Source organism: Etheostoma spectabile, unplaced genomic scaffold (assembly GCF_008692095.1).
Source record: "Etheostoma spectabile isolate EspeVRDwgs_2016 unplaced genomic scaffold, UIUC_Espe_1.0 scaffold00018835, whole genome shotgun sequence".
Taxonomy (NCBI): Eukaryota; Metazoa; Chordata; class Actinopteri; order Perciformes; family Percidae; genus Etheostoma; species Etheostoma spectabile.
In genome coordinates, this window is record NW_022604507.1 from 72,090 (window position 1) to 138,375 (window position 66,286).

General features: G+C 40.4%; 16 non-coding genes across 16 annotated transcripts; 8 read left to right on the forward strand and 8 right to left on the reverse strand.

Moving 5' to 3' along the window:
* Positions 1–16,052: 16,052 nt before the first annotated feature.
* On the reverse strand, positions 16,053–16,124 carry trnaq-cug (transfer RNA glutamine (anticodon CUG)). Its single transcript has one exon. It is a non-coding gene; the product is annotated as a tRNA-Gln (tRNA).
* A 4,392-nt stretch (positions 16,125–20,516) lies between these two features.
* trnae-uuc (transfer RNA glutamic acid (anticodon UUC)) lies at positions 20,517–20,588 on the reverse strand. The gene has a single exon. It is a non-coding gene; the product is annotated as a tRNA-Glu (tRNA).
* Positions 20,589–22,447: 1,859 nt separating this feature from the next.
* On the reverse strand, positions 22,448–22,519 carry trnaw-cca (transfer RNA tryptophan (anticodon CCA)). Its single transcript has one exon. It is a non-coding gene; the product is annotated as a tRNA-Trp (tRNA).
* A 5,074-nt stretch (positions 22,520–27,593) lies between these two features.
* Positions 27,594–27,666, reverse strand: trnav-aac (transfer RNA valine (anticodon AAC)). The gene has a single exon. It is a non-coding gene; the product is annotated as a tRNA-Val (tRNA).
* A 2,315-nt stretch (positions 27,667–29,981) lies between these two features.
* On the forward strand, positions 29,982–30,054 carry trnak-uuu (transfer RNA lysine (anticodon UUU)). The gene has a single exon. It is a non-coding gene; the product is annotated as a tRNA-Lys (tRNA).
* Positions 30,055–34,981: 4,927 nt separating this feature from the next.
* Positions 34,982–35,054, forward strand: trnar-ccu (transfer RNA arginine (anticodon CCU)). Its single transcript has one exon. It is a non-coding gene; the product is annotated as a tRNA-Arg (tRNA).
* Positions 35,055–36,548: 1,494 nt separating this feature from the next.
* Positions 36,549–36,622, forward strand: trnan-guu (transfer RNA asparagine (anticodon GUU)). The gene has a single exon. It is a non-coding gene; the product is annotated as a tRNA-Asn (tRNA).
* A 2,125-nt stretch (positions 36,623–38,747) lies between these two features.
* On the reverse strand, positions 38,748–38,819 carry trnae-cuc (transfer RNA glutamic acid (anticodon CUC)). Its single transcript has one exon. It is a non-coding gene; the product is annotated as a tRNA-Glu (tRNA).
* A 4,916-nt stretch (positions 38,820–43,735) lies between these two features.
* trnas-aga (transfer RNA serine (anticodon AGA)) lies at positions 43,736–43,817 on the reverse strand. Its single transcript has one exon. It is a non-coding gene; the product is annotated as a tRNA-Ser (tRNA).
* Positions 43,818–44,744: 927 nt separating this feature from the next.
* Positions 44,745–44,816, forward strand: trnaq-cug (transfer RNA glutamine (anticodon CUG)). The gene has a single exon. It is a non-coding gene; the product is annotated as a tRNA-Gln (tRNA).
* Positions 44,817–46,792: 1,976 nt separating this feature from the next.
* On the reverse strand, positions 46,793–46,865 carry trnar-ccu (transfer RNA arginine (anticodon CCU)). The gene has a single exon. It is a non-coding gene; the product is annotated as a tRNA-Arg (tRNA).
* Positions 46,866–47,869: 1,004 nt separating this feature from the next.
* On the forward strand, positions 47,870–47,942 carry trnam-cau (transfer RNA methionine (anticodon CAU)). The gene has a single exon. It is a non-coding gene; the product is annotated as a tRNA-Met (tRNA).
* Positions 47,943–52,500: 4,558 nt separating this feature from the next.
* trnaq-cug (transfer RNA glutamine (anticodon CUG)) lies at positions 52,501–52,572 on the forward strand. The gene has a single exon. It is a non-coding gene; the product is annotated as a tRNA-Gln (tRNA).
* A 1,162-nt stretch (positions 52,573–53,734) lies between these two features.
* trnae-uuc (transfer RNA glutamic acid (anticodon UUC)) lies at positions 53,735–53,806 on the forward strand. The gene has a single exon. It is a non-coding gene; the product is annotated as a tRNA-Glu (tRNA).
* A 2,984-nt stretch (positions 53,807–56,790) lies between these two features.
* On the reverse strand, positions 56,791–56,862 carry trnad-guc (transfer RNA aspartic acid (anticodon GUC)). Its single transcript has one exon. It is a non-coding gene; the product is annotated as a tRNA-Asp (tRNA).
* A 241-nt stretch (positions 56,863–57,103) lies between these two features.
* trnav-aac (transfer RNA valine (anticodon AAC)) lies at positions 57,104–57,176 on the forward strand. Its single transcript has one exon. It is a non-coding gene; the product is annotated as a tRNA-Val (tRNA).
* Positions 57,177–66,286: the final 9,110 nt, after the last annotated feature.

Below are 66,286 nucleotides of genomic sequence, written 5' to 3' on the forward strand. Positions count from 1 at the left end.
CCCTACTAACAAAGTTTTCTGTTGCTGTGTGCAACTCCGCTCACACACACTCAGGACACGGAGAAGTGAACAGCTCACTCCGTCTCTTCTCAGGTCCGCAGGCTTTTTCTGTCAACATTTAGGGTTTCTTCAAGCTTCAGGTTTGTTTTATACTTCGGTTTGAACTAGTACCTAGCAACCAGGAGACTTCTGGTAACGGGGTTTGTTTAGACATAGTGCTCGGCAGAATGGGACTCGTGTTGCATCTCTGCCGTCAAAGTTTTTTTTTTTATACCGCCTGCTGGCTCCAACCAGTTTTTTTGAGTGTCTGAAACTTTCTTGCTGTGTTTTATAAAAAAAAAATAAAAGGCAGTTGCAGGATTAAATGAATAATATTACAAATTAAGTTACACACACAAACACATTCCAACCCCCCCCCCACCCCCCTGTCTCTCTTTGTTTCTCTGTCTCTCTCTCTCTCTCTTTGTTTCTCTCTCTCTCTCTCTCTGTATCTTTTACTGTGTGTGTCTGTGAGTGTGAAAAAAACAGTTTGAAAATAAAAAAGAACCAAAAATAAATAAATGATCAAACTGATCATAGAAAAATTAAAAGTTAAAAAATAAAGTTATATTATTGAGTATGAAAACTCTTGTTCATTACATTTTACATAATAATTGCAAGCACATTGTTGTATTTATTGTTGCAAAACTTGTTATATATTGTAGGCCTATATAGTTTGTTTGTTACCATGACAAATCCAATGACACTCAATGCTGATGCTGTCATGGAAATAGTTTTCTAATCAGCAATAAATATAACAATTTCTGATCAACCCATAACTATTTTAATATCTGATAACCCCCCCATTTCAAGACAACCCGACCCACTTCCGGGTTAAATCTGACCACTTCCGGGTTAGGCCCCGCCCAGTCCGAGTACGTATACGGATACAGATAATACATGTGGTAAACAGATACAGATACAGATAATGCTGTACTCGCTCATCCCTAGTTAGTACTATTACCCTAACTTTAGTATTGACTTGACTGTTGAATTCAGTAAGTGCTACTTGTTGGGTAGGGATGAGCCGAATACTCGGCTGAAACGAGTATCCGGTACGGATAAAGCACTTTTGCCGAGTACAAGTATAATACGAGTAATACGAGTCAATATCCGTACTTGGATTGAATAAGTCTCCACTGACTGTGTCTCCGTTCTGTGATAGGCTAGTCAAAGTGCTAGTCACAGCGCCTCTCCCCTACACTATTCTGTGATAGGCTAGTCCCAGCGTCCCTCCCCTACACTATTCTGTGATAGGCTAGTCCCAGCGTCCCTCCCCTACACTATTCTGTGATAGGCTAGTCCCAGCGCCCCTCCCTACACACAAAGATTCCTCCTGTTGTTGTGTCCCCCCGGCCCTGCTCACACACGCTCAGGACACGGAGAAGTGAACGTCTCTCCCCTCCTGGTCCGCGGGGCTTTTTCTGTTAACATTTAGGGTTTCTTTAGCTTCAGGTTTGTTTTATACTTCGGTTCAAACTAGTACCTAGTAACCAGGAGATTTCTGGTAACCGTGGGGATTGTTCAGACATAGTGCTTGGTAGAATGGGACTCGCGTTGCATCTCTGCAGTCTTTTATTTTTTTTTTTTTTTTATACCGCTTGCTGGCTCTAACCAGTGTTTTTGAGTGTCTGAAACTTTCTTACTGTGTTTTATAAAAAAAATAAAAGGCAGTTGCGGTATAAATAAATAATATTACAAATTAAGATACACACTCAAACACATTCCAACCCCCCCCCCCCCCCGTCCCCCTGTCTCTCTCTCTCTCTGTATCTCTTACTCACTAACAGACACACACACACTCACACAAACCTGGTGTGAAAAAAAAAGATTAAAAGTTAGAAAAAGAAAGTTATATTTTTGAGTATGAAAACTCTTGTTCATTACATTTTACTTAATAATTGCAACCACATTGTTGTATTTATTGTTGCAAAACTTGTTATATACTGTAGGCCTATATAGTTTGTTTGTTACCATGACAACACCACTGATCTGAAGCTCAATGCTGATGCTGTCATGGAAATAGTTTTCTAATCAGCAATAAATATAACAATTTGTGATCAACCCATATCAATTGCATGCTTAAAATAACATACCAGTTAAAGCCAACCCGACCCACTTCCGGGTTAAATCTGACCACTTCCGGGTTAGGCCCCGCCCAGTCCGAGTACGTATACTGATACAGATAATTCATGTGGTAAACAGATACAGATACAGATGCTGTACTCGCTCATACATGCTACCTCTCGCATGCTAAGCAAGCGCTCTACCATTGAGCTAATTCCCCTTTTCAGAAAGAGTCATGGTATAGTATGTCAAAAATTCTTGAAAAGTCATGGTATAGCATGTCAAAAAAATTCTTAGTATGGTATGTCAAAAAATTCATAAAAGTCATAGTATAGTATGACAAAATTCATGAAAGTTCATAAAAGTCATAGTATAATGTCAAAAAAATCATAAAAGTCATAGTATACTTTGTCAAAAATTCATAAAAAGTCATACTATGTCAAAGAATTCTTAAAAAGTCTTAAAAAGTCATAGTATGTTGAAATATTCATAAAGTCATTGTTTAGTATGTCGAAAAAAACATAAATGTCATACTGTAGTATGTCAAAATATTTTTTTTAAATGTATAGTATAGTTGTCAAAAAATTCATAGAAAGTCATAAAAGTCTTTGTATAGTATGTCAAAATATTCCTAAAAAGTTGTAGTGTAGTATGTCGTAAAGTGTAGTATGTCGTAAAGTCCAAATTTATGGTTCTTGTTGTGAAACAAGAAGAATCTAAAGTCCTCTGAAGAATGCGGGCGTTGATCCGCTACCTCTCGCATGCTAAGCAAGCGCTCGACCATTTGAGCTAATTCCCCTTTCAAAAAAAGCCATAGTATGTCAAAAATTCATAAAAAGTTATAGTATAGTATGTCGAAAATTCGTAAAAATTCATAAAAAGTCATAGTATAGTATGTCAAAAATTCATAAAAATTCATAAAAAGTCATATTATAGTATGTCAAAAAAATTCATAGCATAGTATGTTGAAAAAATTTATAGTATAGGATGTCGAAATAGTCATAAAAAGTTATAGTATAATATGTCAAAAATTCATATAAGCCATAGTATAGTATGACAAAATATTCATAAAATGTCATAAAAAGTCATAGTATGTCTAAATATTCATAGAAAGTCATAGTGTAGTATGTCATAAAAAGTCCAAATTTGTAGTTCTTGTTGTAAAACAAGAAGAAGCTAACCTCCTCTGGAGAATGCAGGCATTGATCCCGCTACCTCTCGCATGCTAAGCAAGCGCTCTACCACTTGAGCTAATTCCCCTTCTCGAAAAAAGTCATGGTATAGTATGTTGAAAATTCTTGAAAAGTCATGGTATATCATGTCAAAAAAATTCTTAGTATGGTATGTCATAAAATTCATAAAAGTCATAGTATAGTATGACAAAAATTCATGAAATGTCATAAAAAGTCATAGTATAATATGTCAAAAAAATCAGAAAAGTCATAGTATACTTTGTCAAAAATTTATAAAAAGTCATACTATGTCAAAGAATTCTTAAAAAGTCTTAAAAAGTTATAGTATGTTGAAATATTCATAAAGTCATTGTTTAGTATGTCGAAAAAAACATAAAATGTCATACTGTAGTATGTCAAAATATTTTTTTTAAATGTATAGTATAGTTGTCAAAAAATTCATAGAAAGTCATAAAAAGTCATTGTATAGTATGTCAAAATATTCCTAAAAAGTCGTAGTGTAGTATGTCGTAAAGTCCAAATTTGTAGTTGTTGTTGTAAAACAAGAAGAATCTAAAGTCCTCTGGAGAATGCGGGCGTTGATCCCGCTACCTCTCGCATGCTAAGCAAGCGCTCTACCATTTGAGCTAATTCCCCTTTTCAAAAAAAGCCATAGTATGTCAAAAATTCATAAAAAGTCATAAAAAGTTATAGTATAGTATGTCGAAAATTCGTAAAAAGTCATAAAAAGTCATAGTATAGTATGTCAAAAATTCATAAAAAATCATAAAAATTCATAGTATAGTATGTCAAAAAAATTCATAGCATAGTATGTTGAAAAAATTCATAGTATAGGATGTCGAAATATTCATAAAAAGTTATAGTATATGTCAAAAATTCATATAAGCCATAGTATAGTATGACAAAATATTCATAAAATGTCATAAAAAGTCATAGTATAGTATGTCTAAATATTCATAAAAAGTCGTAGTGTAGTATGTCATAAAAAGTCCAGATTTATAGTTCTTGTTGTAAAACAAGAAGAATCTAAAGTCCTCTGGAGAATGCAGGCATTGATCCCGCTACCTCTCGCATGCTAAGCAAGCGCTCTACCATTTGAGCTAATTCCCCTTTTTCAAAAAATGTCGTAGTATGTAGAAAAAAGTCATAGTATAGTATGTAAACAAATTCATAAAAGTTATAGTATAGTATGACAAAAAATCATGACAGTCATAGTTTAGTATGACAAATACCTTGCTGGGATTGTTCCTTTTTAACCTGAGGTTCAACAATTGGTGAAAACTTCCTTTCCAGCACTTTGGAGAAGAAAATCCACAAGTAATTGTGATCTCCATATTGATCAAAGTATTTGTCATTATCATTTTGGCCATAACCATGCTACTAAAAGAGATTTTATCAAACCAGGTTGGGCAAGTAACCTTTCAGCTGACTTCTTGTAAAAGGACTGTAGAGGCATGTAGCTGAAATCCTTAGGTCGCTGGTTCAAATCCGGCTCGAAGGAGAAGGTTTTGTCCAGAGTTTCCCTTTAGGGATCAATCAAGAATTTCTGATTCTGATGTAGAGCTGGACGGATGACCCAAAAGCATAATACTTCTTGCCGAGACATAACATGAAACAAAAAAAAGAGGTGGGCTAGATATGAGCGCAGAAATCCTCTTACGACAGGATTTACGTGATATTCATGAAACGTTCGTATCACGCCAATCAGAGCGTAAGAATGATCGTACATTGATAAATGCAGCGGCTGGAAAGCTAAGAAGTGATAGTAGTATTTTGATGAATTTGCGTATGACACTCTCTTTTCCATCACATTCAATAAATAAACAAGATTATTCAATCCATGCCTCCCCTTCTATACAAAGTAGTCTCATCCAGGACCTATCACACCATAAGCGAGAATCATAAACCTAGACCAATGAACAAGGAGAGTCATGTCCTGCTTGTTTGTTCCTTATATTTTTTCTCAGTTGTTTTTGTAGCATGTAGTTGAAGCAGGATATGAAAAATTGCCAACATGCTGTACTACAATTGTGCTGGCTCCTAATCTGGGTTAATTTAACATAAACTGGATTTTAAAGTACAGATTATGGTTGGAACAGTGCCCTGCTTCAGGGCTCGTCCGGGAGTTGAACCCGCGACCTCTCGCACTCAAAGTGAGAATCATACCCCTAGACCAACGAGACACATAAAATTATTCTATCAGCAATTTTCCATCAAGTAAATGTGACCAGTCAGTGACTCAAAAGGCAATTGTTAAGTAGTTTGTTTGGCATGTAGTGTTTTTATGGCTCCACGGCCAGATTGAGCTGTCTGATTATATTGGACGAAAGACTACTTTAGAAGCAAAACATTTTACCAACATTTGAACTTGAATTTTTCGGTCAGAAGTGACAGCAGAAAAGCCTAGTTTCCACCATCTATTGGACGACAGACTACTTTTGCCATAATTGGAAATTGAATATTGGTAAAAAGGAAATGCAGCTTGAAAAAGGAAGTGCAGCTTGGATTTGTCACTGACTTGAAAGACTATGGTCAGGTAGATGGGCATGGGGTCTTTTCATGGCTCCACTGCCCGATTCAGCTTTCCAATATCATTTGACAACAGGAAACATTTGATACAATTTTTTTTACCAAAACACACACTTGATTTTGTCAGTAAAAAGTGATAGTAAAATCGTGATGAATTTGCGAGGGCAATGACACTCTTTTCCATCACACTCAATAAATAAACCAGATTATTCAATCCATGCTTCCACTATGCAAAGTGGTCTCATCCAGGACCTATCGCACCCTAAGGGAGAATCATACCCATAGACCAAGGGTCGGCAACCCGCGGCTCAGGAACCGCATGCGGCTCTTTGATGCTCCTCCTCAGCTTTTGAAAATAATTAATGAGTATTTAATTAAAATGTATTTTATTTTAGTTTGTTCATGTTCAAAATGTAATTCTAGGAAGATTATGGCGATCTTGTAACTTCTAAAATAGTTAAATATTTAAATATTATTATTTTGTTGTTGTTGTTGTCGCTCTTAATACACGTCACAATGTGCGACACCCGCCAGTGAGTGTTTTTTTTTAAACTTTTTGACCCCAGGTAGGCCAACTATGGAGAATTCAAAGAAAAGAAAAGAATGTGATGAAAATAGGACGTTCAATGCTACGTGGGCAGATTCATTTGCTTTCACTGCTGACGAGACTGGTTTACCAGTGTGCCTAAAATGTAATGACAAACTAGCTAACAACAAAAAGTCAAATGTCACAAGACATTTCCAGAATAAACACGCAGCCTTTGCTCAGAAATATCCGGTTGGAGATTAGAGAAAAAAAGCTGTTTTGGAACTGACACAGAGGACTGATCAGAGCAAAAATCACTTCAAGAAGTGGATGAAGTTCAAGTACATATGCTAGTTTTGTTGCCGCTCAGGAACTAGTGAGGCACGGGAAGCCGTTTACAGATGGAGAATATAGAAAAAGAATCTTTCATTAAGATTTCAGAATGTACTATTCAAGGACTTTAAAAACAAGAGTGAAATTGTGCAGAAAATCAGGGATATGTCCCTCTCTGCAAAGACTGTCAAAGACAGAACCATAAAAATGGCAGAAGACATCACCAGACAGCAAATTAAAGACATCAATTCAGCTGTGGCCTACTCAATTTCAATTCAATTTCAATTCAATCAATTGCTTGTGATGAATCTAAAGACGAAGGTGATATAGCGCTGTTCTGCCGGTATGTAAACTTGATACCACTAAAAGGCCGAACACGGGGGGGAGGACGTTTGTGAGGCTGTCTTGAATTGTTTAAGATCAAAAGGAATCAATACCACCCACCTGGTGTCAGTGGTGCAGACGGAGCACAGAGTATGACTGGAGCGCATGACGGCTTTGTGGCTTTCCTGCAGAGGTCGCTGGACAGAAAGTTGCTGACTTTTCATTGCCTCCTGCACCAAGAAGCACTGTGTGCTCAAACATTTCTTCCGGAATGCACAGAAGTCATGAATGTTGTCATTCAGATTGTGAGCAAAATAATGGCGAAAGGTGTAAATCCCCGTCAGTTCCGTTCGTTACTGGACGAGCTGGAAAGCACGTATTCTGATCTTCTGCTGCACAACAAAGTCCGGTGGCTGCCCACAGGCGAGGCGCTGAAACGCTTTGTGGCATGTCTGGAGGAAGTGAAAACCTTCCTGGGCAGCAAAGGGCTCACATTTCCTGAGCTAGAACAGCCAGTGTGGCTCGAAAAGCTTCACTTCTTGGTAGACATGACATCGCACCTGAACACAGCTCTTCAGGGTAAAGGACGCACAGCCCGGCACATGTTGGAGGAGGTTTTGGCATTCGAGCGCAAGTTGACGGTGCTTGCCAGACCAACTTGTGTTTGAAACCTGGAATGCAATCCCCGACATTTGTGTCAACATGAAAAAGTATGCACTTGGAGTCCTGTCGATCTTTGGATCCACATATGTATGCGAGCAGGTGTTCTCCAACATGAACTTTATTAAAAACAAACACCGCCCACGCCTCACAGATGACAGCTTACAGTCCTGTGTGAAGATGAAGGTGACCGCGTACAGCCCCGATGTGCAGACGCTGTGCGCTGAGGTTCAGGAGGAGAAATCACATTGACCAAGTATGATCAGTATTTTAATTGCCTATTATTTTGCAAATATTCACATTTTTTCATTGTTCAGTGAAATAGACATTTTATTATTCAGGTTGACGGCTGACTGCACGGCGCCGGTAAAAGGATGACGGCACGCAGAGAGAGGACGGCATTTTTGTTTACTGCCAGTGGATAATTTAAGTTCGGTGTTTTGTTTCATTACTACAAGGACTCAAATAGACATTGAGTGTTTTATTTAACGTTCAACACAACGTCTTTTTTTTGGAGTTAAAAATGTTTTGTTGTATGCAGAAATTCATTTTCCCTGCAGTTGTTCATTGATTTCATAATTGTAACACAGTATAGTTTGTTTATACATAGCACAAAGGCAAAAAAAAGTTATATACAGTGTTATTTAATTTAAAATTTCAAAGGGTTTTGTGGCTCCCAGTGCTTTCTTTTCTGTGTGAAACGTGTCCAAATGGCTCTTTGAGTGGTAAAGGTTGCTGACCCCTGCCCTAGACCAACGAGCCACGTAAAACCACTTTCAGCAATTAGCAATTACCAATTTTCCATCAAGTACGTGTGATCAGTCAGTGACTAGAAAGGCAAATGTTAAGTAGTTTGGTGTTTTTATGGCTCCACTGCCAGATTGAGCTTTCTGATTACATTGGACGAAAGACTACTTTAGAAGCAAAACATTTTACCAACATTGGAACTTGAATTTTGGGAAAAAGGAAATGCAGCTTGGATTTGTCACTGACTTGAAAGACTATGGTCAGGTAGATTGTCATGGGGTCTTTTCACGTCTCCACTGAATGAGTCAGTTTCCTGATCTCATTTGATACAAAATATTTTTACCAAAACACAGACTTGATTTTGTCAGTAAAAAGTGATAGTAAAATCGTGATGAATTTACCACGCCGATGACACTCTTTTCCATCACACTCAATAAATAAACCAGATTATTTAATCCATGCAAAGTGATCTCATCAGCGACCTATTGGACCCAACGCGAGAATCATACCCACAGACCAACGAGCCATGAAACACAGAGTTCTAGCAATTTTCCATCAAGGAAATTCAGCTAAAATCTGTCAGGGTCTTAAGTATTTGCTTGTATAACATCAAGGGACCTGCATCAGCAGAGGATGGTTTTGGTCCATCAACCTCTGGGTTATGAGCCATGCATGCTTCCGCTGCGCCACTCTGCTCTGCTGTCTATACTCAGGGGAAGGAAAATTCTGGGATTTACATTTTGAGGGACAGTGGCACCTAAGGTTCCAACAGCTTTCGGGTTGCAAAGTTAAACATTTGGTAGACCTTGCAACTATCATTTATGTGAGCTTCCTGCTTACCTCAAAGAATCTTGAAGCAGTCTACTGAAGCAATAATACCTTGTTAAAAAATGTTATCAACACCCTTCACTCTTTGCAATTTTTCTCGGACATTGTTTATTTTAGAAAATTGTAACCAGCATTAAGTGAGGAGTTTTAGGTCTGTGTGAATGTGGGCCGAGTATTTACCTCGGCTGAACTTGTGAACATCTCTTTGGCATATTCCCAGTCTGATCAAGTCCAGGTGCTGGAAAATCTGTGATTCAGGTTTTGAGGGAATGAGATCTGCATGTGCTTTCTTACCAGAAAGTTTCTGGAGGTCCAAATGGCATCTTTGATGGCGGCCAGGGTGAGCCGCTGATTTGCAAAGTTACATGCTAGTATCTGTTTCTTTGGCCTGACGGATGGACAGACGACCCAAAAGCATATACTTCTTGCCAAGACATAACAAGAAACAAAAAAGAGGCGGGGGGGGACAGAGTTAAGCCCTGACAGAATAGAGAACTACAGACAAAAGTTATGAAATAGTACCAAGTGTGACCAGAAGAATTGGAATAAAACTAGAACTTTAAAGTACAAACCTTTCTTCAAGAACTCTTTATTGTGGTCACATTGAACCTCATTTCTGAAACGTGCATACGACCTAAAACCGGCGTAGGACGGGCGTACGCCGATTCCTACGCAAAGTTCGGCAATGTATGTGGAGTGCATAGGTCTCCACATACATTGCTTTTATTAAGATTGAAGACCAAATTGTTAGTTCTTACGAAATTTTCCCAACCATCGTTGGCACAGTAGGCAGCACGTCAGTCTCATAATCTGAAGGTCGTAAATTCAATCCTCACACGGGGCAGGTGTTTAAAACACAACTGATGCTGGAAATACACCGACCTTCAGGTGGTTGAATACTGGCACAAGCACATGAATGGAAGTTGTGATTCTGTGGTTATTTCTGCGATTGAGACAACAAAAGGCAATCTTTTTTTTTTTTTAAACAATATTTTTATTCAAGAAAGGTAACACTGTATAGGATGCATATAATAGAATATCTTGAATTGGTTTAACATTACTTTGTCAATCAAATCCCATCCACCCACCACAACAACCACTTACTGCCATTAAATAATTAAGGATAATAATAATAACGATAATGAAAATAAGTACATAATAATGAGAAGAAAAAAAGAAAAAAAGGAGAAAGAAAAGGGGGGGGGGGCACTCAACACTCTTACATTATACATGCCTGTAGCTACACATGGTTGAAAAAAGAAAAAAAAAAAAAACACATGGCCCTGTTGTCTTACGGGAGAGTATTGAGCTTATCAAAATACAAAATCAACGGGTCCCATATTTTGTGAATTTACTAATTGAACCTCTGGAGAAGTACTTAATTTTTTCTAATTTCAAGAAAAACATTAGTTCACTGAGCCAGACAGACCCTTTAGGTGGATCAGGAGATTTCCACTGTAAAGCTATTCTTCTACGGGCTAACAAAGACGCAAAAGCAAAAGCATTCTTCTCATCAGTGGGCAACAAGATCTCATTAATCAAGACTCCAAAGATGGCCATGTCTGCAGAGGGTTTCACTTTGGTATCAAAAGCATCATTCAAAATGTTGCAGACATATGACCAAAAATCTCTTAGTTTCGAACAGGTCCAAAACATATGCGACATATCTGCTGGTGTAGAATTGCAGCGCTAACACCTATCTTGAATGTCAGAATAAATTCTTGATAGTTTGGATTTTGTGTAGTAAATTCTGTGAAAAACCTTGAACTGTATCAAGCTAAGACGGGCACAGGATGAAGTGCCATTTACTCTAGTCTGAGCGCAGTCCCAGACTGCATCAGTGATGTCCCTCCCTAACAAAAGGCAATCTTTAAGGGTGCTAGCACACCAATGACTCATCAGTATAAAAAAACGCAGATGTGCCTTCATTAACAATGTTGTGTTATCTCATAGGTACAGGAAGCCACACGTTTCCATGAATGTATTTCTTAACATTTATTTTCAGTCTGAGTTACAATTTGCAGTGAACGTTGTATTGTCCAGCAGAAAGGCAACAGGTGTGTTACTTTTGACTATGATTTATATCGTAGCAGTGCAATCATTTTGCCCAGGTTTGATTTCCAGCCACCACAGTTGCATTTACAGGTTTTGAAGCCATATACAACATAACATTACATGTTTTACCCAGATTTCTTCTTTTATTCAGTGATATTTCAATTTCCTTGCGGGAGTCCTCCCAAAAGGATTAATAAGATAAGTCTATGTCTATCTCGAAAAAAGTAATACAAATCTGAAAATCTTCAGGGGATGTAGCTCAGTGGTAGAGCTCATGCTTTACATGTATGAGGATCTGGCATCTCCAGCAGGTATTATGGTAGAGTCTTTAAAAGAGCTGCAACAGATATTACCTCCAGTGGTAATCTGACTGGTAGGTTATAGAACGTAGTCGTAGACTAAGACCTCCTGTGACATAAACTAAGCGGTCAGCTCTGTCTTTTATACCTCAGACTATCAGACAGCAAAACAAGCACTTTAAAAGTACATTTTTTACAGTTTCTATTTTACCGTATTTATGTACTTGCACTGTAGTATATTTGTTGTATTATACTCTGGTTTTTATGGGTGTTACGGCGGGTATGAGCACTGTAGTTTCCATTTTTATGGACGAAATAAACTTAACATGTCATTAGGTTTACTCTACAGAAGGTGGAGATATTTCACGTCAGACACTTTGTTAGACATCAACAGACTGGAAATAGACCTAAGTTGGCCAGTGATTGTTGCTTTTTTCATCTTTGTTGTTATTTTTGTGTGCCTTTAATGTCACACATTGGATATTATGAAATAAACTGCATAGAAAACCTTTTTAGGAAGTGTAAAGGTTCCGTGGTGTAATGGTTAGCACTCTGGACTCTGAATCCAGCGATCTGAGTTCAAGTATCAGTGGAACCTGTTTTTAAGCCACAGCACCGGTGAAAAAGATCAACCTTTCAACTTTCCACATCTAGTTTAAAGTAAGCTAACAGGTTTAATGTCCTTGGTCATTTAGACTGTAAACAGTACGTTAGTGGGGGCATGTTGAGGAGTCACCTGCTTGTTAATGTAATTGGAAGGAGCTCCAAATTTGACAGTATTGACTGGAAGTGATAGGCTTTGAGTTACATGGGGGATACACACTTTGCATTCAGTCTCGTAATCACCATAAAAATTAGGGATCACTGAAATTTGAACTTGTGTTGCTGCAGTCAGAGTATACAGTGTTCATCCTGAATGGACCAGTATAGTTCATCAGAACTGCTTGTTGAATGGTCTATTAGCCTTGGAACCCCCCCTTTCCCCACAGCTTTCAATTGTCAGATATGGGTGGGGGAGTGGGCACTGTGTCCAACCCTTTCTGTGTAAAAAAAAAACACTAAAGAAGTCCTTTTACCAAATCCAGGTGCCCTTGGCATAGTTCTGATCTTTTGGGGTAATAGCATGGATAAGGAACCAACACATCTGGACTCAATGTGGCATTGTACGACATATTTGACACATTTAGACCATGAAGACAGTTATTGAAGATAATTGCACAATATTGACCCAATTGTCAGTCTATTTCCCATCTGGCAGGGACATTTCTGGATTCAGGTGGACATTGTGGACAGAAACATTGGTGGATCTTGATTCCCACCATAGGATTTGGCCTGTGTTACACATTGTCTTCACATCCCGTGCAATGTATTGCCATTGTCAACACATTGCCACCTGGGGACTTTCTTCCATGTCTCCATGAACGCCCATATATTTGGGCTGACAGTTGAGAAACCTTCCCTTGTTAACTATGACATGGATGACCGAGAACCTACAATAGAGTGACATGTTTATTTAGTATATCATAATTTTTTATACAGGTCTTACTGAATCTTTGTTGGATCAGTCAGGATGGCCGAGCGGTCCAAGGCGCTGTGTTCAGGTCGCAGTCGTCCACTGGAGGCGGGGTTCAAATCCTCTTCTGACAACTAGTGTTTTCATTTGGAACTAATGTCTCAGATCAGATTAAAAATCAAAAATGTAAATGTATAATGTAAATTGTTAGATTTTACTATGCATACAATACTATGATGTATTGTGATTTATATGTTATGTGTGTTTTAATCTTGTACATAATTAGTTTGTTGATTCTCTTATTTTCCTCCCTGGCGTAAAAACCTTTGTATAGTCAGTCATTTCTTGTGCTAAACAATATATTCGTTACCTAAAGACATATTGTTTGTTGAGATCAATAATGTAATAAAGTTGGCATGTATTATATTAATTGGCTTCATTTCAATATTATTCCAAATTATAGTGTCCACACTGCTGAGCATATGACTTGCCTTTATACACCCTACTTCCCTGCAATGATTACTGTAAGACATACTTGCTTTTAGAGAAAAGAGAACGAAAAATGCTTGGTTTTACCTGTCATACATTGTTTAAAGAAAAAGAAAATTATTTATTACTAAACAATACTTATTATAAAGACTAACTTTTAATATTGACCAATATAGCATGATTACTAAATGTATGCAGTACTAAAAACAGATATATTGTTCAAAAGTCAATCTAAATGTTATAAATTATTTGTTTAAATTGTTTCCCAACCTTACTAATATCTTATTCCTCCAAAACTTTGTTTAGTAGAACATTAAAGTGACAGAATAGAGAACTACAGACAAAAGATGTGAAATAGTGCAACCAGAGAGAGTAAGTGTGACCAGAAGAATTGGAAAAAAAACTAGAACTATAAAAGACAAACCTTTCTTCAAGAAATCTTTATTGTGTTGACATGGGCCCTCATTTATGAAATGTGCTAAAACAGGTGTAGGACGGGCGTACGCCGATTCCCACCCAAAGTTTGGCATTTATCAATTGAACGTGAGCGTAGGCTGCAAAAATTCTCACGTCTGGTCTGACCTTGTGTACTTAAGTTTACGCAGACACCGTCATCACATTTAAGAGTAAACATAATACAATATAAAACTAGAGGAAGGCGGTGCAGTACAGCTCAATCCAGCAGGGGAGAGTTCTAGCCCAACCAGGCTCCTCTCTTTACCCTGTCTTTCTTAATTACACTGTGATAGTTTTAGACTGCCGGGGGACTTCCTTTGACACACTGAGCTCCTCTCTCCTTTATCTTTCCATTTGTGTGCATCCATGTCCCAGAATTGCTTCAGTCTGTGTTACCACGTTTGCAGTGAACGTTGTATTGTCCAGCAGAAAGGCATCAGGTGTGTTACTTTTCGACTATGATTTATACCATAGCAGTGCAATCATTTTTTCCAGGTTTGATTTCCAGCCATCGCAGTTGCATTTACAGGTTTTGAAGCCATATACAAAATTAACATTACATGTTTTACCCAGATTTCTTCTTTTATTCAGTGATATTTCAATTTCCTTGCGGGAGTCATCCCAAAAGGATTAATAAAGATAAGTCTATGTCTATCTCGAAAAAAGTAATACAAATCTGAAAATCTTCAGGAGATGTAGCTCAGTGGTAGAGCTCATGCTTTACATGTATGAGGACCTGGCATCTCCAGCAGGTATTATGGTAGAGTCTTTAAAAGAGCTGCAACAGATATGGTTGATTACCTGTGGTAATCTGACTGGTAGGATTATAGAACGTAGTGATAGACTAGATAGCAATTAGCAGAGGATGTTTTCGATCCATTGACCTCTGGGTTATGGGCCCAGCACGCCTCCGCTGCGCCACTCTGCTCTGCTTTACATGTCCAGGGACTGGAATATCTTCAATTCACATTTTGAAGGAAGGACCAAGGTTCCAACAGTTTATGGGTTGTAAAGTTAAACATTTAGTAGACCTTGCAACTATCTTTTATGTGAGCTTCCTGATTAATCACACAATGATTATTCACATGTAACACTTGTGATTGGCTGTTGTTTAAAAATAGGGCATTGTGAGTACAGATTTAAACATCAGTAAGGAGTCTACCAAGTTGCCTCTTATCATTTTAGTTTGGACACCCAGTGAGGCTTACCGCGATGGTTGGACTGGTAATTTCTTGTTGCATCACCCTTTCTGATTGTCAGATGGAAATAGACTGACAATTGGGTCAATATTGTGCAATTATCTTCAAAATGTCCAACTGTGTCCACAATTACACCTGCCAGATGGGAAATAAACTGATAACTGTCTTCATGGTCTAAATGTGTCAAATATTGTCATACAATGCCCACATTGAGTCCAGATGTGTTGGTTCCTGATCCATGCTAAACCCCAAAAGATCAGAACTATGCCAAGGGCACCTGGATTTGGTAAAAGGTTCTCCGCAGAGGTTTTGTCTTTAATCCAAGAGACGTCTTTAGTGGGTTTTTTTTACACAGAAAGGGTTGGACACAGTGCCCACTCCCCCACCCATATCTGACAATTGAAAGCTGTGGGGAAAGGGGGGTTCCAAAGCTAATAGACCATTCAACAAGCAATTCTGATACACTATACTGGTCCATTCAGGATGAGCACTGTAAACTCTGACTGCAGCAACACAAGTTCAAATTTCAGTGATACCTAATTTTTATAGTGATTACGAGACTGAATGCAAAGTGTGTATCCCCCATGTTTCTCAAAGCCTATCACTTCCAGTCAATACTGTCAAATTTGGAGCTCCTTTAATTACATTAACAACCAGGTGACTCCTCAACATGCCTCCACTAATGTACTGTTTACAGTCTAAATGACCAAGGACATTAAACCTGTAAGCTCACTTTAAACTAGATGGGGAAAGTTGATAGGTTGATCTTTTTCACCTGTGCTGTGGCTTAAGAACAGGTTCCACTGAGATTTGAACTCAGATCGCTGGATTCAGAGTCCAGAGTGCTAACCATTACACCATGGAACCTTTAAACTTGCTAGAAAGGTTTTCTATGCAGTTTATTTCATAATATCGACATGTGTGACATTAAAGGCACACAAAAATAACAACAAAGATGAAAAAGCAACAATTACTGGCCAACTTAAGTCTATTTCCGGTCTGTTGATGTCTAACAAAGTGTCTGTTGCTGCAAGTGTCTGACGTGAAATGTCTCCACCTGCTGTAGAGTAAACTTAATGGCATGTCAAGTTTATTTCGTCCATAAAAATGGAAACTACAGTGCTCATACCCGCCGTAACACCCATAAAAAACAGAGTATAATACAACAAATATACTACAGTGCAAGTACATAAATATGGTAAAATAGAAACTGTGAAAAGTGCATGGGGAGGCTGTGGCTCAGTGGTAGAGCGGTTGCCTGCCAATAGGAAGGTTGGTGGTTCGATCCCCGCCCCTGCAGTCATTGTCGAAGTGTCCTTGGGCAAAACACTGAATGTAGAAAGAAAAACCTGCCCCCGGTGCTGCACATCGGAGTGTGAATGTGTATGAATGTTTATCAGAGGAGCAGGTGGCACCTTGTACGGCAGCCCTGGCCACAGTGTATGACTGTTTGTGAATGGTGAATGTTTCCTGTAGATGTAAAAGCGCTTTGAGCAGTTGTTAAGACTGGAAAAGCGCTATATAAATACAGCACATTTAAAGTGCTTGTTTTGCTGTCTGATAGCATGGGGTATAAAAGAGAGAGCATACCTCTTAGTTTGTGTCACAGGAGGTCTTAGTCTACCACTACGTTCTATAACCCTACCAGTCAGATTACCACAGGAGGTAATATCTGTTGCAGCTCTTTCAAAGACTCTACCATAATACCTGCTGGAGATGCCAGGTCCTCATACATGTAAAGCATGAGCTCTACCACTGAGGGTTAGATTTTCGGATTTTTTTTACTTTTTTCGAGATAGACATAGACTTATCTTTATTAATCCTTTTGGGATGACTCCCGCAAGGAAATTGAAATATCACTGAAAAAAAGAAGAAACCTGGGTAAAACATGTAATGTTAATGTTGTATACGGCTTCAAAACCTGTAAATGCAACTGTGGTGGCTGGAAGTCAAACCTGGGCAAAATGATTGCACTGCTACGATATAAATCATAGTCAAAAAGTAACACACCTGTTGCCTTTCTGCTGGACAATACAACGTTCACTGCAAATCTTGTAACTCAGACTGAAAATAAATGTTAAGAAATACATTCATGGAGACGTGTGGCTTCCTGTACCTATGAGATAACACAACATTGTTAATGAAGGCACATCTGCGTTTTTTTATACTGTGATGAGTCATTGGTGTGCTAGCACCCTTAAAGATTGCCTTTTGTTAGGGAGGGACATCACTGATGCATTCTGGGACTGTGCTCAGACTAGAGTAAATGGCACTTCATCCTGTGCCCGTCTTAGCTTGATACAGTTCAAGGTTTTTCACAGAATTTACTACACAAAATCCAAACTATCAAGAATTTATTCTGACATTCAAGATAGGTGTGAGCGCTGCAATTCTACACCAGCAGATATGTCGCATATGTTTTGGACCTGTTCTAAACTAAGAGATTTTTGGTCATATGTTTGCAACATTTTGAATGATGCTTTTGATACCAAAGTGAAACCCTCTGCAGACATGGCCATCTTTGGAGTCTTGATTAATGAGATCTTGTTGCCCACTGATGAGAAGAATGCTTTTGCTTTTGCGTCTTTGTTAGCCCGTAGAAGAATAGCTTTACAGTGGAAATCTCCTGATCCACCTAAAGGGTCTGTCTGGCTCAGTGAACTAATGTTTTTCTTGAAATTAGAAAAAATTACCAGAGGTTCAATTAGTAAATTTCACAAAATATGGGACCCGTTGATTTTGTATTTGATAAGCTCAATACTCTCCCGTAAGACAACAGGGCCCTGATGTGTTTTTTTTCTTTTTCTTTTTTCAACCATGTGTAGCTACAGGCATGTATAATGTAAGAGTGTTGAGTGCCCCCCCCCTTTTCTTTCTCCTTTTTTTCTTTTTTTTCTTCTCATTATTATGTACTTATTTTCATTATCGTTATTATTATTATCCTTAATTATTTAATGGCAGTAAGTGGTTGTTGTGGGTGGGTGGATGGGATTTGATTGACAAAGTAATGTTAAACCAATTCAAGATATTCTATTTATATGCATCCTATACAGTGTTACCTTTCTTGAATAAAAATATCGTTTAAAAAAAAAAGATTGCCTTTTGTGTCTCAATCGCAGAAATAACCACAGAATCACAACTTCCATTCATGTGCTTGTGCCAGTATTCAACCACCTGAAAGTCACTGTATTTCCAGCATCAGTTGTGTTTTAAAACACCTGCCCCGTGTAAGGGTTGAACTCACGACCTTCAGATTATGAGACTGACACGCTGCCTACTGCGCCAACGAGGCTATGAAAACAATTTCGATGGTTGGGAAAAGTTCGTAAAAACTAACAATTTGGTCTTCAATCTTAATAAAAACAATGTATGTGGAGACCTATGCACTCCACATACATTGCCGAACTTTGCGTAGGAATCGGTGTACGCCCGTCCTACGCCGGTTTTAGGTCGTATGCACGTTTCAGAAATGAGGTTCAATGTGAGCACAATAAAGATTTCTTGAAGAAAGGTTTGTACTTTAAAGTTCTAGTTTTATTCCAATTCTTCTGGTCACACTTGGTACTATTCATAACTTTTGTCTGTAGTTCTCTATTCTGTCGGGGCTTAACTCTGTCTCCCCCACTCTTTTTTTGTTTCTTGTTATGTCTTGGCAAGAAGTATTATGCTTTTGGGTCGTCTGTCCATCCGTCAGGCCAAAGAAACAGATACTAGCATGTAACATTGCAAATCAGTGGCTCACCCTGGCCGCCATCAAAGATGCCATTTGGACTTCCAGAAACTTTCTGGTAAGAAAGCACATGCAGATCCCATTCCCTCAAAACGTGAATCACAGATTTTCCAGCACCTGGACTTGATCAGACTGGGAATATGACAAAGAGATGTTCACAAGTTCAGCCGAGGTAAATTCTCGGCCCACATTCACACAGACCTAAAACTACTCATTTAATGCTGGTTACAATTTTCTAAAATAAACAATGTCAGAGAAAAATTGCAACGAGTGAAGGGTGTTGATAACATTTTTTAACAAGGTATTGGCTCATTATTGCTTCAGTAGACTCCTTCAAGATTCTTCGAGGTAAGCAGGAAGCTCACATAAATGATAGTTTCAAGGTCTACCAAATGTTTAACTTTGCAACCCGAAAACTGTCCCTCAAAATGTGAATCTCAGAATTTTCCTTCCCCTAAACTTAAACAGCAGAGTGGTGCAGCGGAAGCGTGCCGGGCCCATAACCCAGAGGTCGATGGATCAAAACTATCTTCTGCTAATCCCTATGCTTTGTTTCAGCATCAAGTCCATTTCCAGTCTGTTGATGTCTGGCAAAGCATCTGTTGCTGCAAGTGTCTTGAGTGAATTGTCTCTAGCTGCTGAAGAGTAAACTTTATGGCATGTCAAGTTTAAAATGGAAACTGCATTGCTGATACCTGTCGTAACACCCATTAAACTGGAACATAATACATTTAATATTTATACAAATATTTATTTTGCACATTTACATAGGTGAAACGATTCCTCACAGTGGTGCTGGAGGCCAGGGTGATGCCATCCAGAGTAACTATCTCTTTGGATAATGCGTCACGGAGGTGCTTGGGCCCCAGAGCAATAACTTCAGTTTTATCTGAGTTTAACATTAGAAAATTACAGGTTGTTTGTCTCTACAACTCTCAATAAGTTATTTACACTGCTGAAAAGCATGTCACAATTTTAAATTACCTTCACTGCTAAAAGCATAATAAATACAATGTAAAATATTTTTATAAAATGAAATAGTGTAATTTTATAGAGATGTTTTTATTTTCCATCTTATTTCTATGCTTCTATAACATGAACTAACAATTGTATTCACCTACAGTAGCACTACTGCTGTTGTTTTACAGCAGACTACAGCAAATTGAAAAAATACAGTAAATAAATGTAAATTAAATGTTACTACCCATAATTCAATTTCAATTTTTATTTATAGTATCAATTCATAACAAGAGTTATCTCAAGACACTTTACAGATAGACTACACTCCAGAATTTACAAGGACCCAACAGTTCTAGTAGTTTCCTCCAGAGCAAGCAACAGTGCGACAATGCAATGCATATTACAGTAATGAACCGGAAAAGAAAGTTATGGTATTTTACGGTAAGTAACTGTAGAAATAACAGTAAAGTCTAACCGTGTTGGGTATGTACATAACTACAGCTCTGATTTAGGACCAATGTTGGACATCACACAGATCTTTGTGCAGACCTTAACCAGCTAAATACCAATTCCCATACCGGGAGTTGAACCCAGGCCACCTGGGTGAAAACCAGGAATCCTAACCGCTAGACCATATGGGACTGAGTCCACATTAATAACAGGGATTTAATGAATCAATTCATAGTCTGGCTGGAAACAGGGCTTCTCTTGAATGTGAACGAAGACAGTCAGGATTCAGGTTTTCCCAGCCAGCCTGTCTAGTTATAGTTTTATAATGTTTAATTATAGAGACGCATATCATGTCTAGTTATTAGCATTATATGGTTTTTGACACATGCATATCAGGGCATAGGGTAAGTATGTAACTACAGCTCTGATTTAATAAAGGACCAATGACACAGATCTTACTGATCTTGCCGCAGACCTTCACCGGTTAAATACCGCTTCCCATACCGGGAGTTGACAGGTCTCACAGGCCTTCTCTTGAACGTGAATGAAGAAGCTTCTTTTTAAGTTTATCTTGAAGCTTTTGAGTGTTCTTTAGGTTTTTATCTGCTTTAACTATTACGGACAGCGGGGGCACAGAGCAGAGCAGAGAGGCCGTTAGGGAGGAATCCTCCTCCGTGTTCAGCTCTTTTTGAACTGGCGTTAAAAAACTTAACGGCGGAACTTTATGACGAATAGAAATGTTGACGGGTTGATTTCTGTTAATAACAAACACAACTATAGTCAATAGAAAAAGAAAATATATATATGAAAAGCCGTCTTGGTTCATCTTTCCACTGTTAAATGCACCTCTCCATATTTCCTGACATTTGCCCCCCCCCCATTGTTTTGTTTGGTTCCACTTTTGTGCCTCCCCGGGTCATTGGGGCCAACTTGCATGGGGGTGGGGGGGGGGTTTGGACCCGTCAAAACTGTTGGCAGTTCTAGTTATTCCTGACTTGTATTTCGGTTAACCCTCTGGGGCCTGAGGTTATTTTCAGAGACAGGATATTAGCAGCATTTTTTTTCCTCTGAGAGATGTCCCTAAGATTGAGTAATCAAAAACAAAATGGTGTCTTACAAACAATAAGTGTTGCTAGGTTACAACCCTGTCTATTTATTTTCATCTAGCAAGCTAAGATAACTCGAGCAGACAGTGTTGAATAAGTTTAATAAACAACTTTGATTTGATTCTTTGATACTTGTTGGCACATTGGTAATTACAGATAATGATTTTCATTTTCATTGAAAGATTTTTCACAGATAATTTTTAAAATCTGCTTATATACATATCAGTAAACTAGCACATGTATCGGAACATTTGCATTCTTCATTTTATTGTTTATTGATAAATATACTTGATTAAAATCTACTAACCAGGAGAGAAGGAGGGGGGGGGGGTATATCATTTTTTACCCTGATCCCAGTCCTAATATTCAGATACAGAGTTGGATCTGATACATATATTTACCTAAGTGTTAAATGATGAAAAATATGCAGAAAGCACCTACATTAGAATTTGATATTAGTACTGATGCATCATGCGGAAACTTAATGGGTTAATTTAATGAAGCTGAATTTGAACAACTTAATAGATGTTTTATAATCTCTTTAACAGTTAGTTTTATTTTAGAAACTTAAAATGTGTTTATGTAGATTCTGAAAAGCATAGAATTTGTCAAAGTAGCATGAGATAGGGCTGTTGGTGAGTTTGCAGGTGCAGTGAACATTTCCATGGTAACAGGGAGTTCCACCAATCAGATATGTCACTGTAAAAAATAGAATGTTGGCACATCAAAGGAATGCTTTTGATCCTTTAATGCGGATCAAAGGTGCTTACGATGTTCCATCTACACCATTTAATGCATATACACATCATCTTTCTTATTGATTAAAATAATTTAATGATCCTCAGTGGGGAAATTACTAAATTTACACTCAGTTACTAATCACACACAGGGCTGAAATACACACACGCAGGACTGCAGAGTGAGAGAACTGCAGTAAGGACATTTGACCCCGACGTGATTTGAACACGCAACCTTCTGATCTGGAGTCAGACGCGCTACCATTGCGCCACGAGGTCTGCTGATTAATGCATGTACACATCAACTTTCCTTTTGATTAATGCATATCTGTTCTTTTTAAGGCATATACACATATGTATATATGCCTATACGTTACATGCCTATACGTTCTTTTGAGTAATACGTACACACATCATCTTTCTTTTTCATTAATATAATTTAATCTATAATATTTATTGATCCCCAAGTGGGGAAATTACAATTTTCACTCTGTGTACACTTTGTTAGTAATCACACACAGGCCTGAAACACACACACACACACACTCAGGATCTATTCAAGCAATAATGGAGAGATGTCAGAGTGAGTGGGCTACCAACTGGACCAGCGCCTTGAGCGGTTGGGGGGGTACCTGGCAGTTCCCAGGCTGTGAAGTGGCATCCAACCACACTCCGTAATTTGGTCTGCATGGGGACTTGAACTGGCGACCCTCCGGTTCCCAACGCAGCTCCCTACATGTGCCAACATTCTATTTTTTACAGTGACATATCTGATTGTAACGGCAAATGTCAGGAAATATGGAGAGGTGCATTAAGACATCTTTTTAAAGCAGATGGACTTTTCCTTAAAGGAGAATTCCAGTCAATTTCAACACGTAGCTCTGTAGTTTGTACATTAGGAGGTCTGTCAGTGGAGAGAGAAATGAAACCAATCGGTGGTGTCTACCCCGTGTTATCCTCCTGCTAGAGTTAGCACCCAACAGCCTTAAACAGGGACAGTTAGTTTAAACCTGTTTTTAGCCTCTAAACAAACAATCAACCTCACTGAATACCAAACTGATTTTCACACGTTCTTTTGCTGCAAAGGTCATACATGTAGCTATGATACAGGATACATGGTTAGGTGTAGGGATGAGCGAGTACAGCAATATCTGTATCTGTATCTGTATCTGTATCTGTTTACCACATGAATTATCTGTATCCGTAACCGTACTTGGACTGGGCGGGGCCTAACCCGGAAGTGGTCAGATTTAACCCGGAAGTGGGTCGGGTGGTCTTGAAATGGGCGGGGCTTTATTTAAGCATGCAATTGATGTGGGTTGATCAGAAATTGTTATATTTATTGCTGATTTGAAAACTATTTACATGACAGCATCGAGCTTCAGATCAATGGTGTTGTCATGGTAACAAACAAACTATATACAGAACGTTTTGCAATAATGAATACAACACATGCGGTTGCAATTATGAAGTAAAATGTAATGAACAAGACTTTTCATACTCAATATAACTTTCTTTTTTTAACTTTAAAATTTTTTATGATCAGTGTGATTTTTTTTGTTTTTGGTTCTTTTTTATTGTTTTTATTTCCACACCAGGTATGTGTGTGTGTGTGTGTGTGAGTAAGAGAGAGACACAGAGAGAGAGAGAGAGAGAGAGAGAGAAAGAGAGAGATGGGGCGGGGGCAGCTGACAGTAAAAAGAAAAATCTCCGATGGCAGAGACGCAACGGGAGTTGCATTTAAACCAAGCAGCATGTCTGAAACCCACGTTCACCAGAAATCTACTGGTTACTATGTAAGGACTACAAACCCCACGTTCACCAGAAATCTACTGGTTACTATGTAAGGACTACAAACCCCACGTTCACCAGAAATCTACTGGTTACTATGTAAGGACTACAAACCCCACGTTCACCAGAAATCTACTGGTTACTATGTAAGGACTACAAACCCCACGTTCACCAGAAATCTACTGGTTACTATGTAAGGACTACAAACCCCACGTTCACCAGAAATCTACTGGTTACTATGTAAGGACTACAAACCGAAGTTAAAAACAAACCTGAAGCTGAAGAAACCCTAAACGTTAACGGAACAGATCCGCAGACCGAATTGACTGACGGAGAGAGAGAGAGAGAGAGAGAGCGAGAGAGGAGAGCGCATTTCTCCATGTTCTGTGTGTGTGTGATTGATCCGAGCGGGTTTGTAGGGGGGGGGGGGGCGCTGTGATTATCACAGAACGCTGCGCGGCCAGTTGAGGAGTTTTATTCAATCCGAGCACGGATATTGACTCATATTACTCGGATAATACTTGTACTCGGCAAAAGTGCTTTATCCGTACCGGATACTCGTTTCAGCCGGATACTCGGATCACCCCTAATATACACATCAACTTTCTTTTATATTAATGCATATACATATCATTTGATTTATCATCACCATTCATTATGTCATCATCACCATTCCTTATGACATCAACTTCTTTTTAATAAATGCATATACAAATCAACTTTCTTTTTGAATAATGCATACATACACCAACTTTCTTTTAGATTAATTCATACACTCATCAACTTAATTTTTGATTTATGCAAATACACATCAACTTTCTTTTATATTGATGCATATACATATCAACTTTTTTTTGATTTATGCATATACACATCAACTTTCTTTTAGATTATTGCATATACACATCAACTTTTATTGATATTAAAGCATGAACACATCAACTTTTATTGATATTAATCCATATACCATCAACATTCTTTGATATTAATGCATATAAACATCAAGTTTCTTTTTCATTAATGCATATACACATCAACTTTTGTTTTGATAAATGCATATACAGATCAAATTTCTTTTTGATTAATGCTTAAAAAACATCAACTTTCTTTTTAATAAGTGCATATACACATTCAATTTATTTTTTATTAATGCATATACACATCAACTTTCTTTTAGATTAATGCATATAACATCAACTTTCTTTTTCATTAAGATAAGATGGTGCTTGAACATGAAGAGCTTTGTAGGTGAGAAGAAGGATTTTAAATTCTATTCTGGATTTTACAGGAAGCCAATGCAGAGAAGCTAAACCCGGAGAGATGTGATCTCTTTTCCTGGTTCCTATCAGAACACGTGCTGCAGCATTCTGGATCAGCTGAAGAGTCTTTATGGACTCTTTAAGCAGCCTGATAATAAAGAATTGGAGTAATCCATCTTAGAAGTAACAAATGCGTGGACTAGTTTTTCTGCATCAATTTTCGACAGGATATTCCTGAATCTCTGAATGTGATGACTACTGCAATGACTTTGCCTCCTTCTTCAAAGACAAAATTCAGAAGATTAGACAAACAGTCAGTGCCTCCATATCAAGTCCAGGATATGTGTTGTCACAGTGTTCAAGCAAAACTAGTTCCAATATGACAGAATTTCACACAATCAACCATACAAACCTGGAGGACATTATTCAACATCTGAAAACCTCGACCTGTTGCCTTGATATTCTACCAACGGGACTTTTCAAATGTTTCCAATTGTTTGACTTCTGATCTCTACAGATTGTGAACACATCTCTTCTTTCAGGTATCTTTCCACAGGCCCTGAAAACTGCAGTAATTAAGCCACTTTTAAAAAAGAACAACCTAGACAAGTCACTAATGAGCAACTATAGGCCAATATCAAACCTTCCGTTTTAAGTAAAATCATTGAAAAAGTAGTCTTTCAACAACTCAACCATTTCTTGCCACTAAGCAACAGTTTTGATACCTTTCAGTCGGGTTTCCGACCACACCACAGCACTGAAACGGCTCTTGTCAAAGTCTTAATGACATCCACCTTAACACAGATAGTGGCAAAATTTCAATCTTAGTATTACTTGATCTCAGTGCTGCATTTGACACGGTCGACCATGACATATTACTAGACCGATTGGAAAACTGGGTAGGACTTTCTGGCTTAGTACTAAACTGGTTTGAATCCTACCTAAAGAATAGGGATTACTTTGTGTCAATAGGTAATTATACATCTGAGCGTACAAATATGACATGCGGAGTTCCGCAAGGCTCCATTCTGGGGCCTCTTCTGTTTAAAATCTACATGCTTCCACTGGCTCAGATTATGGAGAAAAACAAAATAAGTTACCATAGTTATGCGGATGACACACAAATTTACATAACCTTATCGCCAGGGGACTATAGTCAAATACAAAAACTGACTAACTGCATCAAAAATTAACGACTGGATGTGCCAGAACTTTCTGAAATTAAATGAAGGAAAAACTGAGGTAGTTGTTTTTGGAAAAAAAGAGGAACGATTAAAAGTCTGCGCTCAGCTTCAAACAACAATGTTAAAAACAACAGACAAAGCCAGAAATCTGGGTGTAGTCATGGACTCAGACCTGAACTTTAACAGCCACATTAAGACAATTACAAAGTCAGCCTACTATCACTTAAAGAACATATCAAGGGTTAAAGGACTTATGTGTCAACAGGACTTGGAAAAACTGGTCCATGCTTTCATCTTCAGTAGACTTGACTACTGTAACGGGGTCTTTACAGGTCTCCCTAAAAAATCAATCAGACAGCTGCAGCTGATTCAGAACGCTGCTGCTCGAGTCCTCACTAAGACCAAGAGACTGGATCACATCACTCCAGTTCTGAAGTCTTTACACTGGCTTCCTGTGTCTCAAAGAATTGATTTCAAAGTACTCTTGCTAGTTTATAAATCCCTTAACGGTTTAGGTCCAAAATACATTTCTGATCTGCTACTACACTATGACCCCCCCAGACCTCTCAGGTCATCTGGGACAGGTCTACTTTCTGTCCCCAGAGTCAGAACTAAACAGGGTGAAGCAGCTTTCAGTTTCTATGCTCCTCATATCTGGAAAACTCCCAGAAACCGTAGATCCGCTGCTACTCTCAGTTCTTTTAAATCAGGCTGAAGACCTTTCTTTTTGATGCTGCCTTTCTTTAAATTAATGCTCATTTCTTTCTTATGCTGCACTGTAACTTTTATTCTTGTGTTTTATGTGTCCTAATGTTTCTATTTGTTTTTAACTGTCTATTCATGTGTCTTATTGATTTTTAATGCTTATGACTTTTAACTGTTTGTACTTGTGTTTTATCTGTTTTAATGATTTTGTGTAAAGCACTTTGAATTGCCCTGTTGCTGAAATGTGCTATACAAATAAAGCTGCCTTGCCTTGCCTTGCCTTGCCTTACTGCAGTGGGGAAACTTTGGTAGGCCTGGCCACGATTTCACGTCAGGGAGATTTTTTCGTGAACGTCATGGAGAGTTTAACTTCGCAGAGTTTGATTGTGCGAAGTCAATACAAACAAAGAAATGTGTTTCCGCCCTGTTTCGAACAGGGGACCTTTCGTGTGTTAGGCGATCGTGATAACCACTACATTACTGAAACTGACAAAATGCATTTATTTTGCATATTTTTGGGAAAATGCACATTTTTTATTTTATTGCAAATGTTCAAAATGCTACAAAATAGAGATTTTAAACTAGATTCAGTCACAGATGATTTGTCATGGATTTGAATGACAGCAAATATGTAGTAAACCTAAATATTTCTACATGCATTGACTGTGGCCTAAATGTTGGAATAGCGCCAGCTTTTCTTGATGTGCCAAATTTTAGGCTTGGGCATTCCTCGTTAGTATAATGGACAGTATCTCCGCCTGTCACGCGGAAGATCGGGGTTGGATTCCCCGACGGGGAGATTTTTCTACCAGCTAACCAATGCAAGTCCTCGAGGAAGTCCCGGCAAACGCGTGGGACTACTCGGGAAAGTGGACCTTGGCTCAAGCTGTGTTCAGCATGGGAGGAGAACTCCTGATCCAAAATGGGAATATTTTCAAGCGATGGAATGAACGAAACGTCACAAGGCGAAGCAGGAGTTGGAAGAGTGTCAAGTCTGGCCACCTTAGAATTCCGGTTATGCTCTTTGCAGACTATGTGGTTCATTTGGCTTAATCAGGCATTGATCTACAGCTTCCACTGGGGTGAATCATGAGGGGGAAAGCGTGCCTTGTTTCAGGCTGTGTTCAGCATGGGAGGAGAACTCCTGACCCTAAATGGGAATATTGTCAAGCGATGGAAAAAGCATATCTACTGGACATGAACAGCACCTCACAAGGCGCAGCAGACGGTGGAAGAGTGTCAAGTCTGGGCACTTTGTAATTCCTTTTCTGCTCTTTCCAGATTATGGTGTTCTGTGGGCTTCATCAAACAGTGATCTACAGCGCCCACTGGGGCAGATTGAAGTCCAGTGTCAAGCATTCGTAATTAAAGTCAGCCCCTCCAAATCTCAAAGCTCAGGATTTCTCCCATCGGGTTGGGAGTCAATTGCTGTCCCAAGTGAAGACGTTCTTGTATCTCAAAAGCTTATTTCAAACAGTGCAACTTGTTCCAACACAAAAACCACAATACTACTGAAACTTTGGATGGTCGCCTCCGCCTCTCACACGGAAGACTGGGGTTTTATTTCCCGATGGGGAGATCTATCTACCAGCTGCTAATTATTTCCCAAGGCTACATCGACACTACTACATCTGCCAGAGTAGTTTGGATAAGAGGCCTAACCATAGCAAAAGATGCATTTTTTAAGAATGTATTATAGTGGATATACTCCAAGAAAGACAAAGGTTTTACAAAAGGATTGAGAATGATCCTGCTATCAAAGATATGTTTTCAGTGACAATATGATCACCTACTTCAGGATCCAGGAACGTAGGCAGACAGCAGGAACCTAAGACGGATCCAAGAATGTAAAACATCAACTATGAGGCTAGGAAGTTGAGGTTCAGGTAATTTAATTCAATTCAATTTTATTTATATAGAGCCAAATCACAACAACACTTATCTCATTGCGCTTTTCATAAAAGAGCAGGTCCAGACCATCTTCTGTGATGTTATTTACAGAAACCCGAAAATTCCTACCAAGAGCAAGCACTAGGCGAAAGAGGCAAGGAAAAACTGAGCCAGAACTACCTATAAGCTTCATCAAAAAGGAAAGTCTCAAGCCTACTCTCAAATGTGGAGATGGTGTCTGCCTCCTGAACCAAACGGGAACTGGTGAGGAGCTTGATAGCTGAACACTCTGGCTCCCATTCTTCTTTTGGAGACTTTAAGAACCACAAGTAACCCTGCATTCTTGGAGCGCAGTGCTCTGGTAGGATAATAAGGTACAATGAGCTCTTTAAAACCTGTTAGCTGACAGATAACACTTCCTCTCCTCCTCTCCAAGTCTGTTTTCTATGAAATTGCTGTTGGTGTTGAGGCCTGAGGTCAGTTAGGAGTCAGTCAGTCGGTCAGTTAGTCAGTAAATCTGACTGATAATTTAAATTTAGCAGCTGAACCAATCTGGAAAATAACATGAGATCAATACAGTTGTTCGGGCCCTGTGCTACATGTTTATTGGCGTTGCCTAGAGTCTGCGTCGGACAACTCTCTCCTACGTCGGTGGACATGGGAGGACTGTGAGTCCTCCTGCGTCTGCGAGCGGGCGAGCGCGTGTCTGCGTCTGCGTGGCATTGTCAAAAAACAACCTGATGGGAGCAACCTGATTGGTCCTACTTATAGACTCTCATGACAATGCTCTGTGATGTCACTGATAATGGCACAGTGATCCAGAAACGGCTTTCCTGCTTGCAGTGGAGATGTGTTAACAGGCGAGTTTTACATTTAGGTCGACACTTGATTTCACAGTCACTTGCTTTTGAAGCCTGGGTAGCTCAGTCGGTAGAGCATCAGACTTTTAATCTGAGGGTCCAGGGTTCAAGTCCCTGTTCAGGCGTAGAGTTGCACATTCTGCTAGATGAGTTGTCCATTGACATGCCTGTATGGACATGGACAAATTCAGACACTATCATATCATGTGTGTTCCATGCGCAAGTCTTTAAAAGAATTTCAACTGTTTTTCAAGCAGGTTTGTATCATAGATAGATAGATAGATAGATAGATAGATTTATTGATCCCAAAAAAATGGGAAATTACAGTGTTACAGCAGCACACGAAATATACATACATACAATATACATGAAATAATTATAATTATAATAACAAAATATAAGAATAAAAATATAAGAATGTAAGAACAAATATTTAAGTATATACAAGATGGGAAAAAACAAAACAAAAATGTGCAGCTTTTGTAAATATGACCCAGTCGTGCCGGTTGCCCTTATTGTAGTATTGTGTGTAGTATTGTGTGTCTCAGAGTCTCATCTACCCCCCAGGGATGACGTGTTGAAGAGTTTTATTGTCTGAGGTAGGAATGATTTCCTGTAGCGGTCCGTGCGGCATTTAAACTGTCGGAGCCTCTTTGAGAAGCTGCTCCTCTGTTGGACCAGTGTGGGGTGGAGAGGGTGGTCAGGGTTATCCATGATAGATAACAGTTTGTTCATCGACCTCCTCTCCACCACAGCTTCAAATGTGTCCTGTTTGCAGCCGATCACGGAGCCAGCCTTCCTGATCAGTTTGTTCAGTCTGTTTGTATCGCTGGCTCCGATGCTGCTGCCCCAGCAGATGACGGAGGAGAACAGAGCACTGGCCACAACAGACTGGTAGAAGGTCTCCAACATCCTGCTGCACACGTTGAAGGATCTCAGCTTCCTCAGGAAATAGAGTCTGCTCATCCCCTTCTTGTAAACAGCAGTGCTGTTGACCTTCCAGTTCAGCCTGCTGTCGATGTTGACACCCAGGTATCTGTAATCCTCCACCATGTCCACGTCACTTCCCAGAATGCATAGGGGCTGCGGAGCCGTTCCCTTCCTCCTGAAGTCGATCACCACCTCTCTGGTCTTATCCACGTTCAGCAGCAGGTGGTTCTTACCAGACCACTCCACAAAGTCACCCACCAGTGCCCTGTACTCCCCCTCCTGTCCATCCCTTATACACCCAACAACTGCAGAGTCATCAGAAAACTTCTGTAGGTGACATGACTCTGAGTTGTACTGGAAGTCTGAGGTGTATAAGGTGAACAGAAAAGGAGACAGCACAGTCCCCTGTGGGGCCCCCGTCCCACTCACCACCACATCAGACAGAACACGGTCCAGGCGGACGAACTGTGGTCTGTCTGTCAGGTAGTCAGTGATCCAGGAGACTATGGACGCACCGACACCCATCACCCGCAGCTTCTCACCAAGTAGCTGAGGCTGGATGGTGTTGAATGCACTGGAGAAATCAAAAAATGTGATTCTTACAGTGCCGCCACCACCATCCAGGTGCAAATGAGCTCGCTGCAGAAGATAGATGACAGCGTCATCCACTCCCAGTCGAGGCTGGTAGGCAAACTGTAGAGGGTCCAGAGAAGAACTCACCTGCGGCCTCAGGTAGGCCAAGACCAGCCTCTCCAGCACCTTCATCACATGAGATGTGAGAGCCACTGGGCGGTAGTCCTTAAGGCCAGATGGAGTCGACTTCTTGGGGACCGGGACAAGGCAGGACGTCTTCCACAACAGCGGCACCCTCTGCAGGCTCAGGCTCAGGTTGAAGAGGTACTGGAGAACACCAGACAGCTGACTGGCGCAGGTCTTCAGGACCCTGGGGCTGATGCCGTCCGGGCCAGCAGCCTTGCGCTGGTGTAGCCTCTCCAGCTGTCTCTTCACCTGGCCAGGTGTGAATGTAAAGCAGGGGGGGGAGCTTGAAGTGTCAGTGGGGGGGGGAAATGTGCTGTAGTGGTGGTGGGGGGAGAGGGCTGACTGCAGGAGGGCTGAGGGAGTGAGGAGGGGTGTTGGAACAAAATAGGGGGGGGGAGGAGGCAATGAGGGGGTGTAGGGGGTTGGTGGAGCGGTAGAAGGGACAGGGGATGGCTGTGAGCTAAACCTATTGAAGTAGAAGTTTAGCTCGTTTGCTCTCTCCTGGCTCCCTGCTGTTTGTCCTCTTCTCCTCCCACACCCGGTGATCTCTTCATTCCTGTCCACACCTCCCTCATGTTGTTCTGCTGGAGACTGGCCTCAAGCTTCCTCCTGTAAGTGTTTTTACACTCCCTCAGTTTATCCCGCAGTCGGTGCTGTACTTCCCTAAGCTCTTGTCTGTCCCATGACCTGAAAGCTGTCTTCTTCTCCTTCAGAAGGACTTTCGGTCACTGGTGATCCACGGCTTATGGTTGGGAAAACAGCGTACAGTCCGGGAGGGCATGGTGGTGTTCTCACAGAACTTAATGTATTCTGTGATACAGTCAGCCATGTGTCGATGTCCTCCCCATATGGCTCACAGAGCACGCTCCAGTCTGTAGACTCCAAGCAGTCCTGCAGTGCCTCCTCAGCCTCCTGAGTCCACCTCCTTACAATCCTTTGTGGACAGGCTGCCCGCAGGACACAAGGAACATACATGGGAGACAGCAAGACAAGATTGTGATCTGATTTGCCAAGGGGGGGGGGCAGTGGCACTGTATGCATCCTTAGCATTTGCATACAGGAGGTCCAAAGTTTTATTTTCTCTTGTGGGGCAGTTAATATATTGTTTAAAGTCCGGGAGGGATTTATCCAGAGAAGCATGATTAAAATCCCCAGAGATAGCGATGAAGGCGTTGGGCTGCTGCGTCTGGAGTCGTGAGACCGTGGTGTTAATGACGTCAGCAGCTGCCTCCGCATCAGCAACGGTGGGATGTAGACAGCTATCATTATGGCGGACGTAAACTCCCTCGGTAAATAGTACGGACGAACCCACAGCCAGCAGTTCAATGTCCGGGCTACAGAAACGTTCCTTCACATTCACATGTCCCGGGTTGCACCACCTTTCACTCACATACAGTGCAACCCCCCCTCCATTCTTCTTACCGCTTTCTGTAACGTTTCTGTCCGCCCGAACGGTCAAAAAGCCGGGTACCGCCACACCATAGTCCGGATGTGCGAGTGCAGCCATGTTTCAGTAAAACACAGTAAACTGCAATCACGGAACTCCCTCTGGGTTCTGATGAGCGCTGCTAGTTCGTCCGTCTTATTCCCCAGAGACCGTACGTTCCCCATAATGATCGCTGGGACGGCAGGCCTGTGCTTTCTTCTTTTCTCTTTACTTTTATTCCTCCTCTGCAACCCGACGTCTCTTCGTAGTTCCTTCGGGACTTCATGTTTGGCCCCGGCAGCAGCACAGGTCCACACAGCGCAATCAGCTGATCGCGTGTGTAAACAACAACGGTCCCGCTGCCTTGAGCGTAGCATGAAGTCACAAAACACGTCCAAAGTAAGAATAAAACTAAAATAAAAGTTCCGAAATGTACAGGCCCCATCCTTTTCACAGCTATACAACACTTAAAAACAAAAGAATAAATAAAATAAAGTGACTAAAAACACACACAAACACAATGCAAACAGGAGCTGCTGCAACAGGCTGCCGCACGACACAGCGCCATCTTGCCATTTAACAATGTTGTCATAACAATGTTGTTGGTAAGTCTAAATGAACAATGGGCAACCTACATCCATCTTGCTAGCACCCAAATCTCTGTACTCATCTCCCTGCTTGGATAGTATGTCCAAGGACATACCACTATGTTCTATAACCCTTTTCATTGGTTTGCTACGACTCTTAAATAATTCCTTTCATTGTATCAATCTCAGAAATAACCAAAATGACGAATTTCACTCATGTGCTTGTGTTTCAACCACCTGTCACTGTATTTTTAGCAGCAGTAGTGCTTTTAGTTTTTTAAAACACCTGCCCCGTGTGAGGGGTGAACTCACGACCTTCAGATTATGAGACTGACGCGCTGCCTACTGCGCCAACGAGGCAACAAAAGACATTGCAATGGTTGGGAAAATCTCTGAAAAACTAACAATTTGGTCGTCATCTTAATAAAACAATGTATGTGGAGACCTATGTTCTCACACAAAGGCTAAGATCAACACTAGATGCTTTGTAATGACCCCATGAAAAGGGAGACAAAAGACTGTGTGCAAGGTTGTATACATGTATGCCTGGTGTATGCATGGATGAGTGTGAGGTGTCAGTGATTTATGCTGGACAGTGTAAAACTAACAAAGATGAGCGGGAGAGGTGCTTGACTGAGAGCACCTCTAGGGCAATCACAGATGCACAACCAATAATAAACACTACTGAGTGAATAAGTTCAGAAAATGAAGAACATTGTTCAGAAAGCTTAATGAGCTTCATTTGACCATAACTATTAACCACCTGAACCTGGTAAAAGGTATGAGGTACTCCTGCATAGCTAGCCAGAGATTTACCTCCTGTAGATGGTGGTCGGCATGCCAACGAGGCTTGGAAATTTGCAGATGGTGATTCAGAGGAGATGTAACAGTTTAAAGTTTAAAGTAACTTAATTTTCTAAATTGTCCGCCTACAGTGCCAACGAGAGCTCTTCTCTAATATTACCGGTATGCAATAGCTATTCAACTTCGGAAGGTATTGTTTCAGAAACAACGATAGACAGCACCATCTTATCACAACGCCCATGTTTGTGTTCCTTCAAAGTTTGCAAAAACATTCATCTGAACTCGCAAATCATTGATGAGATTTTGGAGGTCAAAGGTTCAATGTCAAGGTGACTGTGTCCTCATGTCTGGCCATCCGATTCTTGTGAATGCAATATCTCTGAACGCCTAGAGGGAAGCACTTTAAATTTGGCATACATAACGACTAGGAGTTGCGGATGAACTGATTTCAATTTGGAGGTCAAGGTCAAGGTTACTGTTTCATTACGTCTCCTGAACTGTATATGTATCTCCTGAACTAGTGATGGGGATGCTTGGTGATGTAAAGCCCCAGTGGCCTAATGGATAAGGCACTGGCCTCCTAAGCCAGGGATTGTGGGTTCAAGTCCCACCTGGGGTGAATTTCAGCAGATTGGCACAATGGAAGTGTCCTCGGCCTCTGACCCAGAGGTTCAGGATTGAAACCATCCTCTGCTAACTCTGATTTCCATGGTGAGACGATATAACTGCTGGAAAAGTTGTTGACAGATGTCCAGGATCCTGTAGTAATGCTGACTTTCCAGTGATGTGGTTCGGCTGTTTAGAGGTTTTGATCATATCCATCAGTTGCATGGATGGGACATCAATACCCCGGTTCTATCACCTGATCGCTGTCTTGTCTTTGTCGTTCGACGACTATTTGGGCTCACACCTTAACACACCTAAAACACACCTAAAATCATGCTACACCTCAAAGGACTCTCAAGCACTCCCAGGTGTGCTTTTGCAGAAGAGCGCCTTGTTTTCTTTTAGCTTGGGAAAAGGCTTTAGCTTATGACAAGGTAAACAGATTGCACCATTGTGCTACTCATTAGTGTGTCCACTTCAGTTATGTATTGAAGCACATCCTTAGAGCTAATGGCCCTCATTTATTAACCTAACGTACGACAGGCTTCACGTGAGATTCATGAAACGTTCGTATCACACCAATCAGAGCGTAAGAATGATCGTGCATTGATAAATGCAGCGGCTAGAAACGATTGTAATTTAAATATCACGCCCCATTATATTCTCAGTTTTGAGGCCTCGCCTCTATTATTTATGACATGGCCAGACATAATCCGGCTAAGAAGCGGCACTTTTCAGAGGTGGGGATTTAAAGCCTGACATCCCAGGTGCTCTGGTGCAGCCAGATACCACCAGGCCCAGGGGAATATGCCGCCTAAGAAAAATGCAATCCTACCCGATGAGAAGAATAAACATTGTGAAAATAACGAAAATATGAATACATTAAACATATACGGGCATTGAACATATTGCTGCAGTCTCAGTCTTTGGATGGTATAGGTAGCGCCCCGTCAGACATGTCATGATATCATGACATGTTTAATTTACTATGTAATAATTTTTGAGACAGGTCCTACTGAAGATCTGTTGGATCAGTCAGGATGGCCGAGCGGTCCAAGGCGCTGCGTTCAGGTCGCAGTCTCCATTGGAGGCGTAGGTTCAAATCCCACTTCTGACAACTAGTGTTTTATTTTGGAACTAATGTCTAAGAGTTGATATTGGGAGTAAAGAACTTAGCAGTTCTTTGTATTTAACAGGACATGAATGTGCATGAGAAACGCAATTCCAAGTGCAGCGTTTTGTGAGCATCTTTATTGTCAACACATGTAAAGTTCCTTAGGGGCCCGTAGTGGATGAAATGGTAAAACATTTGGCCCTGGATGCATAGAATTCCTGCCATATTGAGCGACAAAGTTTGGGTGTCCTGAAAAAAGGGTCTTGAACTCTATCTCGCCGACCTCTTTTTTTACTGTTTCTTGTTATGTCACGGCAAGAAGTATTATGCTTTTGAGTCGTTTGTCCATCTCTACATCAGAATCAGAAATAAAAAAAACATCAGACATATGCAGTCTCTGTGGCGCAATAGGTCAGCGGCGTCGGCTGTTAACCGAAAGGTTGGTGGTTCAAGTCCACCCAGGGACGTTTATTGCTTAAATAATCTGGAGTGAGCCAACTCTGGGATTTATCCTTCTTCAGGAGACCATAGAGCAGCCCAAAGATAACCCAAGTGGCCTTATGTCTATCAGAAGATACAGTTCTGGAACCCATGTACATATTAATCTTTACAGTCATCAGAGATGGGAAGTAACGAAGTACAAATACTTTGTTAACAAAATAACGAAGTACAAACACTTCATTACTGTACTCAAGTAGATTTTGCGGATATTTTACTTTACTCTTTATTTTTTTTGGCGACTTTTTACTTTTACTCCTTACATTTTACCACAATATTGGTACTTTCTACTCCCTACATTTTACAAAATTGGCTTGTTACTTTAGTTTTGTACTAAAGGTTTCTATCAGGTGTGATTTGGAGTCCATGTCGGAGAATAGCGCGGACACGCGCCTCACACCACGAGCAGGCGCGCACGGCACACGGAGACAAAAGTGAGAGAAAAGAAAAAGAGACTAGCTGTCTGGAGGATAACCAGCTGAGATCGTGTGCGTCTTTGAGAACTGTAAGTCATATAACTGATGTTGTCAGTTCATGTAAGCCTGTTGTTGTATTGGTCTGTAGTTCTGGTACATTTAAAAGTTAGCTTGTTTACGTTCTTCTACTGTTGGCTAGGTTACACCTGGCTGTTGATTCGATATAATGGCGATTGTTGAACGTCCTTGCTCATTAAGATAATGTAATTAGTAGTTGGTTTATTGTTATTATTTACTAGCATATATGATTCCTATCATTGTGTATGGTAGCCTTTACAATGTTGTTTATTTCATTTATTACCACACACACATTCATAGCAGAGCTGCCCCCCCCCCCCCCATGTTTATACTGATGATTGATTGTAATAAAGCAGTAACAGAGAGTTGTCTCCGTCTGTGTTTTAACAGACACACCTGGGCCGAAGTTGGAAACCACAATCAGCTTTAAATCCAGTTCTAATCTAGTCCTCACTAAATTTCAAATAATTTCCCTGGAGTTACCATTACAAAATTTAATCTAATTAAATTGGAACATACACAGACTTCTCACAAAATCACACTTGAATTCATATCTTGCTACTCGGTCAGAATCTTATTAACCTGGAGTCCCAGTCTCTGTCAATATAAATAGGCTATATGTTTATATATGTTTTAGGCCTATTGGCAGACAGCCATTTAAAATGTAGGCAATGGCATATAAAGAATAAAGAATAAAGAGTCTTTTCTCCATGTCCACTGTAGTTTCTCAGTGTGCTCTCTAGTAACATCTGTCTGGTCCAGGGAGCTTTGTCATTCATAAGGCTACTTTTACTTTTATATTTTAAGTATATTGCCAAGCCTGTACAGATGGAGGAGAGATGAAATGTGTCAGTAATATAGGAGATTGTTGGCTGGAAGTATGGAGATACTAATATGCATTACTTAAAAGGAGAAAACTAACAACATTCTATGGTCATGTAAGTATGTGTTTTCCAATAAAAAGATTGACTTGAGAATAATTACTTGGTCTATAAGTGATGTTCAGAGGCCCGACATGGCCCTTCTATGTTCATGTTAGTATGTGTTTTCCAATCAAAATTTGACTCGAGAATAATTAATTAGTCTATAAATGATGCTCAGAGGCCCCACATGGCCCTCACCTTGTTCGCAATAGGTCAGCGCAGTCGGCTGTTAACCGAAAGGATGGTGGTTCAAGTCCACCCAGGGACGTTTGTTGCTTAAATAACCTGGAGTAAGCCAACTCTAGGGTTTATCATTCTGCAGGTGAATATAGAGCAGCCCAAAGATAACCCAAGTGGCCTTACCTATATCTGAAGGTACAGTTCTGAAAACCATGTACAGTACATATTAATCTTTACGGTCATTGGTATGCAGGTCACTTAATGTAATACAAGCAAATACATAAGGCCAGACAGAGACAAAAAGTGAGAGAAAAGAAAAAGAGATTAGCTGTCTAAAGGATAACCAGTTGAGATAGTGTGCGTCTTTGAGAACTGTAAGTCATATAACTGATGTTGTCAATTCATTTAAACTAATGAGGAAGAATTTGACAAATCAAAATCAAGTCCAGGAACTTATTCTTTCAAACATCACACCTGAGTCTCTCAAGTCCTGACCATTCCCTGACCGGGAATCGAACCCGGGCCGCGGCGGTGAGAGCTCCGAATCCTAGCCACTAGACCATCAGGGAGTCACATCTTTCAAATTTATCTTTGCAGATGTGAGTTTTCTTTTCATTTACTGGAATGACTCATATTGTTTTAGGCGAGGAATGGCGCCTGGCTAGACCTTCAGAAGGCAGGACATGACAGATTACACATCTGTCACATAGTCAGTTAGTATTCTTAAATACCAAGTCTCTTGTTGTTCCTTGACTAGTCGGCCACCCCTGCTTTGCATCGCTCCAGGTATGTAGAATAAAAATCTGTTATGCACCTTTGCGTTGCGCTAAAATGTCAAAATTTGGACCTGAATCCAACAATAACATTACTGGACTCTCACATACATTGGTTTTCAGTTAAAAATGTTGGTTAGGGGTTTAGTAACTGCTTGAAAAAATGAAAAGAATTGTTATTGAGATAGAGGCAGATGAAGTGTTTATGACCCATCAATGAGGACAAAAGGATACATCCACTGTCGGGGTCTGATTTAAAGGAAATGGTACTCTTTAAAACGTTAAACTAATGAGGAAGAATTTGACAAATCAACCAAAAACTTGCTCTTTTAAATCTGTGTCTGTCAAGTCCTGACCATTCCCTGACCGGAACTGAACCCCGGCCACGGCGGTGAGGGCGCCAAATCCTAGCCATTAGACCATCAGGGAGTTACATTTATCTAATTTAATTTAACATATTGTTGGTTATATTGTTTTAGGCAAGAAATGGCGCATGGTTAGAGATTTAGAAGGCAGTGGTGCAAAATGCAAAACTGCCTGTTTCGATTTAATTACATGGTAATAATACCAAAACAGAGGTGTAGTGATTACTTGGAAATGCTTCCGGTAGTTTCTGAAATAAAAACCATGAATCAGTGGTGGAAAATGCAAAACTGCCTGTTTCAATTTTATTACATGGTAATATTAGAATAACAGAGGTGCAGAGATTAGAGGTGCAGAGATTACCTGGAAATACTTACCATGAAATATGTCTTGTCCTTCACGCACGTAAGGCTGTGCAATCTGACCAGCAGCTAAACACCTTCCACCATCAAGCACTGGCGACCGGGATCCTTGTAACACGTTTATTTGAGTAACAAAGGGTGAAACTGGGAGAAAACACAATGACCAGTTACTTAGATAGTAATGAGTCACATATATTAAACAAAGATAATTGTAAAAACAATATAACTACACAACAGGCTAGCAAAAATGTAAGATGAAATAAAGAAACACGTAATGTATTGTTATACAGTGTACGTAGTATAACCTATGTTGGGTATCTAAATAAACTAAGATATACTTACATGTGGCATTACCCAAGATAAAAGTGGCAAACTATCTTACTGAAGTATACCGTCAGTTAGGGCTGAACAATATTGTGTTTTAGCATTGACATCGCGATGTGCGCATGCGCGAAAGTCACATTGCAGGACGTTACGATGTTGACGTTAATACTTTTTTGCTGCTTGATAGAAAAGTAACCTTTCACTGTTTCTCCTTTACATGATTATTACCATCTGACCATTCCCCTTTAAGACAGGTAGCCATGTGGGCAACGTGTGTATGTGACGTTAGTCCGATGGGGTTTATTGTTATGGGAAGTGAGGCTCTTCGCGTGTAGAAAAGTAGCCTACCATTGGCAACAGCTGCCTCAGACACAGTGATGTCATAGTATTTGATGGGTAGTGAGTGACGCTACAGTAGTTGGGGTTTTATGTTCTCCTCAAATACAAACTAAACCCCCTGATTAATGCAACATAATCACAACGTCTCCCGGCCATTTCCCACCGCAGAAAGCTGCTATCAGCCAAGCTAAAGCTAATATAGTTAGCTTAAAGAAACAAGCAGAAAGCTGCTACCAGCCAGGCTAAAGCTAAAATAGTTAGCTTAAAGAAACAAGCAGAAAGCTGCTACCAGCCGGTCTAAAGCTAATATAGTTAGCTTAAAGAAACAAGCAGAAAGCTGCTACCAGCCAGGCTAAAGCTAAAATAGTTAGCTTAAAGAAACAAGCAGAAAGGCGCTACCAGCCAGGCTAAAGCTAAAATAGTTAGCTTAAAGAAACAAGCAGAAAGCTGCTACCAGCCGGTCTAAAGCTAATATAGTTAGCTTAAAGAACAAGCAGAAAGCTGCTACCAGCCAGGCTAAAGCTAATATAGTTAGCTTAAAGAAACAAGCAGAAAGCTGCTACCAGCCGGTCTAAAGCTAATACAACTAGCCCAAAGAAACAAGAGGCATGCAGGTCTGGTCAGTTTATCAAACTGACGAGCTGGCCTCGCTAGTCGACCACAACCTGAAATTTAGAGGAAGCAACATGCAGTCACTGTCATTCACGTTAACCTGGATTGATTATTATATGAATACAATGGTGTCATGCTAGTCAACCAGAGTATTTCTACCTGATGTCCCTCTCCAAAATCACTTCAGAAGAGCAATGTTAGTCACAGCGCTTACTTGCTTTGGTGTTTGTAAAGCAATAAAGTTCAACAAAGAATATGAAGGTAAATATGGTGCAAATGTGAGAGCGCGTAGATGTGATGTGAGCACTTAGAGAATATGATTTGAGAGCTTGTAGAAAAAAATTCTGTACTTGTACTTTATTTCATTTTTTTTTTCACTTCAGTCACTTTTCCACAAAGGCGAGTCTGCACCCTTGACTTTTGCAACACTTCTTGTGATACATTTGGTGCAAAACTAAGTTGTACCTGTGGACTTAGTCTGTGGAGCTCTGCGCCAACAGGATGGGGGGGAGGGGGCAGCAGGGTTTTTATCCCCAGATGAGGGACAACTCTGTCCGGCTTATTTATGAAGCATGAAAGCTAGCATAAGCTTACTAGCATCCAGCCCGCTTCTAAATACTGTAAATACCTTTTAATTATCTCAACACTTTTTAACAGTTAAACTGAAACACTGGAGCTCCAGGTGCTGCAGACGCAGACGGTCCGCCGTCAGTGGGGCTCGGCCAGCGGGGAAACATCGCTAGAAAGCTCCGCTGCCGACCTCAACGGGATCTGATCTCCAGCGAGACATGGAAAGCTCCAGACCCGATAGCAGCGGCACAACCCCCCATGAGCCCACCGCCAGTGTTGGGGAATAGCAAGCTAGCGTTAGCAAACTAACCAACCAGCCCGCTTAAAAAAAAAAATATTTAATTTAAAAGGCACGCATTATACCCATTGATGGCGGTCTGTCCGTGGCTGCAAGACCTGGAGCTCACCTCCAGTGTTTCAGTTTGACTGTTTAAAGTGTTAGGATAATTAAAATGTATTTATTTATAAGCGGGGTTAGTTTAGTACGCTAGCTTGCTAATCCACCAACACTAGTGGTGAGCGGGTCTGAAGCTATCCATGTCCGTCTGCAGCTGCAGGACCTGGAGCTCACCGCCAGTGTTTCAGTTTGACTGTTAAAAAGTGTTGAGATAATTAAAAAGTATTTGTTTGGAAGCAGGCTGGCTGCTAGTTAGCTAACGCTAGCTTCCATGCTACATAAATAAGCCGGACAGAGTTGTCCCTCACAAAAAAACACAGGTAAAATTAAAAAACACTGCATAAGCTTTGTACTGTGTGTTCATTTAAATATAGGTACACCTACATGTAGGGTGACGAGATTGCAAAATAAGCCTATATATTAATATTAGGACTATCCATATGTCAAGGGTGTATATTTTCATTAGGCGGTGCAGTACAGCCCGATCCAGCAGGGGAGAGTTCTAGCCCGACCAGGCTCCTCTCTTTACATTGTAAGCCTCACTGGGTGTCCAAACTAAAATGATAAGAGGCAACTTGGTAGACTCCTTACTGATGTTTATATCTGTACTCACAATGCCCTTTTTTTAAAACACCAGCCAATCACAAGTCTTACATGTGAATAATCAATGTGTGAGTAATCAGGGAGCTCACATAAAAGATAGTTGCAAGGTCTACCAAAAGTTTAACTTTACAAGCCGTAAAATGTTGGAACCTTGGTGGCCACAGGTTCCCAAATCTCCCCACAAAAGCCCCGGATTGTTATCAGCAGAGCAGAGTGGCGCAGCGGAAGCGTGCTGGGCCCATAACCCAGAGGTCGATGGATCGAAACCATCCTCTGCTAATTCCTGTGCTTTGTATCAGCATTAAGTCTATTTCCTGTCTGTTGATGTTTAACAAAGCCTCTGATGTTGCAAGTGTCTGAAGTGAAACGTCTCTCCACCTGCTGAAGAGTAAACTTAATGTCATGTTGAGATTATACAGTATATACATTATACAGTGCTCATACTCCTTTATTCCCGCTGTAACACCCATAAAAACTGGAGTGTAATACAGTAAATATACTACACTACAGGTAATAAATACTGTAAATAGAAACTGTAAAACATGTACGTTTAAAGTGCTTGTTGTGCTGTCTACCAGTCAGATTACCACAGGAGGTAATATCTTCTGCAGCTCTTTTAAAGACTCTACCATAATACCTGCTGGAGATGCCAGGTCCTCATACATGGAAAGCATGCGCTCTACCACTGAGCTACATCCCCTGAAGATTTTGAAATTCTTCTGACTTTTTTCTGAGATAGAGTTAGACTTATCTTTATTAATCCTTTTGGGATGACTCCACAAGGAAATTGAAATATTACGGAATAAAAGAAGAAACCGTGGTAAAACATGTAATGTTAATGTTGTAGCTGGCTTTAAAACCTGTAAATGCAACTGCGGTGGCTGGAAATCAAACCTGGGTAAAATGCTTGCAGTGCTAATGGTATAAATCATAGTTGAAAAGTAACACACCTGTTGCCTTTCTGCTGGACAATACAACGCTCACTGCAAATCTTGTAAGACAGATTGATAAGAAATACATTGGTGGAGACTGGTTGCTTCCAGTACCTATGAGATAAGACAATATTGTTTATGAAAGCACATCTGCGATTTGGTATACTCTGATGTGTCATTGGTTTGGTACCACTCTTAAAAAACACTGCTCGTTGTCGGCAGGATTCAAACCTGCGCGGGGAGACCCCAATGGATTTCTAGTCCATCGCCTTAACCACTCGGCCACAACAACATGATAAGCTGAGCTATGACTGTTTGCTGAAATGTTCATGTAGCACCTCAACACACCATATAATGCCTAAGCTGCACTTGCAAAATAGCAGGGTGTTCAAATACTTATTTTCCTCACTGTAAGATTCCTATACATTGTGTATGGTAGCCATTACAATGTTGTTTATTTCTTTTATTACCACACACACATTCATAGCAGAGCTGCCCCCCCATGTTTATACTGATGATTGATTGTAATAAATCAACAGAGAGAAGTTGTCTCCGTCTGTGTTTTAACAGACACACCTGGGCCGAAGTTGGAAACCAGAATCAGCTTTAAATCCAGTTCTAATCTAGTCCTCACTAAATTTCAAATAATTTCCCTGGAGTTACCATTACGAAATTTAATCTAATTAAATTGGAACATACACAGACTTCTCACAAAATCACACTTGAATTCATATCTTGCTACTCGGTCAGAATCTTATTAACCTGGAGTCCCAGTCTCTGTCAATATAAATAGGCTATATGTTTATATATGTTTCAGGCCTATTGGTAGACGGCCATTTAAAATGTAGGCAATGGCATATAAAGAATAAAGAATAAAGAGTCTTTTCTCCATGTCCACTGTAGTTTCTCAGTGTGCTCTCTAGTAACATCTGTCTGGCCCAGGTAGCTTTGTCATTCATAAGGCTACTTTTACTTTTATATTTTAATTATATTGCTAAGCCTGTACTTTGGTACTTTTACTTGAGTAAAGAAGTTAAATCAGTACTTCTACTTTTACCAGAGTATTTGTTAACACAATTATCTCTTCTTCTACTTGAGCACGGGCAGTGAGTACTTTTGCCATCTCTGACGGCCTCTGTATTGTTCTGTTTAGAGTATGTATATATTGTGTGTATGGACTAGTCCATTTTAGTTAACAAACCCTTGCAACACTTTTAAAGGTTCCATGGTGTAATGGTTAGCACTCTGGACTCTGAATCCAGCGATCTGAGTTCAAGTCTCGGTGGAACCTGGTTTTTAAGCCACACCACAGGTAAAAAAGATCAACCTTTCAACTTTCCACATCTAGTTTACAGTAAGCTTACAGGTTTAACTGTGTAATATTCACACTGGCAGTGAGAACTACTGTAGAAATTATTATCTTGGTCAATGTTGTTTTCAATGTCTTGTGGTTTATGTTCTGTGTATTTGAAAGTTTGAAAGTTCAGTTGATTATATGTAACAGAGAAGTTTCTGTCCAAGTTTGCCATGATCATTGTGTTTGATACGTCCAATTCAGTTTGTATGCAGTTACCTTATGTAGGCCTATGTTGCTCTTGATTCATTCCTTCTTCAAACTTATCCAGCTCGGTGATGTCCCTGATGAGAATCACTTCAATCTCTTTTGCTGCCTCAGGCGTCAACCCGTGAAGTTTGATGTATATTTTACAATTTCTTGCCCATGTTGCCTGGATCTTGTTTTGTTTTCTGAGTATGAGTGCTTTCTTGGCAATATCAGCATTTTTCTTGGTGAGGTGTTTGTTGATGTAAACTTGGATGCCTTTTAATTTCCTTCCTTGTCTGAGAAGTGCGGACTTTTTCTTTCTGTTGGTGAACCGGATTATTACCAATGGAGTGGCCGTTTGTTTTTGCTCGGAAGACTATGACAATCCTCAACGTCCCTGCTATCAACATAAATGCCTTTGCTGTCCAAAAAGCAAATCACCTGTTGTTCCAGCGTCTCCTTCTCCTCCTCGAGAGCTTCCCTCAGCCTAGCAGTGGTGTAGCCAGCGTCTGCGGCCATCCTGGCATGGTTCCGTTGTTTGGTTCTCAGGCCGCTGATAATCACATTGCATTGCTCGAGGTCAGCAACTCAAGTTTCAGAAAAGCAATCTTCTCCACGTTTTGCCCGTTTAGCGTTTGTATTTTACTCATCAGATCTATGATTTTTCTTCTGTTGAAATCTCCGCCGACAAGAAGTCCAGAGATTTCTTTATCTCCTCAACCTCATCGGGTAGGATTGCATTTTTCTTAGGCGGCATATTCTACTGGGCCTGGTGGTAGCCGGCTGCTCCTGGTCCTGGTGGTAGCTGGCTGCACCAGAGCACCTGAGATGTCAAGGTTTGCAATCGCCACCTCTGAAAAATGGCTCTTCTTAGCCGGATTACGTCTGTCCATGTCGTAAATAGTAGCGGCGATGCCTCAAAACCGAGAATATAATGGGGTGTGATAATTTTAATTATGATCGTTTCCAGCTGCTGCATTTATCAATGTACGATCATTCTTACGCTCTGATTGGTGTGATACGAACGTTTCATGAATCTCACGTGAAGCCTGTCGTACGTTAGGTTAATAAATGAGGGCCATTAGCTCTAAGGATGTGCTTCAATACATAACTGAAGTGGACACACTAATGAGTAGCACTATGGATCAATTTGTTTACCTTGTCAAGCTAAAGCCTTTTTCTAAGCTAAAAGAAAACAAGGCGCTCTTCTGCAAAAGCACAGCTGGGAGTGCTTGAGAGCACTTTTGAGGTGCAGTGTGATTTTCGGCTGAGATGCTTTGGGTGCGTTTAGGTGTGAGCCCAAATAGTTGTTGAACGACAAAGACAAGACAGCGATCAGGCGGTAGAACCAGGGTATTGATGTCCCGTCCATGCAACCGATGGATATGATTAAAACCTGTATACAGCCCAACCACTTACCAATCACATCACTGGAAAGACAGCATTACTACAGGGTCCTGACAGGGTAGTGGATGTCAATTTTTAAAATGGACAGAAAACTGCCAGAACGCGATTTGCTACTTTTCATGGGCTGTCAACAACTTTTCCAGCAGTTATAACATGATTCATCTCACCATGGAAATCATAATCTCTTGATTCATCTCCCTTTCAGAGTTTCTACCATTGTGTCACCAGCAAAACAGAGCTAGCAGAGGATGATTTTGAACTATCAACCTCTAGGTTGTGGGCCCAGCACACTTCCACTGCGCCACTCTGCTGAAAACCACCCCAGATGGGACTTGAACCCACAATCCCTGGCTTAGGAGGCCAGTGCCTTATCCATTAGGCCACTGGGGCTTTACGTCACCCAAACTCAACAGTTCAGGAGAAATACATATACAGTTCTGGAGACATAATGAAACAGTAACCTTGACCTCTAGATTTTGAAGTGCTTCCCTCTAGGCGTTCAGAGATATTGCATTCACAAGAATTGGATGGACAGACATGAGGACACAGTCACCTTGACATTGAACCTTTGACCTCCAAAATCTCATCAATTGATTTGCAAGTTCATGTGAATGTTTTTGCAAACACATACATGGGCATTTTGATAAGATGGTGCTGTCTATCGTTGTTTCTGAGATCAACAATACCTTCTAAATTGAATAGCTATTGCGTACCCGGTAATATTAGAGTAGAGCTCTCGTTGGCACTGTAGGTGGACAATTTAGAAAATTAAGTTACTTTACACTTTAAACTGTTACATCTCCTCTGAATCACCAACTGCAAATTTCCAAGCCTCGTTGGCATGCCGACCACCATCTTCAGAAGGTAAATCACTAGCTGGCTATGCATGAGTACCTCATACCTTTTACCAGGTTCAGGTGGTTAATAGTTATGGTCAAATGAAGCTTCATTAAGCTTTCTGAACAATGTTCTTCATTTTCTGAACGCATTCACTCAGTAGTGTTTTATTATTGGTTGTGCATCTGTGATTGCCCTAGAGGTCTCTCAGTCCAGCACCTCTCCCGCTCATCTTTGTTAGTTTTACACTGTTCAGCATAAATCGCTGACACCATACCTCACACTCATCCATGCATATACATTCACCACTGACTAAACTGACTACCACCATCATTTAATTATCATTTCTTTTGTTGTGGTCATATTCTCGCATTTCCTTCAACCTTTGCACACGGTCTTTTGTCCTGGCTTTTTCATGGGGTCATGACAAAGCATCTAGGGTCAATTTTAGCCTTTGTGTGAGTACATAGGTTTCCAGATACATTGTTTTTATTGAGATTAAAGACCAAATTGTTAGTTTTTCTGAAATTTTCCCAACCATTGCAATGCCATTTATAGCCTCGTTGGCGCAGTAGGCAGCGTGTCAGTCTCATAATCTGAAGGTCGTGAGTTCAACCCTCACACGGGGCAGGTGTTTTAAAAACAAGAAAAACACAACTAATGCGGAAACAGTGACATTCAGGTGGTTGAACACTGGTACTAGAACATAAATGGAATTTGTCATTCTTTGGTTATTTCTGAGATTGATACAATGAAAGGAATTTTTTAAGAGTGTTAGCAAACCAATGAAAAGGGTTATAGAACATATGTGTTATTGTCCTTAGACATACTATCCAAGCAGGGAGATCAGCACAGAGATTTGGGTGCTAGCAAGATGGATGTAGGTTGCCCATTGTTCATTTAGACTTACCAGCAACATTGTTATGATACAAACATGCTTGAAAAACAGCGACAAATCTGTTTAAAGACTTGTGCATGGAACACAAATGATATGGCAGTATCTGAAGTGTTCAGGCATGTCAAATGGACAACTCATCTAGCAGAATGTGAAACTTTACACATGAACAGGGACTTGAACACTGGACCCTCAGATTAAAAGTCTGATGCTCTACCGACTGAGCTACCCAGGCTTCTAAAGCAGCTGGCTGTGGAAAAAACAATCTGCTGAACTACAAATTAAAGTAAATGAAGACCATTAAGCTGTTGCCATGATCACGGTCTTCTGGACAGCAGGAGGGTAGACCATAATTTGCACAATGCCTGAGAACACCAAATGTTATTGCACAAACTGGTTGAAAATTGGCTAAATTGACCAAAACGGTTAAAAAGCTCAAAGTCACAACTCATCATGGCCACTAGCAGACTGTGAACATCCTGCAAACCTGCATGACAGATGACGTTAGCGAGCACTTCATACATATCACACAATCAAGCTGTTGCCTTATCAGGGACTTGAGCTGTGGTATTCTTTTTCGCTGAAAACGTTGATAACCTATTGCAATTTGTGGACAAATAAACTTTATTGCTGGTGAAAACGATAAAACAACTCTCCCTCTTGATCCGCTTCCTCTTGACGGGAAAAATCCACCAGATGACTTGCCATTCAAGCAGGGAGATCAGCACAGAGATTTGGGTGCTATCAAGATGGATGTAGGTTGGCCATTGTTCATTTAGAGATAGCACCCGCATTGTCATGATGCAAACCTGCATGAAAAACAGCCACAATTCTTTTTAAAGACTTGTGCATGTTACTTACATGATACAACAGTGTCTGAAAGTGTTCAGAATTGCCAAAGTGTACAACTCCTCCAGCTCATCCAGAACTCGGACAATTTGGCTCAATTTGCTCAATTTGGCCTTAATTGTTTCTGGACATCTGTTCTTTTTAAACAGTTAAAAAGCAGGCCGGTTAGCTCAGATTGTTTGAGTGTGGTGCTAAAATGCTAAGCACCGGCAGACACTTTAGGGGTACTAAAATCGCCAAACCCTACGCCCAAGAGCATCTGTATCCACCTTTTTATGCACAAATTGGCCATTAGCGCAAAACAAGTCTCAATCTCTATAGCTCTGCTTTCCACGTCTTTTGTAGCAAGGCCAAAAACATACAGTTGTAAGGTTGTCTGCTCAGCAAGTGCAAATATGAGTCACAGGTAACTGATGTGCCTAGCATTCAATCTATTTCCTTCACCAAAAGCTAACTGGCCACCTAATTAGTCTGCCTTTCTTACAAATGTTACCTCACTCCTGAATTTCAGATAAACCGTGGAAATTCAGATTTGGAAATATTCCTTTTTTTTTGCAACCATGTGGCCTAATGGACAAGGCGTCTGACTTTGGATCAGAAGATTGAGGGTTCGAGAAACTCCTGTATACCTCCAGAAATAGAATAGGAGCATGCATCATCTTGGTTTGGACTCTATAGCTATGCTTTCCATGTCTTTTTTGCAACTCCGAAAACATATGCAGTCCCTACAAACCATACACAACCAGGTAGCCCATCCAGAACTGGCCCAATTTTGCTTGATTTCGCCTGGTTTGTTTCCGGAAATCTTTCTTTTTCAAACACTTAAAAAGCAGGCCGGTTAGCTCAGATGGTTTGAGTGTGGTGCTAATAATGCTAAGCACCTGCAAACACTTTAGGGGTAATAAAATCACCAAACCCTACACTTAAGATCATCTGTTTCCACCTTTTGTTTGCACAAATAGGCCATTTACGCAAGTGAAGAAGTTCTTGTATCTCAAAGGCATATGAGGTTGCATACAGATGGAGAGAAGGAGGAAGAGAGAGGTACCTAGTGCATCATGGGAAGTCCCCCGGCAGTCTAGGCCTATAGCAGCACAACTAAGGGATGGTTCAGGACTCACCCAAGCCAGCCCTACGTATAGGATTTATCAAAGAGGAAAGTCTTAAGCCTACTCTTACATGTGGAGATGGTGTCTGCCTCCTGAACCCAAACTGGAACCTGGTTCCACAGGAGAAGAACGCTCTGGCTCCCATTCTACTTTTGGAAAACCTGTTCTTGACTTGCCTTTTCCCACATTCTCTGAATGCTTAGCTAACTAAATGACTTAAGTTGGCCAATAATTGTTGCTTTTTCATCTTCGTTGTGATTGTTGTGTGCCTTCAATATCATATCATATCAATAGTATGTGGATATTATGAAAGAAACTGTCAAGCAAACACTTGCAACACTTTTAAAGGTTCCATGGTGTAATGGTTAGCACTCTGGCCTCTGACTCCAGCGATCTGAGTTCAAATCTTGGTGGTATGTGTTTTAAGCCACAGTATAGGTGAAAAAAATCAACCTTTCAACTTTCCACATTTAGTTTAAAGTAAGCGTACAGGTTTAATGTCCTTGGCCATTTAGACTGTAAACAGTATGTTGGTGGGGGCATGTTGAGGAGTCACCTGGTCGTTAATGTAACTTGAAGGAGTTCCAAATTTGACAGTAGACTGGAAGTGATAGGCTTTGAGTTACATGGGGGATACACACTTTGCATTCAGTCTCACAATCACCATAAAAATTAGGGATCACTGAAATTTGAACTTGTGTTGCTGCAGTCAGAGTATACAGTGCTCATCCTGAATGGGCTAGTATAGTGCATCAGAACTGCTTGTTGAATGGTCTATAAGCTTTGGAACCCCCCTTTCCCCACAGCTTTCAATTCTCAGATATGGATAGGGGAGTGGGCACTGTGTCCAACCTTTCTGTGTAAAAAACAAAAACAACTAAAGAAGTCTCTTGGATGAGAGACAAAACTTCTGCGGAGGACCTTTTTACCAAGTCCTGATGCCCTTCAAGTTCAAGGAGTCTTTATTATCCTTGGGGGCAATTTGTTGTGCAGCAGCATGTAACATAAATAACACACAGGTTATTCAATACAACAGCCATACATCTGGAAACAAATAAACACGTACTATACAGAAGTCCACACCTCACCTTGACTTATTAAAGAAGCCTATAGCAGCAGGGACAAAAGAGTTTTTGTGTCTGTTTGTCCTTGTCCAGACGGCAACAAGATGAAGCAGCTTTTCAGGGGTGAGTAGGGTCGGCCAGGACTTATTGGGCCTTCTTGAGGGACCTTGTCTCATATACAGAGTTTAAGTCAGTCAGAGGGTTGTGAGAATTCTCGCCACGCACCTTAACTATACATTGCAGCCTGTTCTTGTTTTTAAGCGTTGGGGCAATGTTATTAAAAACTGACAGCTCCTCACTAAAATCATAAATATTAAAACAATTATAAAAAGTGTTGTCATTTGAGAGGGCAAGGTGTGACATGCCATTGAGGGAGATCAGACACTTCTTAGGTTGCATCCCCATCATTGCCTTCACACCCTCCCATGGAGGACGTGAGTGACCTGTGCTCAGCATGTTCTAAACTTTGTCCTCATTATTAAGTTTTGCAAGCTTAAGTTCCTTTTTAGCTTGTTTTTGAAGTACTCTGTATTGAGTCATGTTACCTTGGTTGAAGCTAATATTTCGTTGATTAATTATGCTTTTGACAAATTTGGAGACCCATGGTATATTATTTGGACATATGGAGATGGATTTACGAGAGATGACTAAGTCTTCACAGAAGGTGATGTATGCAGAAACAGTCTCTTTGGGCTCATCAAGGTCCTTACATTTGTTTTTGAATAGATCCCAGTCAGTGCAGCAGTAGCATTCCTGTAGACACTGGATTGATTCATCTGACCAAACCGGAACTAAGTTTCGTTTCGGCTTGTTTTTCTTCAGGGCTGGTTTGTTAGACGGAACCAAATGAACAGAGTTGTGGTCAGACATGCCGAGTGGAGCTCTGCTGTAGGAGTTATAAGCATCTGTGACGGATCCATGACAGATTGCCATGTTCTTTACATTTAAGAGAACATGAATGTGCGCAAGAAACGCAAATGCAAGTACAGTGTTTTGTTAGCATCCTTATTGTCAACAGATGTAAAGTTACCATGTGTTTGTACACAGTAGACATATCTACTGCTGTATTCACTGTCTGTGGCAAGTCCTTTAAAACCTGTTCTTGACTTGCTTTTTCCCACATCCTCTGAATGCTTAGCTAACTAAATGACTCAAGTTGGCCTGTAATTGTTGCTTTTTCATCTTTGTTGTGATTGTGAGTGTGCCTTAAATATCACACATGTGTATATTATGAAAGAAACTGATAAGCAAACCCTTACAAAATTTTTGAAGGTTCCATGGTGTAATGGTTAGCACTCTGGACTCTGAATCCAGTGATCTGAGTTCAAATCTCAGTGGAACCTTTCTTTAAGTTGCATGGATGGATTAGCTTAAGTTAAGTGTAATGTCTTGTTTTTTTGTAGTGTCTATAGAGATTTGTGGTGTGGTATGGAACCATTGTCCTGTCTTTTATGTTTTATTGAACTTATTGCCGTCTGTCTTGCCAGGACTCCCTGGAAGAAGAGTTACTGTAGCTCAATGGGATTGTTCCTGCTTAAATAAAGGTTAAATAAAAATAAAATGAATCTGTAATATGTCCAAACATTCCTCTCTTCATTACTAACATACTGGAAGTCGGCCATGTTTAATTGGATGCTCTCCAGTTATTGCTGTTTGGTAGATTAACATTATATTTTCCTACTTTGGGACTTTTCATTTCATATTCTTTGTCTGACATTTTCTATTCCCTGTTTGTATTTTCTGTGACTGCATGTGGTTTTAAATCTGTTGGAGTTTCTTCAGACTAAAGCAAAGACACTGATGATGTCATCCAAAAGAAACATAAAGGACAGCAACCTGTTTCCAGAGGACACTAAAGAATGAAGGACCAGCAGGAAACAGAGCAGCTCAAATAGCAAACAGCTGATTTATTCATCTGACTCGTAGAATAACGCCAATGATTGACTTGTTTTAAATGTCTGGGAATGTGGAACAGCGCCATGCTGACTACCTGAAATAAAACAAGGCCACATGCTGATTATTGGGGACTTGATTTGATGGATTTATTTTTCCTGTTGTGTCTCTGTTTAAACTCCAAATTTTTTATTTAGATCCTTTAGTTTCCAACCAGACCAGAGTGGTGATTGTAGGAACAGTGGAAAGATGAATCAAGACGGCTTTTCATATATATATTTTCTTTTTCTATTGACTATAGTTGTGTTTGTTATTAACAGAAATCAACCCGTCAACATTTCTCTTTGTCATAAAGTTCCAACGTTAAGTTTTTTACCGCCAGTTCAAAACGGAGCTGAACACGGAGGAGGATTCCTCCCTAACGGCCGGTCTGCTCTGCTCCGTGCCCCCGCTGTCCGGTAATAGTTAAAGCAGATAAAAACCTAAAGAACACTCAAAAGCTTCAAGATAAAACTTACTTAAGAAGCTTCTTAATTCACGTTCAAGAGAAGGCCTATTTCCAGCCAGACTATGAATTGATTCATGAAATCCCTGTTATTAATATGTGGTCAGTCCCATATGGTCTAGCGGTTAGGATTCCTGGTTTTCACCCAGGTGGCCCGGGTTCAACTCCCGGTATGGGAATTGGTATTTAGCCGGTAAAGATCTGTACGATCTCCAGAGGTGGGTAGAGTAGCCAAAAATTTTACTCAAGTAAAAGTACTGTTACTTCAGAATAATATGACTCAAGTAAAAAGTAGTCATCCAAATAATTACTTGAGTAAGAGTAAAAAAGTACTTGATGAAAAAACTACTCAAGTAGTGAGTAACGTCATTTTTTTTCTTAACCCTCTGAGACCGAGACACTCGCCCACGAGTAAAAAAGTACCTCTGATTCATAGTTTAATAACTTTTGAACCATACGAGCGATTTACTCACTTTCGGTTTCGTTTAAATTCTGACGTTTTCAGGTTTACGGAGGTCTTTTCCCTGTCTTTTTAGCCTCTACAGGGGGCTTTAAATCCATACTGTTATATCCAAGATTGGTCCACTTTATATCCATAATTCATCGTGTTTTGGCTCATTTCTGCCGCTGAATCGTTTGTCTAATCTCTGATCTCTCGCTCTGTGTCTGTCCTGTCTATTTTTCAGGAAGTGCATGCCCATATATGGGAGATAAAGGCACCCCTCTTGTATGGAAGGCCAGAGGGGACAAAAATGCCTATTTACTCTATGGAAGGCCAAATTATGCACTATTTAGACACATATTTGCTTGTATAACATTGCTGTGGGTGTAATATCAATAAATATGACATTATTATGTTATTATTGGCATAAGTAAATGTCATGAGAGCAAAACGTCTTGAATTTTTTGGAAAACAATGCATGTATTTTGTCAACTGTATAAGTTATAATGATTATTTCTTCACAGTGTGACTCCCAAGACATATGAGAAGTGTTTTAGAATGGAAAATGGCTTAGGTTTTACTTATATGTCTGTGATATCATACATATCTGGAAGATTCATGTATTTATTTATTTATCTTTAAGGCCCTACAACCATTTTTAGCATGCAAGTGACCTCACTGCAACCCAAATATTCTAATAGCCCAGTTTGTCCTAAAAAATGATGTTCATATCTTGACTGTAGACAACAGGGTTGATGTTTACAAGCTTTTTATAAAATAAATCCAGACGGAAATTAAACTGTAAAAATGGCCTCAGGGCCCCCAGGGTTAACACAAGCATCAATCAGACAGACAAAAATACAAATTAATCATATTTAGGCAAACTATTGTTCATCCAATCAATAAAATAAATGAAAATTAATTTATTAATTACAAAATAGCTTAAGTGAGAGACTTGTCACATTAAATTTGGATGGATACTGCATGTGCAAACCATACTGTATGTAACCTAAAAGACAAAGATCCACCTCTCCACAGCAAAAACTAAAACTACTGCTACGTTTCCTCAGGTTAGATGTTGACTTGTTGAACGCTCACATGTCCGTTTGTTTTGGTCGACACAGAAGACGCCGCATGACGTAGCTGCTGTTTCGCACTTTTCCTAAAAGATAACCATGCTTTCACTATGAGGCCGGGGGGTTCCTCCACGTCGGTGTTGCCTTGGCGACGGTTGATTCTTTGTTTTGCTACGACTGTAAGCTAACACGTCCCGCCCATAGATACATACAGTCTATGGTCCCGCCGCTGAGAACGAGTATGGTCACGTGACTGCACAACGCTGTTTGATTGGTGGAACACAGTCACGTGGTAGAGCCTTAAGCGGAAGACTCTCTCTCTCTGTCAAAATGAAACATTAAAATGAGACGTACGCTGGGGTAAAAACAATGACGCGTAGAATACCAAAGAGGTAAAAAGAAAAGTAACGAGCTCATTGTAGCCTAATGTAGCGGAGTAAGAGTACAGCTTCTTCTTCACTAATCTACTCAAGTACAAGTAAAAATATAGTAATTTAAAACTACCCTGAACTACTGAACCTCAACTTCCTAGTCTCATAGTTGATGTTTTATACATTCTTGGATCCGTCCTTAGGTTCCTGCTGTTGCCTACGTTCCTGGATCCTGAGGTTCCTGCTGTCTGCATATCGTAGGTGATCATATCACTGAAAACATATCTTTGATAGCAGGATCATTCTCAATCCTTTTGTAAAACCTTTGTCTTTCTTGGAGTATATCCACTATAATACATTCTTAAAAAATGTCATATCTTTTGCTATGGTTGGGCCTCGTATCCAAACTACTCTGGCAGATGATACTAGTGTCGATTTAGCCTTGGGAAATAATTAGCAGCTGGTAGACAGATCTCCCCATCGGGAAATAAAACCCCAGTCTTCCGTGTGAGAGGCGGAGGCGACCATCCAAAGTTTCAGTAGTATTGTGGTTTTTGTGTTGGAACAAGTTGCACTGTTTGAAATAAGCTTTTGAGACACAAGAACGTCTTCACTTGGGACAGTAATTGACTCCCAACCCGATGGGAGAAATCCTGAGCTTTGAGATTTGGAGGGGCTGACTTTGATTCCGAATGCTTGACACTGGACTTCAATCTGCCCCAGTGGGCGCTGTAGATCACTGTTTGATGAAGCCAACAGAACAACATAATCTGGAAAGAGCAGAAAAGGAATTATAAGGTGCCCAGACTTGACACTCTCCCACCTTCTGCTGCGCCTTGTGAGGTGCTGTTCATGTCCAGTAGATATGCTTTTTCCATCGCGTGACAATATTCCCATTTAGGGTCAGGAGTTCTCCTCCCATGCTGAACACAGCCTGAGACAAGGCCCGCTTTCCCCCTCATGATTCACCCCAGTGGAAGCTGTAGATCAATGCCTGATAAAGCCAAATGAACCACATAGTCTGCAAAGAGCAGAAACGGAATTCCAAGGTGGCTAGACTTGACACTCTCCCAACTCCTGCTGCGTCTTGTGACATTTTGTTCATGTCCAGGAGATGTGCCCTTTCCATCGCTTGAAAGTATTCCCATATAGGATCAGGAGTTCTCCTCCCATGCTGAACACAGCTTGAGCCAAGGCCCACTTTACCGAGAAGTCCCACGCGTTCACCGGGACTTCCTCGAGGCCTTGTAGCATTGGTCAGCTGGTAGAAAAGTCTCCCCGTCGGGGAATCGAACCCCGATCTTCCGCATGACAGGCGGAGATACTGTCCATTATACTAACGAGGAATGCCCAAGCTTAATATTTGGCACATCAAGAAATAGGTGGCCCTATTCCAAGATTCAGACCACAGTCAATGCATGTAGAAATATTTAGGTTTACTACATATTTGCTATCATTCAAATCCATGACAAAGCATCTGTGACTGAATCTAGTTTAAAATCTCTATTTTGTAGCATTTTGAACATTCGCAGTAAAATAAAAATGGTGCATTTTCCCACAAATATGCAAAATAAACGCATTTCGTCAGTTTCCGTAGTGTAGTGGTTATCACGTTCGCCTAACACGCGAAAGGTCCCCTGTTCGAAACAGGGCGGAAACACATTTCTTTGTTTGTATCGACTTCGCACAATCAAACTCTGCGAAGTTAAACTCTCAATGACCTTCACGGAAAAATCTCCCTGGCCACGACGTGAAATCGTGGCCAGGCCTGCCGAAGTTTCCCCAGTGCAGTAGTCATCACATTCAGAGATTCAGGAATATCCGGTCTAAAATTAATGCAGAAAAACTAGTCCACGTATTTGTTATGTTTATTTTTACATATAGGACATACAGATAGAAACTGTTTTAGACAACAGAAATGTGAATGACAGATTTTCCAGCCCCTATACATGAACAGCAGAGCAGAGTGGCGCAGCGGAAGCGTGCTGGGCCCATAACCCAGAGGTCGATGGATCGAAACAATCCTCTGCTAATTCCTATTAAGTCTATTTCTAGTCTGTTGATGTTTAACAAAGCATCTGTGTCTGAAATGAAATGTCTCCACCTGCTGAAGAGTAAACTTAACGGCATGTCAAGTTTATTTCATCCACAAAAATGGAAACTACTCATACCTGCTGTAACACCCATAAAAAGGACCCAAGGGACAAAGTCAAGGGTCCCCGGGATCCAAAGGACAATGCCACGGGTCCCAAGGACCCACAAGGCCAATGCCACGGGTCCCCTGGACCCGAAGGACAATGTAAAAGAAAGTTGATGTGTATATGCATTAATCTAAAAGAAAGTTGATGTGTATATGCAGTAATGTAAAAGAAAGTTGATGTGTATATGCATTAGTAAGTAGACCTTGTGGCGCAACAGCAAAAATATCAGAAAACATATTGATATTGCAGTATTCATAATCAATATTGCAATATCACATTTTGTCAATATCGTGCAGCCCTACTGTGTGTGTGTGTGTGTGTGTGTGTGTGTCTGTGTGTGTGTGTCTGTGTGTCTGTGTGTGTGTGTCTGTGTGTGTATATGTGTAGATGTGGGGAGTGGGACTGCTAAATGTCAAGGGCTGGGAGGAGATGGATGCAGAACAACGTAGTAGTACAGTGTGTGTGTGTGTGTGTGAGTGTGTGTGTGTGTGTGAGAGAGAGAGACAAATATAAAAAGCTTCAAGTAGACTCTAATAATATAATCATATTGTTTCTTCTACTTATTAAATTATCTGACTTTACTGCCACTATCTGTTTCTGCTTCTCTACCATATTTATAGTGTGTGATTTGCATAATACCGATCATAGCCTACATCACATAAAAAACTACCTCTGTCCCTGTTCTGTTTTTAAAGACACAACATTAGGTTTTTAATCAGATTGATAGTCAAACTGGAAATGTCCCCGTGTTTCTCCATTTTCAGGGATTATGTTCCCAGTTTTGATCTCAGACGTCTGGTGACTTTATATCATATCAGAATATTCTATTACTGTTCTGTATCATAGCTACATGTATGACCTTTGCAACAAAAGAACGTGGAAAATCAGTTCTGTATTCAGTGAGGTATGATGTATTAAATGCGCTGACACCTCATTGCACCTGCCAAACACGTTCCACTGAGTGGAGCTGGTGACCGATCCAAGATGGCGGCCCCGCGGCTCGTCAGCGCCAGTAGGCAGTAGCGGTCAATGCGGCGTCTGCTCTTTATATGTCTACGGTCATAACTGCCTCAGAGGCATGACAAACTATCATCACAGGTTTCATGTTTATAGCATTTACTGTGGCAGACATGTTGCAATTCTCCCACTGAAATGCATTGACTTTTTAATAGAAAACCAATGAACGGTGATTATAGCGCCCCCAAGGGCCAAACTTCACCAAATTTGGTACAGAGCCCAAAGAAAAAGTGTATTTGCATCTTCTGATCACAACACGTCTTACTGTCCTGCTAGTTGGAACATAACTGATAAAAAAGTTATTCATTTGAAGAAGAATGTGAGAGAAGTGAATGTACTCCTTCCCCATCACAATCCAGCTCTACTAAACAGAAACAGTTCAGTAAAAGTAGTTTTAGCTCTGCTGTAGAGTGGGACTTACCTCTCCAAAGGGTTGGATGGAAATGTACTGGAACTCTGTCAGTGTTCTAGTTCTGCTGTCAGTTCTCTTGTTGGGTTTGGATCTGATTTTTAAATAAAAACATTGATGGAATGGAACTAAGTGCATTTCCTTAGCTGTGTTTCTGTGTGTGCGTGCATGCATGTGTGTGCAAACATTGGCAACATGACAATATAAACTGTGTGTATGTGTGTGCGTGCATGCATGTGTGTGCGAACATTGGCAAAATGACAATATAAACTGTGTGTATGTGTGTCTGTGTGTGTGTTTCTGTGTGTGCCAACACTGGTGCTTCACATGCACAAGTAGCAACATGACAAAATGAACTGTGTGTGTGTGTGTGTGTGTGTGTGTGTGTGTCAGTGTTTCACTCCTTGTCCTTGTTTTCACAAAGGGGATTTGGAGTGATAAAAACAGGTTTAAACTAACTGTCCCTGTTTAAGGCTGTTGGGTGCTAACTCTAGCAGGAGGATAACACGGGGTAGACACCACCGATTGGTTTCATTTCTCTCTCCACTGACAGACCTCCTAATGTACAAACTACAGAGCTACGTGTTGAAATTGACTGGAATTCTCCTTTAAAGAAAAGTCCATCTGCTTCAAAAAGATGTCTGCGGTCCCAGAAAATGCTAAAATTGTCAATGAACTGCAGAGAATGGACGGTACATTCAGTTGAAAGCCATTTGTTTAGTGCCAACAGTCGGCTGAATCCATACTGTTACATGCACCTCTCCATATTTCCTGACATTTGCCCCCTCCCCCATTGTTTTGCTTTGGTTCCACTTTTGTGCGCTCCCCAGGTCATTGGGGCCAACTTGCATGGGGGGGGGGGGGTTTGGACCCGTCATAATTGTTGGCAGTTCTAGTTATTCCTGACTTGTATTTCGGTTAACCCTCTGGGGCCTGAGGTTATTTTCAGAGACAGGATATTAGCAGCATTTTTTTTCCTCTGAGAGATGTCCCTAAGATTGAGTAATCAAAAACAAAATGGTGTCTTACAAACAATAAGTGTTGCTAGGTTACAACCCTGTCTATTTATTTTCATCTAGCAAGCTAAGATAACTCGAGCAGACAGTGTTGAATAAGTTTAATAAAGAACTTTGATTTGATTCTTTGATATTGGCACATTGGTAATTACAGATAATGATTTTCATTTTCATTGAAAGATTTTTTACAGATAATTTTTAAAATCTGCTTATATACATATCAGTAAACTAGCACATTTATCGGAACATTTGTATTCTTCATTTCATTGTTTATTGATAAATATACTTGATTAAAATCTACTAACCAGGAGAGAAGGAGGGGGGGGGGGTGTATATCATTTTTTACCCTGATCCCAGTCCTAATATTCAGATACAGAGTTGGATCTGATACATATATTGTGTATATAAGTGTCAAATGACGAAAAATATGCAGAAAGCACCTACAATAGAATTTGATATTAGTACTGATGCGTTATGCGGAAACTTAATGGGTTAATTTAATGAAGCTGAATTTGAACAACTTAATAGATGTTTTATAATCTCTTTAACAGTTACTTTTATTTTAGAAACTTAAAATTTGTTTATGTAAATTCTGAAAAGCATAGAATTTGTCAAAGTAGCATGAAATAGGGCTGTTGGTGAGTTTGCAGGTGCAGTGAACATTTCCATGGTAACAGGGAGTTCCACCAATCAGATATGTCACTGTAAAAAATAGAAAGTTGGCACATCAAAGGAATGCTTTTGATCCTTTAATGCAGATCAAAGGTGCTTACGATGTTCCATCTACACCATTTAATGCATATACACATCATCTTTCTTATTGATTAAAATAATTTAATGATCCTCAGTGGGGAAATTACAATTTACACTCAGTTATTAATCTCACACACAGGGCTGTAATACACACACACAGGACCTATTCATGCACACATGAAAGAACTGCAGTAAGGACATTTGACCCCGACGTGATTTGAACACGCAATCTGGAGTCAGACGCACTACCATTGCGCCACGAGGTCTACTGATTAATGCATGTACACATCATCTTTCTTTTTGATTAATGCATATCTGTTCTTTTTAAGGCATATACACATATGCATATATGCCTCTACGTTATATGCCTATACGTTCTTTTTGAGTAATACATACAAACATCATCTTTCTTTTTGATTAATATAATTTAATCAATAATATTTATTAATCCCCAGTGGGGAAATTACAATTTACACTCTGTGTACACTTTGTTAGCAATCACACACACACACACACACACACACTCAGGATCTTTTCAAGCACTAATGGAGAGATGTGAGAGTGAGTGGGCTACCAGCTGGACCAGCGCCTTGAGCGGTTGGGGGGGTACCTGGCAGTTCCCAGGATGTGACGTGGCATCCAACCACACTCTGTAATTTGGTCCGCATGGGGACTTGAATTGGCGACCCTCCGGTTCCCAACGCAGCTCCCTACATGTGCCAACATTCTATTTTTTACAGTGACATATCTGATTGTAACGGTAAATGTCAGGAAATATGGAGAGGTGCATTAAGACATCTTTTTAAAGCAGATGGACTTTTCCTTAAAGGAGAATTCCAGTCAATTTCAACACATAGCTCTGTAGTTGTACATTAGGAGGTCTGTCAGTGGAGAGAGAAATGAAACCAATCGGTGGTGTCTACCCCGTGTATCCTCCTGCTAGAGTTAGCACCCAACAGCCTTAACAGGGACAGTTAGTTTAAACCTGTTTTTAGCCTCTAAACAACCAATCAACCTCACTGAATACCAAACTGATTTTCACACGTTCTTTTGCTGCAAAGGTCATACATGTAGCTATGATACAGGACACATGGTTAGGTGTATTTTAATATTCATAGTGGGTAGTAATAGAATATTCTGATATGAAACAAAGTCACTAGACGTCCGAGATCAAAACTGGGAACATAATCCCTGAAAATGGAGAAACACGGGGACATTTTCAGTTTGACTATCAATCTGATTAAAAACCTAATGTTGTGTCTTTTAAAAACAGAACAGGGACAGAGGTAGTTTTTATGTGATGTAGGCTATGATCGGTATTATGCAAATCACCACACTATAAATATGGTAGAGAAGCAGAAACAGATAGTGGCAGTAAAGTCAGATATTTTAATTTAAATTATAGAAACAAAATGATTATATTATAGAGTCTACTTGAAGCTTTTTTTATTTGTCTCTCTCTCTCTCACTCATACACACACACACACACACCACACCCACACACACACAACACACACTGTACTACCACGACCACGTTGTTCTGCATCCATCTCCTCCCAGCCCTTGACATTTAGCAGCCCCACTCCCAACACACACACACACACACACACACACACACACACTAGGGCGGCACGATATTGACAAATGTGATATTGCAATATTGATTATGAAAACTGCAATATCAATATGTTTTCTGATATTTTTAAACGTGTAAATTACAAAATAGATTCATAACAAATTAAACTATTTCTCTTACAACAAAAGGGTTATTTAAACTGACATATCAAGTGGTCCAACACCCTGAGCGGTTTGGGGTTCAGTGCCTTGCTTCAGAGCCCAGGAGATGAAGTGGCATCTCTCCAGCCACCAACCCACACTTTGGTCCACATGGGGACTTAAACCAGCAACCCTCTGGTTCCCAACCTAACTCCATACAGACTGATCCACTGCCCCCCCTAAACATTTGATCCCGACATAATTTGAACACACAACTTTCTGATCTGGAGTCAGACACGCTACCGTTGTGCCACAAGGTCAACTGATCAATAAATATACACATCAACTTCCTTTTAGATTAATGCATAAACACATTAACTTTCTTTTAGATTAATGCTAAACCATTAACTTTCTTTTTAATTAATGTATATACACATCAACTTTTGTTTTGATAATTTATAAACATCAACTTTTGTTTTGATAAATGCATATACACTAGGGATGAGCGAGTACAGCATTATCTGTATCTGTATCTGTTTTACCACATGAATTATCTGTATCCGGATCCGTACTCGGACTGGGCGGGGCCTAAACCGGAAATGTTATTTAAGCATGCAATTGATATGAGTTTGATCAAAATTGTTTATTTTATTGCTGATTTGAAAACTATTTACATGAACAGCATCGAGCTTCAGATCAATGGTGTTGTCATGGTACCAAACAAACTATATACAGAACGTTTTGCAACAATGAATACAACACATGGGTCGCAATTATGAAGTAAAATGTAATGAACAAGAGTTTTCATACTCAATATAACTTTCTTTTTACTTTTTATTTTTTGTATGATCAGTGTGATTTTTTTTGTTTTTGGTCTTTTTTATTTTTTTTGTTTTTTTTTTATTTCCACACCAGGTGTGTGTGTTTGTGTGTGTGTGTGTGTGAGTAAGAGAGAGACACAGAGAGAGAGGGGGCAGGGGGGTGGGGCAGCTGAACAGAAAAAAAAAAATCTCCGTGGCAGAGACGCAAAGGGACTTGCATTTAAACCAAGCAGACGTCTGAAACCCACGTTCACCAGAAATCTACTGGTTACTATGTAAGGACTACAAACCCATGTTCACCAGAAATCTACTGTTACTATGTAAGGACTACAAACCCCACGTTCACCAGAAATCTACTGGTTACTATGTAAGGACTACAAACCCCACGTTCACCAGAAATCTACTGGTTACTATGTAAGGACTACAAACCCCACGTTCACCAGAAATCTACTGGTACTATGTAAAGACTACAAACCCCACGTTCACCAGAATCTACTGGTTTCTATGTAAGGCTAAAAACCCCACGTTCACCAGAAATCTACTGGTTACTAATGTAAGGACTACGAACCCCACGTTCACCATAAATCTACTGTTACTATGTAAGGACTACAAACCCCACGTTCACCAGAAATCTACTGGTTAGTAGGCTCGTTCGAGATGAACTGCGCCTCGCCTGTAAAGTGGACGAGAGCAGGCGGCAGCAGCGGGGGGCGGTGACAGAAAGCTGCGGTAAAGTCGGACAGTTTCCAGCCGATTCCCAGCCGCCTTCAGCTGGACAGGAGTGATGAAAACACTGTGGTGCGATTCCGATTTAATAAAATATAATCAGACCCACATATCAGCTTGTACACAGTCTCCAGTTGTTTTAATTATGACTAAGTAGCTGGCAAGTGCTCTACATGCGATCTGTTGCTGATTTTAATGAACAACACACTGTAGATGATACATGATCTTATCAGATTAGTCTGTCTGACTTCTAAACGTCTCTATCAGCCACACAGCATTTGTTCTGGACAGAAAAGTCTTTAAATCAGACAAATAGTAATTAAAATCCCTCCGATTCAAAACGATAAAAAGGTTTATATAAAACGTCATCATGTTGTAACCAATCAGCTGTTAATCAGCTGAGAAGCCGGCGTTTCCCAGCATGCTCTGGGTCCGCCTGGGTCCGCCTGGCTCTTGCAGTCGGTGAAAGCAACTGCGCCGCCTGCGTCTCAGACCTGCGGCCGCCTTGCTCTCGTGAGATTTCCGTTGCCCAGGTGTGCATGACGTCAGAGCAAGTCGGACACAAATCTACCGGCATGCAACGGGCGCCGATCGCCGGTGATCGATTCTGCGCAGACCTGGCTCATCTCGAACGAGCCTACTATGTAAGGACTACAAACCCCACGTTCACCAGAAATCTACTGGTTACTATGTAAGGACTACAAACCCCACGTTCACCAGAAATCTACTGTTTACTATGTAAGGAACAAACCCCACGTTCACCAGAAATCTACTGGTTACTATGTAAGGACTACAAACCCCACGTTCACCAGAATCTACTGGTTACTATGTAAGGACTACAAACCCCACGTTCACCAGAAATCTACTGGTTACTATGTAAGGACTACAAACCGAAGTTAAAAACAAACCTGAAGCTGAAGAACCCTAAACGTTAACGGAACAGATCCGCAGAACCGAATTGACTGAGGAGAGAGGAGAGAGAGAGAGAGAGAGAGAGAGAGAGAGAGAGAGAGAGAGAGAGAGCGACAGAGCGCATTTCTCCATGTTCTGTGTGTGTGTGATTGATCCGAGCGGGTTTGTAGGCGGGGGGGGGGGGGGCGCTGTGATTATCACAGACGCTGCGCGGCCAGTTGAGGAGTTTTATTCATCCGAGCACGGATATGACTCATATTACTCGATAATACTTGGTACTCGGCAAAAGTGCTTTATCCGTACCGGATACGCGTTTCAGCCGGATACTCGGATCACCCCTAGTGTACCTGCAGTATATAAAAGAAAGTTGATGTCATAATGAATTGTGTATACCTTCACAAAGTGCTTGTTTGCCACTGAGAGGCTCTGATTATTATTCTAAATTTTGGACAACTTTATGGAAAGGATTTTAAGGAGGTTGACCTTTGGGTTGAAGAGTAAGATTCTTTTTTTAAACATAAAAAAATCCACGTATTAAAATTGCTAAATCCATCTACCCAGTGAATAAACAGTAATTTTAGCATCGTAAAACACGCATTCATTCAAAGTCGAAAGAAACTAAATAAAACTATGAAAGCCGTTTTGGGTCGTCTTTTCACTTCTCCAACATCACAACTCTAGTTTTGGTTTAATAAACCCTAGTTACCGACCTACAGGTGAAAATATCTCTGCTCTAAACACTTTAAATTAATTTACACATTTATAGTGTGATGTGTATATTCTCATAATGTATTACAATATATTTTGTTTTCATCCTCAAAAATAAATAAATAAAATGATAAAGTCTTATAGACTGGAAATGTCTACAGTGTATGACATCACAGCATTCTATAACACATCAAAGAACTACTGGCAATCAGCTGTGAGTTCACGAATGACCTCATCAGTGAGGCACAAAACGTCCATAGAGGACCTATAGGTACAAGCCATTTTGAGTCTTAAGTTCAGGGTCCTGCTCCGGGTAGCTGGAGGCCAGCGGCTTCGGCGAGACTAGGCGCTGCGAAAGCAGTTGGTCTTTGGAGGCCTCGCTGCCAGAAGACTAGGACCAGATGCTGCGAGAGCAGTTGGTCTTTGGAGGCATCGCTTCCAGAAGACTAGGACCAGATGCTGCTAAAGCAGTTGGCTTGAGGCCTCCTCGT